This window comes from Nelumbo lutea, chromosome 1 (genome assembly GCF_056320005.1).
Source record: "Nelumbo lutea isolate HS-2025 chromosome 1, American lotus-T2T, whole genome shotgun sequence".
NCBI classification, from domain to species: domain Eukaryota; kingdom Viridiplantae; phylum Streptophyta; class Magnoliopsida; order Proteales; family Nelumbonaceae; genus Nelumbo; species Nelumbo lutea.
The window spans coordinates 177,019,680-177,091,768 of NC_142684.1; the positions used below are offsets into that span (position 1 = coordinate 177,019,680).

General features: G+C 40.4%; 1 protein-coding gene, 1 non-coding gene and 1 pseudogene across 2 annotated transcripts; 1 reads left to right on the forward strand and 2 right to left on the reverse strand.

The window, feature by feature from the left end:
- Positions 1-11,863: 11,863 nt before the first annotated feature.
- Positions 11,864-21,378, reverse strand: LOC148879425 (cytochrome P450 89A2-like; annotated as a pseudogene).
- A 2,191-nt stretch (positions 21,379-23,569) lies between these two features.
- On the forward strand, positions 23,570-23,641 carry TRNAP-UGG (transfer RNA proline (anticodon UGG)). Its single transcript has one exon. It is a non-coding gene; the product is annotated as a tRNA-Pro (tRNA).
- A 40,233-nt stretch (positions 23,642-63,874) lies between these two features.
- Positions 63,875-67,915, reverse strand: LOC148879427 (putative LRR receptor-like serine/threonine-protein kinase At1g05700). Its single transcript, XM_088974358.1, has 7 exons — positions 67,834-67,915; positions 67,193-67,727; positions 66,506-66,972; positions 64,959-65,091; positions 64,549-64,617; positions 64,366-64,437; positions 63,875-64,028 (listed from the first exon to the last, which is right to left on the reverse strand). Exons 1-7 carry the CDS (start codon positions 67,913-67,915, stop codon positions 63,875-63,877), a joined length of 1,512 nt encoding a protein of 503 aa, XP_088830484.1.
- Positions 67,916-72,089: the final 4,174 nt, after the last annotated feature.

Genomic DNA, 72,089 nt, shown 5'->3' on the forward strand with positions numbered 1-72,089 from the left:
ATAGGGAATTTGATTCCTAGAAGTATAGGAAATTTTTGAAAATTCGCCTAGCCATCTAGCATCGTTCAGCCATCCATTTGATTGATCCTAACCCTTCCTTCATCACAGGGGAGAAGGACCAACCCACCATGCATAATGAGGTCACCACTATCATTATCAAGCAATTCAATGTGCCCTGACCCTATTAGGCATCCCTGTCGATGCAACAACAACAACAACAACACCAACAACATCAAGTTGTCGAGCATAACATGAACAAGAATAAAAAACCCGATGACTAGAACTAGAACCAGGTACCAGACACATTTAGTCATAACGATGATCCGAATTAGGTTTCTATTGTGGAATCAACCCAATCTATGACGTCTGAGGCCACCAGCTCCACTGAGGGGTCTAGGAGAAGGTGTCGCATACGTGCATGCCACAATGTAGGAAGGAGTAGTCTCGCTAGGGGTAGCCACGAGATGAGCTCTTCATGAGCTACTCGAGCTGGTTTGGCTCGATTTCAACCGAGCTTTGAGCCGAGCTCAAGCCTAAAACAGTTCGACTGTGTGGCTCACGAGCTGAGCTAGAATAGCTACATACATACATACATATAATAATAAAATAAAATAATAATAATAATAACAATAATAATAAAATATAAAATTATAGAAAATAATATATATATATATATATAATAAAAATATTATATATATAATATTTTCATTTTTATATAATAATAACTAATTATTATAATTCTTAATTTTTTAAATATCAAATAAAAATATATTATATATATTTTTTATTTTTATAAAACATTTTTCTCAAGTCGAGCATGAGCCAAGCCGAGCTTGAGCTTATGAGCTTTTGACTTGAGCCAAGATCGAGCTCAAGGTTCTAGCTTGAATCGAGCTCGAGCTCGAGCCTCGTACAACCTTGGCGAGCTAAGCCGAATAGAGAATAGCTAGCTATTCGGCTCGGCTCGGCTCGGCTCGAATCCACCCCTACATCTCACCCCAAATGACAACAAGGAGGCAGAAAAGAAAGAGGAAAAGGAGGCAAGCCAGATCGCCACCTCATCAGCGTTGCCTGTGACCCGCACCTCATCACTAGTAGTTGAGATCCTCAAAGCCGCACAACCTAAGGATTTCAAAGCACCTAGCTTAGAATCTTACGACGAAACAACTAACTCGGTCGACCACCTCGATAGTTTCTAGGTCTTGATGTAGTTACATGGGGCCAACAACACTAGCCTTTGCATGGCCTTTTCGACCACCTTTCGGGGCTTAGCTCAAATATGGTACTCGAGACTGGTCGTGGGCTCAATTAAGAGATGGAGCCAGTTCACTGATCTCTTCACCACCCACTTCACAACGAGCAAGCAGTTTTTGAAGCCAGCGACCTGTCTCTTGAGCGTGGTCCAATGACCTGATGAGAAGCTTTGGGACTACATCAAGTGGTTCAACCTAGAGTGACTTCAGATCCCCATCCTTGACCCTACCGTACAGCTCACCGTCGCATTCAACGACATTCGACATCTTGACTTACAATGGGAGGTTGAGTTGAACCCTCTAGCCTCTATGGAGGAGTTCATCAATCAGGTTGCCAAGTTCACGAAGGTTGAAGAAGCACTCGAGTCTTGGTTAGAGTTGAACAGAAAACAAAAAAGATTAGAGGATGAGCTGGGGAGCAGCAAGCAAAGACGGACGAACTGGCGTAGCTGGTCACCACAGAGAAGAAGAACCTACTCCTGACCAATGTCCCCTTGGTTGGCTTCAACGGAGAAGTAGTGCAGCCTCTAGGCCAAATAAGAGTACCAGTGACAGTGGGCTCAACGTCATGAAGGAAGGTGAGATCCATCATATGGATGGGAGAACCATTATAGATGGCTGGGCGAAATTTCAAAAATTTTCTTTCAACCATTCAAGAATCATATTCCCTGTTTTAGAAAACTACACTTTTCAAGGATCGCTCTTGCACCGAAATCGGATCAGATTTGAAATCAAAAGGATGGAGAAGTATAATTAATACAGATTCCACAAATGTAGCTCCCAAAGTGGTAGTTCACACCCAAATTGAATCACAAAACCAATTTCCACTGAAGATGGCATAGCTTGGAATGAAGCCGGTTCAACAACAAAGTTTTCAACCAAATTGCAATCCAATACCTTGGATCGAACAAAGGAGGTGACCATGGTTTTTTCTCTAATGTTTTCTTGCAAAAATCAAAGATCAAATTGGTCAAGATTAGTCACAAGAAAGGGAGATCGAAATAGGGTTTTTGGGGCAGCAAGAGTAGAGAAGTAGAGTGATAACTGGAGCAGTTCAATCTCTTTTTTTTAAGCCTTAAGGAGCACCACTCCTAATCGAATTAAGAGGTTCCTAATCCAAATCTTTATTTAGATCTGGACTCTATTAGAGGATAAGGGTTATCCTCTTATGAGAATGGGTTCTCCAAACCCATATTTGCCCAAATCAAATGACAACTTAAGCGGTCATGTGATCACTTGATTAATCCAATTAGTCATGGGCTTTAGAACCATTTAGCAAGTGGCTCACATCCCTAAGTAGTTGCTAGCTCATTTAGGTTAAATTTGTATGGCGTGGGACCCCAACAATGACCTCACATGACCCACATGGGTTCGGCACAACCTCTGTGAAAAGGCCTAGCCAAATTCACTAGCAAATGCAGTGAATCCTTGAGTCCATCAGTATGGGCACTTAATGGGCCCAACATTTATAGTTAAATGATTGTTGAGTCTAGCCATCATATAAAGGCCCAAGGATAATGTACTTAAGTAAGATATATCCCATCAGGTAAACAACCCTTAATGGTCTCTTACACTTAACCTCTCAGTTCATAATGATCAAACATTGCCCGATAGGGAAGGACCTCTCCCCTAATCGCAAGGTGCAGTGTTGCATTCTCTACTCGGATGGGTTTCGGATATTAAAACATTTTGCAAACACTTTTTCTTAAAACATAATATATATTATCATATAAATATTTGTTGCAAAACAAATCTCAAATACAGTTGAAATCGATTATCGACAGTTTCGGTTTCCATCAGAGAGAGTGCAATTCCGATCATTCACTTTGTCTGACAAAGGGTCTGATCCAATCACTATGATCACCCACTCGAGTGAATTCTCAGACTGCCCCAACAGACTCAGGTTTTGACTCCCAAAGGATCTCACTAATTGCCATATCAAAGACAACCCAATCTGACACCCAATGCAGTACCATAATCAAGTTCAGGGGTTAGGTGTAACTTTCTAGTTTTTCCCATCAATCTCTAAGGAATAGGGCATAATTGGAAAATGGTCTGGGTTTAGTGCTTCAAACAAACACACACTACATGTTCTTCGGGTCCAACCCTAGCAGCTAAGACAAGCTGCTCCAACTTCTTTGGTGGCACATTAGTGTCAGCCTTGGCAGGATAAACTCCCCAAGTCTATCCAATGGCCGAGAACATTCTAAGCTAACACAAGTCTCATAAGTGTCCAATTTAAGGGGTAATTACACAGAAACACATCAATCATAACATGAAACAATTATGTACTTTTATTCATTTACAATAAATGTATCTGTACAGTAATCTGATTGGAGCTAAGGGCGTACACTGTCTAACAACTCCCACTTGCACTTAGGTTCAATCGGGTACAAGCCTCAATCCCATACTGTCCACATGTTTCTCAAACACTTTCTGTGTCAGTGGCTTAGTCAATAGGTCTACTACATTCTCCGTTGATGTTACCTTTTGAATTTGGATGTCCCCTCTACCAACAATCTCCCGAAGTACATGATACTTCCTCTCGATGTGCTTTGACTTCGAGTGGGCTCTTGGCTCCTTAGCTTGAGCAATAGCTCCAGTGTTGTGCACAATAGTGGAATGGGTGATGTGCATGATGGAACAACTCCTAATTTCTAGGTGAACTTCTTCATCCAAACTGCTTCCTTGGCAGATTCACTTGCGGCAATGTACTCAGCCTCGATCGTGGAATCTACTGTGAACCCTTATTTGCTGCTTTTCCATCTAACTACATAGGACCCCATCATCAAGATGTAACTAGATGTCGACATTCAATCATCTGGGTCTGACTGGAAGTTGGCATTAGTATACCCGACTATTTGTAGTGAACTACCATTGAAAACAAGATAAGATTCTTTAGTCCTCTATGGGTATTTAAGTATGTTTTCCACAACGGTCCAATGCTCCTGTCTTGGGTTTGATTAGTATCTACTTACCACACTCACAACCTGAGCAATGTCTGGCCGAGTGCACAATATGACATACATGATGCTCCCTATGGTAGAGGCATACTTAACTTCTCTCATGCCCTCAATCTCCTCAGGGGTCTTGGGAGACATACCCTTGGAGAGAGTGGCTCCATGTCTAAAAGGGACAAACCCCTTCTTGGAGTTCTCCATGTTGTACCTATTGACATCTTGTCGATGTAAGTTGATTGAGATAATCCTATTATCCTTTTTGATCTATCTCTATAGAGTCAAAGTCCCAAGATGTAGGAGGCTTCTCCAAGATCTTTCATGTAGAATTGCTATAAAAGCCATATCTTCACCATAGTCAACATTCCTACATCATTCACAATGAGTAGAATGTCATTTACATACAGAATTAGGAACGCAACCTTTTTTCCCACTGTTTTTTTGTAAACACAGGGTTCATCCGGATTTTGCTCAAAGTCAAACTATTTGACTGTAGAGTCAAATCAGATGTTCCAACTTCTGGAAGCTTGCTTCAATCCATAAATGGATCTATTCAGTTTGCACACCATGTGCTCCTGACCAGTTGCAATGAAGTCTTATGGTTGCTGCTAGACCTGTTCATGGGTTGGGTCGGGCTTTCACTCTGTATTAACAAATATTTCTAAGGACTGAGACCGAGCCTGACCTGACCATCGGGCCTACAACTTGGGCCCGAGCCCGGCCCTCATAAAAAGCCCGAAGCCCGGGCCTGGGCCCGAGCCCAAAATTTAGCTAATGTTGTTACTACTGCTGAAGTGGCTGAAGAGAGAAAGAGAGAGAGATAGAGAAATTATAAAGAAAAAAATTAAAAAATGTATATATTAAATTATAAATATATATATTTCAATAAATATTATATTATTTATATATTTTATATAATATATAAAATACATATTGTGTATTTTATAAAATATATAATGCTGAGTCAGGCTCGGGTCGGGCTTTTTTGACAAATCCCAAGCCTGGCTCGTAACACAGTTGGGCTTAGAGTGTTAGGCCCGAGGTCAGGCCCACGGGCCTAATTACATGACCAAGCCCGACCGGGGTGCGGGCTGGGCCAGGCCGGGCCATCGGGCTACCCGGCCCATGAACAGGTCTAGTTGCTGCATATAGATATCTTTAGTAAGATTTCCATTCAGGAATGCCATTTTGACATCCATATGTCGAATCTCATAATCATAGTGTGTTGCTGTAGCTAATAAAATCCGAATGGTTTTAAGCATGGCCATAGGCAGAAAGGTTTCCTCATAATTAACTCCTTCTTTCTGGGTGTGCCCTTTTGTTATAAGACGAGCTTTATAGGTCTTAGCCTTTCCACTAGGGCCTTCTTCCTCTTGTAGATCCATTTGTAACCAATTGTTTTCACCTTAGGGGGTGAGTCTATGAGAGTCCAGACTCCGTTGTTTTCATTGAGTCCATCTTGACTTTCATGGCATCTACCCACTTCAAGAAATCTATGCCCAACATAGCTTCCGTATGTCACGGGATCTTTCTCATTATTCGTAGCTTCCATCAAGTAACTTTCTTGATCATTGCCGTAACGAATTGGTGTGACCTGTTCGACCTAGATGGTTGAACCAGTGACTTGCGACCTAGAGGCAAAAACGGTTCAGCCTTTGGATCGGATTATCAAATGAGAAGGTTATTGAAGAATAGGGTTATCTAATTAATTAGAAAGATCATTTAAGAGTGAATTTAAATTTACCAAAATAATATCTTAAAAATATGTCATCTAAATATTATCCTAAAATATTAAAATAATGTAATTTAAAAATGATTTAAATATAATAATTAAATTCATCTTTTTTTTAATATAAGGAAATAAAAGAAAACCATGATAGCCAAAAAACTATTAAATAAAATTTTTGAAAATCTTTATAATTATAACACTTAGATGTCTATAATCTATAAAATATAAAATTAAGTTTAAAAATATTAACATATAATATAAAATTGTTATAAAAAAAATATTAAAATAATGCCTTTTACAATATTGAAAGAGTATCCATATTTCAATCTTTTTAAAACTATTAAAAAATCATTATATATTGGGTTTTCTAGAAAATATTAAAAAAATTGTTTTCTCCGATATTAAAAAGAATTAGAAAATCACCATATTATAAGGATATGTCTTTTCAGGGCTAGAAAAATTGAGTCGGGTTGGAAACAAAATCATGCACACTGAAAAGTAGTGTGCAAGCATGAAGTTGTCCCCCCACTCCCCTTGTGCATGTGTGCAGGTTGCAATTTTAGCGATATTTATGGTTCGGAGGGCGTCGTGGAGTTAAAATGGCAAGTACCGTATTATGATCAAATATGTAGGGAATCGCTTGGTTCAGTTGAAAGGTTCTAGACCAGTAATAAAATACATGGGCCCGCACCTTTCACCGTGGGGTCCATGCATTAATTGCAACATGTTTAAGTACAGATGATGTAGACCAACAACTGAAAGTGGGTCCGCACCTTTCTCAATGAAACACTCTTAATCCCTTGGAACGCAACACATCTATTGAATTTCATCACATTTCACTATCTTAGAAATTTATCGCCAAAAGCCTTCGTTTTTTGTATTGATTCAAATGCAAGTACCTTTCCTCGTCAATGCCTCTACAATTTTGACGCCAACCACTTGACCCACCCAATCCATCCACTTGATAATTCACCTAAATTCACCCCATTTGAAGTGGGTCAAGATGGGTCAAATGACACATAAAGGTTAAGAAAAAAGGGTTAGGGCCGATTAGGTCAAGAGTTATCTATTTATCCTTTCTTTGGGTTGGATTTATTCTCTTGAAACCCTATCTCTCCCTCTCTTTCTCTTTCATGCTGCTGCCGTGGTCACCTCATGTCGTTGATCACCCATCTTTGGCCCCTGCCTCTCTCTCTCGCCTAGATCTCTGTGTGATGCTGATTATGGGTGTTAATCGATCAGTTTTGGATTAGATCCAATCTGATCCAAACCTTATCAAATCGGATTTGGGTGGTCCATTATAATTATTGGATTGGACTAATTCAAAATAAATTGGTCTATATTCTTATTGGTTTGAATTGGATCTAAACCAAATTTCCAATAACCCATGAGCCCAAACCCTTGTTCAATTTGAAACCAATCAAAATTGAAAACAACATAAAATCACTTTTATGAAAGTATTTATACAAAAGCCCTTCTATGAAAATGGTTTTACAAAAACATTTTTACAAAAGTAATTTTATGAAAAGTACTTTTAGGAAAGCATTTTTACGAAAATACTTTTATGAAAGCACTTTTTGTATAGTGCTTTTACATGAAAGTACATTTATGAAATCACTTTTACAAAATAACTTTTCCAGAACGGAAGTACATAAAAGTAATTTTATACAAGTACTTTTATAAAAGCACTTTTACGAAAGCACATTATAAAAACAATTTTATGAAAGAACTTTTATGAAAGCACTTTTATAAAAACACTTTTATGAAAGTATTTTTACAAAAGCATTTTTACAAAATCACTTTTATGAAAGCACTTCTATAAAAGTACTTTTACAAAAGCACTTATATAAAAGTACTTTTATAAAAGCACTTGTATAAAAGTGCATTTATAAAAGTACTTTTACGAAAGCACTTTTGTGAAGTACTTGCCTAAAAGTGCTTTTGCAATAACACTTATGAAAATGCTTTTATCAAAGTACTTTTATGAAAGCACTTTTGAAAGTGTTTTTTCAATGCCAAAAGTGTTTTTGTAATATTCAGATTTTCTTCATTTTAATATATTTTTGTAATTTTTTATATGTTCTGTTTTTTATATAATTTTTGATATGTCATTCTGTTTGGATTGAATCCAATCCAATCCATTTGCATTTTAATGGATTGGATTGGATTAGGATTGGATTGGGTCTAACCCATTTGTAAGTGGACTCACTTTGGATTGGATCGGATTGGACCAAATCCAGTCCAATTGACACCTCTAGAGCTGACCACCGCTCTCTCTCTCTCTCTCTCTCTCTCTCTCATGTCACTGATCACCCTTCTCTGCTTCACTTGCCCAGATCTTCGATTAAAGCCAATTGCCGCACCAATTTCTCAGATCTATTCACCCAGATCTTCGGTTAAAGCCAATTGCTACACTGATTTCTCAGATCTATAAAAGGTGATCATCGCACCAGGCACAACTCCTCTCTCTGTCTCAAATGTTGAAGTTGGTCACCGCACCACCACCACCACCCTCTCTCTTTACAACTTAAATCTTCGATTTGAATTAGAAAACACACTGCCCTCTTCCTCACTCTGATCTCTAAATTGAAGATTTGATTATTGGAGCCCGACTTTTGGAGTAATACACTGTGTTTCAGCTTGATATTGTCATTGTTTCAGGGTATTATGATAAAAAATCAATTACTGAAGTCCAATCTAATATGAATATTATCCAATGACAAAATGCTATGAAAAAACTTTTGATTTTTTCTAATATGAATTTTTTGCATTTTCTGATTTTTTCCAAAATATTTTTTTGAAGAATTTATCATTTTCTTGCTTTTCTGCATTTATTTTATTTTATTTTTGCTATAATACATAGATTTTTGTCTTTTCCAATTTACTTGTATTTTTTTTTGTAATTTCTGTTGTTTATCATTTTTCTGTGTTTTATGTATTTTATATTTGAAAATATTTTTGAACTTTTTATCTTTTTTCATATCCTTTTTGTTGAAATATATATGTGTGTGTATTTACATTTTTCTGTAATTTTTTGCAAATTTTTATAATTTCTGATTTTTTTGATAATTTTCCTTTTTTTTTTGCAATTTCTGGTGTTTTACATGAAATATATATTATTTACCATTTTTTGTGTTTTTATAGGTCTTTATTTTTTAAAAAAAAATTGAAACTTTTTATATTCGTTTATTCTATGTTTTTTTTTTTGCAATTAAAATAGAGAAGATAAAAAAAAAAAAAAACCTACTTTAAATTAGTGGGTCACATGGGTGGGTTAGGGTGGGTCAGGGTCAGAGTGGGTTGTGACCCACTTTGACCCGTAGACAATCAGACATGCATGGGTGGCAAATAGGTTAGCAGGTCAACATGGGTGGGTTGATACTCAACCCACACCCAATCCACTCATTTGCCACTCCTAGCCTCTATTGGCCAAATAATTAATCAGTGCACTTGTTACCTTCTCTTTCAGTTATAGCTTAGGGTATGAGAGAATTCAACCTTCACAAAAGAGATAAAATTTTCAATTTTTCTATGGACATAAGAAATCGACCAAGAATTAAACTTTGGGCATCAAAATATCAACAACAACCCTATTGTCACTTTCAACCTCAAGCTCGCACCACCCTAAACCATGGTAAAGAGCCAAAAATTCCGATTGTATATATGGAAGTACCTTCACTATAGAAATTAATTATGAAAAGCTATACGGAGAGCACTATAAGCATTATCAATTTAAAGCATTCGGTCGAAGGGAGGAGGTTTATACATCCTGTTCTAAGACATGCATTCAGTCTTACAAGCTGTTAGATATTGAGTCTAAGAGATTGAAAAATGTTATCTTATAATTAATCACAAAATAGACCTTAATTTCATGCCACTCTCCCATTATTTATGGAAGGAGAGCAGGGAGTCTGTGCTTGGGAGTTAAGTAGAGCCCCAATCTAGAGCCCTATCATGATCAGGCTAATATATATATATAAAATCCACTAATCTGTTGTGTTTTAATATTGTAGCACTGCTCCATGTTGTAGGGATAAATTAATTTCCTTTATTCAGTTTCTTGGCTTGTGGAGCCTTTCCTTTTTTCTTTTTCTTTATCCGTTCAATGTCTCTACTCCTGCTCTTCCAAGCAAAACACAAAGATTATTTAATTTTGTAAATATGTGAAGAAAAAATATATACCTTTGGAGCTGCCATTCAGGACCTTACGTGAATATTTCCACAATGTATTTATAATATTTAATCTCCAGTCTATTTCTTTCACCATGATATGCATAAGAAATTGAATAATTCTATAAGTTTTAATATACTCATTGACTTTAAATGCATGCACACCCATGTTATATTAAACAGTTTTTTTTTTTTTTTAAATTATATTTATATTCACAAGTTGGGTGGGATTGAACTCGGATTTAGTCTTATGTGGACGACGAGAGGATGAGGATCTCTTATGGGAACCTCATCGTTCTTGGGCCGAGAACCCCTCTTCGGCCTGGCAGGACATACCCCTCTCTTCCTCGGACTCAACACCAAACATAATAAAGGAAAGGGCAGAACCAAGGGAAGATGACTCACTTATAACGAATATACCAACATCGCCAACTGCATTGATGATTTTGACAATGCCAAGCTCTACGATTTCATTGTGCACCAGAACTCCAAAGTCAGGGATGAGGGAAATGGGCTCCCAAGGGTCATATTTATAGATAGTTGAACCGATCTATGGACGGTTGAGATTGGTTGGATCCAACGGTTCATAAGAACGTAATAGTTTGTATTCTGAGGTGAAATTAGTTTAACGCGTCTTTGACGTCCGTGAGACCTAGTGACTGTGTGGCATCCGCGCGTGCCCAGATCGAACCATCCCAGTCTTGTGCCATTGGCCAGACTTCGGTCGAAGCCGAAACTCGGACCAAATCACATCGGATTAATATTACTCACTCATCGAGTTGATCACGCTAGACTCAGAGGGGGGGGCAATTGATGAGGGGTGATTTGGTCCTCCAATGGTAGCACGACACGTGGCATTACAAAAAAGTAGAGTGACACCTCAACACCACGTATGCAGACCTTAGGAGCACTTCGGACACCTCGCAACCTCCTTGATGACCTCAGCCCCACTTTGGTGGGCCGAACTACGAACGGCCTAGCAAGATGTCGAGCTTGTGTAAGAGGCGACCTGCTTCTGTCGATCTGACTTGACTTCAGTTAGCAACCTGCTTGATATGTCGGTCGACTTCCTCCTCTGAACCAGACAGGCCGGAGATCTCGAACACGCTTCGAGAGCCTTACATTAGCTTGCCTATATAAAGGCATCCTTTTTAACCCCATGAGGTACGCACTATTTTAAGCTCTCAAGAACTCTAGCTCTCTTGCTTTTTGCAATTATATTTCAAGTTCGCCTTAAAGCATTATAGTGCCCATCTCGGGTCAAGCAAATGGAACACTTGAGTACTTCTCTCTTATAGTTTGGCCATGTGACCTATTCAGTCTGACCTCTAAGCTGTTCAACCGCTGGGAGCGTTAAATCACACACCATCGGTTACTAATAATATATTTTGGGCAAACATTTAGCAACAATCAATTTAGTTGTAATTAAAACCTTTAGCTACAATTTGTAAGCATTTAACAACAATTTTGTGACTGTTGGTAAATGTCAACTTTATTTAGTGATTCCTGCCGCCATGATATATACGTCCGTACTGGGCGTATGGTATCGTACGGAAACACATTTTTTTAATAATAAAATACAGTATAGGCTTTCCAAAAATCCGAATTTTGAAAAAAAAATTTAAAAAAATAGAGTTTCGGCCGTTTCTAAGTGCCGATATGATACGGCCAAAACTCGTTTCATATAACCTTGAATATTATTTATGTTTGTATTAGCCATGCATAGCTAGCAGAGCAACTTCGACAAAACACTATTATTTCAGCAAGGAAATTATAATTAATGACAAACCATATGTTAGGGATAATGGCACAGCAACTTCCCCTCCTTTCTGTTCACCATCACAACTCGTCATGAACCTCTCAGGATTAAAATCCAGTGGATCCTTCCACACTTTTGGGTCCCATGACATATCTGCCACCATGAATTGCACCATGGCATTCTTTGGTATAACATAACCATCTATTGAGATGTCCTCTGTGACAGCATGTGGGAACAGAAGGTGCACCGGTGGGTGTCGCCTCAGCCCCTCCAGTACCACTGCTTTTAGGTAAGGCGTACGCTGCAAATCATCCTCTTTGATATCTTCTCCGGGCCTTGTCACTTCTTTGATCTCTGAGAATAGCTTTTCTTGCACATTTTGGTGCTTCACAAGGCTTGCCATGATCCATTGGAAAGCAGAGGCTGTTGTGTCAGTGACTACGTTGAGAAACTCAGAACACAAGTCCAGCATGTTCTCCTCTCTGAGCTTCCTAATTCCTTTGTCTGCCGGGCCAGGGAGTTGAAGGTCAAGCAACGTATCAACATACGAAATAAACATCTTGTCCTCCTCCTTGTCACAACTTCGGTTATTCTTCTTTTGTTCTTGTCGAGCTCTTATGAGAGGAAGAAGAATGTTATCTTGCTCACGTCGTATTTTCCTGACTTCATCCCATTGCTTTCGGAAAATGATCTTTCCAAATATGGGAAGAAAAGAGAATATTTATGTTGATTTGGAGGAAAGCTAATAGTAGCTTCTGTTGAGCGGCTTCCATGTCTCGAAGGGCCATTTCGTCCAATTTTTGCCCAAAACACATTAGGACTAACAAAGAGAAGAGTGCATGCCGAAATTCATCTGTCACATGAACTGGTTCACCGGACCGGGCTTGTTGTCTGAGCTTGTTTGTTAATTTCTCTAAGACCCATTTCCTGCCGTCGTCAAAAGACTTGATCTGAGAAGGGTGGAGGATCTCAGAAGCGAGATTCCGGCGTAAGAGACGCCAGATTGCACCATATGGTGCAGCGGCCATGTTTAGGTTGTTTGAAACAACTTGGTGAGGTGCAAGTGTTGCCGGGCGATCTGCGAATATGGCCCCATGCTGGGACAAGGGCTTGATGGGTTAGGGCATGGTCAGAAATGGAGATAGATAGGAAGGATCCGATTTGGAGCCTGACTATGGGACCATACTTGGCGTGCAAGCAGCGAAGGATGGGTTCAAGATCACGGAGGGATTTGCGTTGCCATATGAAGGTGGATACGATGAAAAACATAGAGGGACCTGGTGGGAGTCCCTTACTACTTTTAGGATGCAAAAGATAAAAAAAGGGATCTCAGAGATAGAGAAATGCAGAGAGAGACGAGGAGGACGAACCAGAACTCCATGACAGATTGTGAGTGAGTGGTCATTTATTTAGCAAAAACCTCCCATTTATTTAAAAAAAAATCAACAAAATCCTCCCTTCCGTCAATAATCAAGATAGAAAACGTTAAACCCATGATAATTTTTTTCAAAATGCCTATTTTACCCCTTTAAAAACCGATGGGAACAATGATGGAAACCATCCACCGGCAATTCTGTCATGGGCTTAAACATGAAAGATACAGGAAATCTCGTGCTCTTCGATGGAAACAATGGAGCCGTCTAGTAGTAGAAGGGTAGAGGCTCACAACCAGCATCTCATCTTCAAACTGGTCTACAGGTGTCCTATCACTTTTCGTTAGTAGCAATGGAGCCATCTGGTTTGTTTGCTCTTCGAGTTGGTCTACAGGTGTCCTAGTAATGGTTTGTTTGCTCTTCGAACTGGTCTACAGGTGTCCTAGTAACGGTTTGTTTGCTCTTGCTCTAAATGCAGGACTGAGCTATGTTAGTCTCTACATATTATTCGCCGAGCCACGCCAGCCTGTTGATACAAATTCCTGTGAAACCAGCAACCTCGACGCAGTACATTAAATTCGGGTCAGATGGGCATCTAAGAGTTTACAAGTGGAACTTGACCTCAGGGTGGACGGAAGTGGGCGATCTTCTGACAAAAGATTTATCTGATGGAGAGTGTAGCTACCCAACTATATGTGGGAATTATGGTATTTGCTCAACTGGGCAGTGCAGTTGTCGAACTGTATGATAGCAGCTGGATCTCAGCTGCTTCGAAATTAATCCATTTTATTATGAAGCTTCTGAAAATCACAGTTTCAAGAGTTACTGTTGGACCCGTTACATTTGGATCTAGATAGTTCGGACGCACTTAACCAAGTTGTCGAACTGGGATTACCCGACTCCGGGGGGAACCATAGAAGGCTTACAAAAAGTTGTGCCTACCATTGGGGGAAGTGGGGTGCTCTCCTATGTGGTGTATGGTGGTGCAGTCAGTGTTGGAACTCCAGACGCAGTAAACGGGGTGGTGAATTGACCGATGCACACCGTAGGGGGTTGGAGTTGCCTCCCAGAGACGTTCATCTCGTTGGTTTTCCCGATATGACTGGAAGATGCCATTGACGTAGAAACCAATGTTGGTAATTGCAAAGAATGGGGATGACCTTTCAATCGTTTCCCATAGACGACGCCAATTGTTGTTGTGCGATCTGACTACTCCTAGCTGGAGGGTGATCTGCTTTCCAATCGAGTAGTGAGCTAGATTTACCTGCAAGATAGTGGATCAGAGAACTTGGGTAGGTAACCCGGCGAGGTCGCTTCGATGCTTAAGTCAGTAATTCTGCTGTACGAGCTAAAAGCTTGAGAATTTGGGAGCTAGTGAGTAGAGTAACCATGTGTACCTTTGCCTTGAGGTTTCATGCCTTTATATAGTAAAGTAGTCGTGAGCTTCATGAAAGAGCTCCGAGATCTCGGTGTGGAGATAAGGTTCATTTTGCCTTTGAAGGAGAGCGGTGTGTAGATAAGGCTTATCATTTCACTTCCGACTCCGACGGAGCCGGGACGAGTTCTCATCGTGATCCTAAGAAAATCGGGATCTGTTAGAGAGGCCTCTGGAGTCGGTTACGTAGTGATTCAGATCATTAACTCCGAGCTGGTACTTCGATTATGTAGTCTCGAATTGGATTGGATGCTGAGGTATCTCTACACCGAGGTGGGATTTGGGCTGAGGTAGCTAAATACCTGAGTTCCGAATGTTGCGAACTAGACTTGTTGAGCTAAGCTGTCATCCCTTGATCTAATCACGTCTACGTATCCTCTTCTTGCTAGGTTGTGCCAAATCTCCCTTCATCATTATCCAAATTGTTGTTAAAATGATTTGATTGAAAGAAATCTTCAATAGCACAAATTTCAAATGATGTGCAAATATGTGATAAAAAAAAATTCAATTTTATTCGAATGGTACTGATTATATTTATTGGAACCCTTGATATAGGAGGGCCGAGAGATATGATACCAGAAATGCTTTGACCATGAACTTTGATTAAAATCCACCTGATTGGTTGTGAATTTTTCTGATATCGTTGCAATCTATTCTCATTCCGAGGAAAATCCAACATATACTAATGATTTCAAGTTCAATCTACGGCTGAGAATCGTGGAGGTGGTCAAAGGAGTAGAGGACGATTACCCGGAACTGGCGTTGCTGTTGCCGCCTTGCCTTGCCGGTGGTGATGGGTGGGTGGAGGAGTACAAACTACAAATACAAATGACGGCAAAACAAATAGAAAGAATATGATTGAGTGTTTAACTGCTTTTTATATGGTATCAGTGTATTATAACGTATGCGAAGCATCAAATCAAAATATCTACGTGGCCCATACGATGATACGTTGGTGCGGGCCACACATCAACCATCTAAACTCACTGCACATCAACGACAATTTGACATTGATTTTACTGGAGCTTTTTAATTTACAGGAGTCAATTTCTCGAGTGCCTTGTGGCTTTATGTTAATTGGGCTGTGGTGGTTAAGCACCAGTGTCCAGCTTCATATTTGAACAGCGGTTTGGGCTTTTAGAAAAGTCCGTATTGACTTTTGGAGTTTTATCAAACAGTTTTATATGGGGCTCAGATCGGAACCATTGAAGGATAAAAGAAAAATTTATTAAAACTGAAAAAAAGTAGTATTTCTCAGAAAAATGATGGTATTGTTGATTTGCCAATATTAAACAAATTACGACTCAAAATTACAAGGATTCAACTCAAGATTGGAACCTCACAAATCGTATCTCGAAAGTCCTCCCAAATAGGCACTACGAGGTGAGGTGAGTTAGAACTTACAACCGTTTCTCCTTAAATGGGATTTACCAAACAGGATTTCTTGCCCACACTCTTTAACTACCTTGAATTGCAAGTTTGCAACCATGCATACATCGTCATCTTCTATTGTGAGATGTGCGGCTGTAATACAGTGTGGGTAGAGAAAGTGAGTACGAAGTCTGGGTTTCCTACGTGGCATTTAAGTGGCCCCTAAACACAAATGCAACGCTTTGTTATTGATGTCGTCGATAAGTGTTCAAGTCTCCGGAACAACTCGGATGTATTATGTAATTAGGAGGAAAATTAGGTCAGAGGGCCTAAGTTGATATCTCGGGCTTGTAGGTTTGATGGTCAAATTAGCATACTGAGTTGTCAAAAGGGTGGTTGAGAAGTCAATGAATTATAAAGTATGAATTGAATGCTAACTTGCCTCTTATATAAGATTCATGATACCTGTCAGAGTATGTACGTGTGGGACAAATGTAGGTTACCTATCGTAACTTGAGACACCTAGAGCTTACTTTGCCTTGGCAGAGCTTGGATAAGACACTTGGGATTCTATCAAGACACTTGTTACTCGAGCTCGGCCACATGTGCTCGACCCGGGCATTTATGGCCTGATTCAGGCTAACTGGTATCCGGTCGAGACACCTGGAACCTGGCCCGAGCACTTGGAGCCTAATTAGGGCTACCTGTTATGCCATCTATAACATGCATTGGCCACCTAGTGCATAGCTGTGACATGCTGTGGTGATCTGTCCTCCATGTCTCTAATGTATGAAGTGGGCCCGAGACCGGCTACCTGAAAGGTTTACCTTACATGTTGATGATCTTGTTGCATGTGCCGCTAGGTGGTCATTTAATGGACAAGTGTTGGAGTGTGGAGCTCATCTTGCTAATAAGGAAGGAGCTCTTCTGAGTGGGAACTTGTCTCGATAGGGAGGTCTTCTCGGAGGTCAATAAAGCTTGTACTTACGAATTGGGTTGAGAAGCCTGAGATGGTCTTATATTGTCTCCGAGGTGATTCTTATCCTTTGAAATGACGGTAAGATGATGATTTCCAAGTTAAAGGCAAGACTTTAAATTCATCCAAATACACCACATATTTAATAGTTCGGAGGTCAGATTTACTCTCATCAGTTACCAAACACCCCCTAAATTGGAATCACTTGGGCTTATTTATACTTTTCCCTTCTTTCAAACCAAACCCAAAGATAGTGTTAAGTTGTTTTATTTGAGGATGGGCGTTATGAGTTGAGGCTGTGGACGATAGCGGGATGGCGACGCCCCTTGGAGAAAAATAAAAAATGAATTCTCGTATCGCATGCCCGTTCGGGTGGAGGGGACGAAGCTCGAGTCAAGTCATTTTTGGAGCATGGGCCCGAGTTAAAGTTTCGATCTGGGCGTGGGTAAGATGGTGGGTCTTAGACACTTAGGACTTGGGCCATTTGGCTGTCAGGACTTTGGTAGTCTCTGGTGGGCTGGGGTCTCAAGCTTTTGTCCCAATTTGAAATACTTGGGAGCGTTTGAGGGAAGGCAGTATGTCAGTGCATAGGAAGGGCCAGGCCCAGAAAACCTTGGTGAGAAATTTGAGAATTCTTGTGGGTTCTGCGAAAACTTGTAGTTGTACCTATCAAAAAAAAAAAAAAAAAAAACAACAGTAAAAAAAATAAAACTTGTAATTATAAAGAAGAAACCGGAGATGAAACCATTTTAGTTACGACTTCTTAGGTCAAATGGTTTGAATGGATGGCCTGTTCTAATTTAAAAAATAAAAAAAATAAAAAATAATTAAAATAAAAAACAGTAAAAAACGTTATATTAGACAATCTGGATCAATAGGTCACTGATCAAATCAACAATTTTTTTGCTTAGGAACAGTTTTAGGGTGAAAGGAAACCAGTTACCTGACTGATTCCCAAGTCAACAGATCCGACTGTTCAGTCCGATCTGATTTTCAAAACTATGGTAAAAAGGATATGGTTGGAAGATGAAAAGTAAAAAAGGTTTGATAAGAAAGTATCAATTGCATTTAAACATCAAAGTTTGAGGAAAAAGCTTGTAGGAGCGAAAGGGAAAGGCCTAGAGAAAATGTGGTTTGAATGCTATGTATGGTTTGACAGGGGGTAGGGGTGTAAATGAATCAAATCATGATCCCATCCTATTTGGTTAAATTTAAATCACTCCTGTTTAAATCTTTAAATTCAGATCGAGACTTATCAGATCCAATCAGATTTTTGGATCGGGTGGGATGTATCATTAAGAATGTTGAATTAGATTCAGATGTAACTTGATTCGATCCATTTGTATCTCTAAAGGGGGAAGATAAATGCATAAATTAGAGATTCTGGCCCATTTGCAGTGGGCAAGTTTCAAGGTCGAGCCCGAATCATTGGCAAATGATGTTCATATGGTGACAACGATTGGGCTTTTCTCTCATTTTGTTTGATTTTTTGGGCTTGTCTAAGCGATCGGTTGATTGTATATATTGTGTTTTAATTAATGCAGCATTACTGCTCCATGTTGTATGTTGTATGGGATTTTTAAGTAATTGACCATGCATGCATGCCGATCTAATGCCTCTGCGGAGAGAGAATAATCTTTGCTATAAGGTTTTTAAAACCTGAATGGACTGGGGACTGGTTTCTGGACCAAACGATTCGATCGTCTGTTTGAATGGATGACTGTTTTAACTTAAAAAATAAAAATAAAACAACGACTAAAAATTATTATCTGAATTAACGGTTTGACCACTCAGGATAGTGGATTAATGGATTATTAATCAAATCAATGATTTTAAGGTGAAACGAAACCGATTGCCTGACCAGTCCTAATTTATCTGGTCTGACCGTTCTGTCCGGTCCAATTTTAAAACCATGATTCGAAATGTGATTTCATTGGTCATTACGGTGTTAATAAGCTCAGGCCATATAGTGATGATATAGATAATCCCCTAAAGATAATAACATGGACAAATTTCTCTTCAATCGGCAACAGCTCACAATCAAGTACAATTAATTATTACTAGACTTTAATTCCTGCCATGACTAATCCTCGTAGCTAGGACAAGTCCTGACAATTATCTGTAATTTTAGAAACGGCGAAAAATTGCTCCTATACTACTACTTCAGCAGTAAACAAGGAAGATAGCTGGAAACATCCCAACAAGTAGTAGTGTTACTCTTGTTCTTCTTACTTATTGACGATGGTGCATTTGAAAACTTGCATTGATCAGAAGTACATATTAAATCTGAATTACCAGAAACTCTGCAACCAACATTAAATAAATTAGTCAAAGTAGTGATGTTATACTGGTAATAACAGTTAATATATTAATTGATAACGCACGATGAGGGAAGTAGGAAGAGTCTCAATGCGTGCAACTTTTTCAGGCTGCTTATCGGCCATTTAAATTAAAGCCCATCCGCCTAAGAAGCCTGAAAAAGAAAAAGAGAAGCAAACTATGAAACCATTCTTGTCAACTCAACGAGTATTGATTAAGTTTGATGGTCACATACCGCAAAACTTGGTCGTCTGGGGCAAAGTTGAGTCGTTTTTGGCTGAATAATGGATAATCTGAACCAACTTTATCACTGTACATGCGTGAATCCAAGCTCCTTACTTGTATGCCATTAATGAAGGGATACTGGATACTGGTCGGCTTCTGTCTGAGCAAGACAGACGCTTATAGAATCAAACTTGGTGACGTAAATCACTTCATGGTAAAATGGATGTTCAGTGCTGCCATTTACACCCGTAATCCAATCGTTGCCGTCGATCGAACTGAAGATCAAACGCCGGAGGAGAGGATTTACCGTCGTAATTCACATAGTAGAAGTGTGCACGGAGAAGGAAGGACCCGCTGTCCCTTGCCTCCCGTGTCAATGGAGTAGTAGTTCTTATTTCTGGTGGTGTTGAATACTCACTCTCAGAGTAGCGTACATTGGGATATATGATGAATTTTTACGTTGTACAGCTTTTCTTTCACCGGCTTTAAAGTATTCATCATCTCCAACCCATTTTCTATTATGCCCATCCACGGAAGACTCGGAAGAGCCACAGCCTATGTTCACAAACACTGCAAATATATGTATAGAAGTTACGTACGTATGTGCACTTTTCTTCAGTTTTTGGTATAGTAGGCATACATTTATATTGAAAATGATAGCGAACATATATAGATTTCAATATATACGGAATTAATTTCAAACTGATGAGATCAAAGTTTGCATACAAAACAATGCATACAAATTTGTACATTAAAATGGGTCAGTTAATGTAAAACAGGTATACATGCATGTATACTAAATTGATAAGTTCGGATATTGAATTATTGCATTTAAAAATTTGGGACCAAAATGATACTAAACCCAAAATACGGGTACTAATTCGGAATTTTCCGAAGCTGAATTCATTTTTTTTCCGTTAACACCGCTGGTCCGCCGCGAACCAAAAGGTCAGGCCCAGCCCATCTCATCACTGCCATAAAAACAGAAAAACTCAAAAACCCAGTCCATGTCATATTGCCATGCATGCAAAAGCTCAAAGAACACCTGGGCCTGGAAGATTAGTCCAGACCATAACCTGTCAAAGTGGGCCCGTGTCCGTTTGTTTGACGAAAAAGTCCTGAAAGGCGGAAGTCAATGAATGAATTGAACTGAATGACTTATATTTTGTGTTGTAGTGAATGGATCGTTAAATAAGTCCTGATGAGCATGATCTTCTTAATACCTGAAATTGATGTTGGATTGATTTAAAAATTAAAATAATACTAATTTCTTTATTTTATTAAAAGTTAAAACACAGCAATTAAGCAACAAGTCGTTCAGTTTTGTACTTTTGTTAGTCTTTTCAAAGAATAGGTCAATAATGATGAAGCTTATAGCCTTAGGTCTTCTGTCTTCACTCTTCGTGCATTGCTTCAATGGCACGAGGTGCAGTGGAGTCTCGTGCTCCGCACCGTCCGTTCTTGGACTTTGGTCATCTCATCTCCTCAAATCAAAACCACATCAATCGCCGCATTGATCTCAAAACTCGACAGGGCAGCGAAACTCCCAGAGAAAAGTAAGACCCACCCGCCTACATTTTTCAGACCCCGACACCTTAATACACGGCCCGGTGGTGGGACCCTGGGCGGATGGGACTGTCCGAGTGGGACCCACTCACAATCAACACCACCCATAACCTCCCATTCTTTTTTCTGTGGACCCACGAGTTTTCATGATCATTTTCTCTAACAACAACACATGGCTCGTGGCTCCACAGTACAATATTTGGACGGCCGAGAAGCATCAAATGATTCAGTGTGGCAGCACCCATCGTAAGCGAAATATTGAACGAAGCACCTCAAATCCTTGAAAATTGAACAATGAGCCTTGGGCCTTGCCGCTTTGGGGTCTTCAATAACTTGAGGCAATTATGGTTTTCAGCTCCTAGAGGGTACGATTATTAGAAAAAGGACGTCGTCAATTAATTGACCCCGACACGATATCCATCAAAACACAAAGTACGTACATTTACAATAGTTTGATTGCCCTCGATCATGTGATAAATTACGTGACATGCCCTGGTTCTTGGGTTCTTTTGGGTCTGGGTGTACAGTGTACTGGGCCTACTGGCATCATCTGAATGGGAAAGGGTCGCGGAGGTTTCATCCTTCAACATTTTCCCTTCTGGTGTTGATATGTTTCAGCGTTTAGGGTGGGCCCGCTGCCCATATCCTCACAAGCGAAATTACAAAAAGGGTACGATTCGATTCCATTCTCATGCTACGAATGGAAGCCTGCGTACTTGGGCCATGGTCCATAGGTCCATCCATTTGGACTGGAACTTGCCGCCCGGCCCACACCATTGTTTTATAGCGGTGTCAAGTGCTAACGGTTAAACCCATTCTGAGGACCATCGTTTTCAGTTCATCCCTGCACCCGTAACCATCCAAAACATGATTAAGTGTTGTTTGGTAACTTACTGAAATTGGCGCCCAAAAGCTGCAAATGTGAAAATGGGTTTTGATTTTGAATTTAAAATTGGTTTAAATCTTTTTTCATGCAAATTTGGCTGCATCTTCTCTAGTTTGAATTTCTTTTGTTTTCCTTGTTTTGAGAATATGTACCATTGTCAGTAAGTAAAATACCGTCTTCTTTTTCTCCTTTTTTTTTTTTTTTCTAATATTTGTTTTCTCAACCTTGTTTTTGTTTTTGAACAACAAAATCACCTATGAGTTTGTTTGAATCATACCAACTCATCTCACATTTAAATAGACTTAAATATCCATTTGAGTAATGAAATCAGTGTTTTCGAACTGTTGTTGATTTGGATATCGATTTTTTCGGCCCAAGAATCATTTAGGCAATCGATTTCATTTCACCCTTAATTCATTCTTTGTCCCAAAACTATTGATTTGATTAACAATCCATTCATCCTGATAGTCGAATTGTCAATTCATTTGATTCAACAATAATTTTTGGCTTTTTATAATTTTAATTATTTTTTAATTTATAATGAGCTATTCATTCAAATAGAACAATCGAAACGCTGGCCTAAGATGGTCAAAGCGATTCCGGTTTTCAATCGGTTTTTAAAACACTGCACAACAATGAGAATGGTTTTATTTTTTATTTTTTAACGAAAAGTATTAACGTCACTAGAAAATGCATTATTTTCACGGACCTGATAGTTGTTTTTTGTTTCAGAAAAGCAAACCATTCACATTATTGAAGCCCGCCAAATAAGTTCCAAAACAGTATTGAAGAGGGCATCTTCCAATTTGAAGGAAACATTTCCTGAATAGGTCAAACGCATAGATTGGGTTGTTGAAGAGGGCATCTTCCAATTTTGGAATATTTTGGGTATTTCACTTTCAGCACCTACTTCAATAGTTGTCAAACACCACCTTAGCCCGAGTGTTTGTAGGTTTGGTGCCAAGCTAGATCCTGTTTCTGTTTCCTCCTGTGCAGTGTTGTTGTATTAATTCCTTTCTTCTTAAATTTTCTTTCTACCATAAAACAAACACCACATTAGAGACTTAAATATTATTGCACCAAAGAGGAAAACACAATTCAAATGAGGTGGTACAATAATGGCTTCAATTTAGGACTTAGGAGAAACCAAAAAAAGATGAACCTGATATAATTAGTTCTATTAATATATATGTTTGCATTTTATGATTAATGATTTTCTTTTTAAATACATTGCAATAAATAAAAAAAAAATTAGGGATAAATAGACTGCACTATACCTCCTAAATCTAAAATTACAGTCCTCTCTTACTTTACTAGTAGCCCCCTATAAATCACATCCTGTCCATGGATTTAGCATCAATCCACGATCAAAATTCATTCCACCTGTACAATAGAACTAAGATTTATAGGGGTAGACTGAACACTAAAAACCACAAAAATTTATCATATCTATGTTTGTGATAGTTGTTTACCAAAATATTGGAGGGTATTGATTAACTCTGCCTATTATTAATTTGATTAGGTTAAAAAATGATTAGTAAAACAAAGATGGGCATTTGGTCTAGTGGTATGATTCTCGCTTTGGGTGCGAGAGGTCCCGAGTTCGATTCTCGGAATGCCCCATTTAATTATTTTCACCACCTTAAAAGACGCTTGTTTTTCAATAATATGGATTGACAAGTTGGTATTATTCTTTTTTTTTTTTTTTTTAAGAAGTTGGTAATAGTTTCGTCCACTATACTTCCTTACATATATATTAAAGGCATACCTTATCTACTTGTCAGTTGTCACATGCCTTTTCTCATCTCACACCAATTTTTCACCAGGAGGGGAGTTAATGGAAAGGCCAAGTTAATCTGTTGGTCTGGACCTATTATCCTGCTAATGACACCAAAGTCCATAAAACCAAGGATCAGATCAAGATGGACCACTATATAAGGTTAGACTGTTATTAGATCCCTTTACAATATTGGTCTATGTTGACATTTAAAAATTGGATTATAATGATGGTTGAGCAGTTTTGGTTGGAAAAGAAAATTAAAAAATAAGGAATACAACTGACTTTTTGTTTTTAAAGTTTATCTATTTGGCTTTCAAACATTAATTCATATATTAAATAAATAATTTATTTTAAGTTGAATGGGCTAAAACAGCTTCGGGTAGACAAAAAAGGATATGTGTTGTAGTGAGAAACGACTTGAGCGGATGCTATTCCCATAATCCATATAGTTGGGATCATTGTTTTAAAAGACTCTTGAGGCGAGGCTATGAAAAAAGGACTTAAGTTATTTGAATGTTTACGTAGGAACAAACATAAATTTAAGACAAAAAAAAAAGCCTTGTTTTGTATGTATTGGTGTAATGAGCAAATAAATAAACACACAAATAACACAAAAATGCATATAAAATGTGTAAGAAAATAGTTTGTTTTATTTTTCATGCTCCGTTCTTACCCATTTGTCCATTTATTATTATTATTTTTTGATAATTTCCTTTTTTTCATTTATTTCATACCTAATATTTTATTTCTTACATGCATAATATATATATATATGGTCACCCTTCACTAATGCATATTAGTGTAATAAATGAAATAGGAATGTCTTGTTCTTAAAACAATGTTGGTTCATATCACTAAATTGAAAAGTTTGATGAGGAAAACAATAAAAACTACTTTGATAAGATTTTAACCCAAACTTTATTGTATATTTGGGGTATCAATACCCCTTTTTAAGTTTTTTAATATTTTTTTAATTGGATAATATAAAACTAACATTGTAAAATTAAAAAAAAAAAACTGAAAAAAAAAATTATACATGGTTCAAAGTGTCGATAATCAATACATCCCTTTCTGCTTATTGGGTGTATGGATACTTTGGACAATGAATCCATGTCTAATATATCATACAAGCCATATATAACCATAATTTTATGTTTTCATGTTTTGATTGTTTATGGATTATATCCATTTCTTTTTTTTTTCTCAAGACTTATGCCTCAAAACACCTTGAGGCTTATGCCTCGCATCTATGAAACAGAACTGCCTCGCCTCCGCCTTTAGCCTTTTAAAACCTTGATTGGGATAATGACCGACTGATGCCAATTAACAGATGAATATAACCATCAAAGTGAATAATCCAACCAAGTTTTTTTTATCTTAAAAAAAAAAAAAAGGATGAAGGTTTTACTACTATCTATCATCATGGGGTATGTTGTGAAAGCTTTCATTAGAGCATCCTTGGGAACAATTGAGTTGATACACCTACAAATGTCGATTACCAAATATTTGAACTATTTCTTTTATTGATAATAACATATTTTACGGTTTAAATGGAATTGCTAATGGCTTCACGTCACAACTTCCTCTAAGCTCTCAATGATTCATCTAAATTTTGTAGTTTTTCTTTTGAAAATTTGGGAAAACATGTGGCGACTTAGATTTATTCATAACCCATAGAAGAAGAGATTTAGTACAAGTTGAAGGGGTTAAAAGAGGTAAGGATAGATGGAATAGATGAAAACCTAAATGGACTTAGGTGAAAGTAGTAAAGTGCCCATGATTTTAAAATAAATATGACCATGAAAAAATAATGGCGAAACAAGGTTTATGTAGCCGACCCATATAGTTATGACCAGGTTTAGATGATGATAAATTTATCCATTCTCATGTAATATATGAGTTTGGATATACTGACTACAACACATTGTTGGCCACATTCATCCAACCACACATAAAAAATAGTGATTGTTTATCAATATTCTTGATGTGCGGATTGGTGAGTGTGGCCAACAATATATTGTGGGCAACATATCCACACTCGCAAGAACATGGGCATTCTTTTTACACATTGCATGAGTTCCGTTTGGTATGTGTATAGAGTAATTTTTAATTTTTTTCCTCATTCGCGAGAGAAATAAAATCCAATTACATGGTTGAGAAAATTATGCAGTAAATAAGAGTTAGGGTCATCTATTAATGAAATACATTCCAACACACCACAAGGGCGGAGCTATGATTTTGTATTAAGGGGAAAGCTAGCAAGCATGGATAGAGGGCCAAAAGGTAGTAAGCATAGGTAAGAGGGCCAAAATCCAAGCGCCTGTTTGGCATTGATGCCATTTGTTCCATGAAATGGTGACACATCAATGTCATGTTAGAAAAAACAATACTCCAATTAATACTTGTTTGTTTGGAACAAATTTTCTATATAAAAAAAAATGGTGCTCCAAGTCACGCTTTAAAAATCGGTAAGGTGTGACTTGAAACAATACTGAATTTAATATTTCTTAGAACTGCAACTTATTGCTACCAACGGGAACATAAGGTGACATTGATAAAGAAACATCGTGGCACTGGAGGTTGGCTCCGCCCCTGTCCCACCATGAAAGAGAGACCCCATGTATAATGCATGCGGTGTGTTATATTTGGGAGGGTGTTGGAACATGTTATGATGGTAGACGATCATACGAAATAAAATTAGGAAAATCTCACTATGAAGAAAAACATATAAATACAAAGATGTTGTCAATGCACCGCTGCAAATGGATATGAGCATGTTGTGAGGCTCGGTCGATGCCTTTGCAAATAACCCCTCAACGTTGTTTTTCACAGAACGCATCTCAAACTGATTTCATAGATAGCATATCATGGCCACACATCGGAAAGTTCCGTACTTGTATTTATCATTGATGAGATATATTCGTAATACAGGGTGAGATGTGGCAATTGTTTGAATGCAGGGTTGTAGATTTGTAGTAGCCGGGCGCGAGATACGTGGTATATTTGTGAATGCACCGAGCAGAGGACAACGTCGTAAATATAGGAAAGGATGGAAATGTCTAAATCTGATATCTCTTGGGAATTGGGCCAAGTTTTTGCATGGCCAGGCCAAGAATCTCTCCAGTTCACGTCCTGCCCTTGTCATCGTGCCTTTTATCGCTGCTGATTCGCTCGGGGAGATGAAAGCCACGAAAAGCGCATGAAAATAATACACTAGTCACTACATGCAACGTTACGAGAGACTGTCCCACCTTCCGTCCGGGTTCCGGGCTCCCCCCCACTCCTCCCCGGTAGGCATACATTTATATTGAAAATGATAGCGAACATATATAGATTTCAATATATACGGAATTAATTTCAAACTGATGAGATCAAAGTTTGCATACAAAACAATGTATACAAATTTGTACATTTAAAATGGGTCAATTAATGTAAAACAGGTATAATCTAATCTTGGGATGATTCATGCATGTTTGTAGATATCAGAACTGATGGAGCACAATTTGGCCCGTCTTAGCTGTCAATGATTTCGCCTTTGACTGGAGCGACAGAGAGCCTGAAATGGAGAAGATGAAGGAACTCCGAGGGGAACCTAGTGAGAGAACTCCGAAGCTCAAGTTAGTATTCTCTCAAAGGAAAAATAAAGACCAGATGGCTCAAAGTTCACATACCTTGTTGTTGGGGGTAGGGGGCCTTTTATAACTACTTCGCGCATTCGCTCCGAAGCCCTTGTCAGGTCGGGTATGATTACCCTTGCTTCTGTCTATTCGGGTGTCGTCCTTTCGGTTGGGACAGAACCGCCACTGCTCTTTGTCGAAGCCGTCTCTGTAATTGGAGATGGCGGTGGCAGGTGGCCATTTGGAGTGCGGCCATCAAGCGTCAGATCCCAAGTCAGTCAGGTGTGCCGCCCTTGGGTACGGACTTCCTCGGTGTTAGGCATGGTACAGTTTGTTTGGTTTTGGTGTCCTGAGGGCGATGTGGTGGAGTGGTGAGCGAGGCAAAGTCTTGAGTTCGGAGGTATGTCCTGTATTGCTATAGGGCAGGCCAGTTCGGCGAGGTGTGTCCCGAACTGCTATAAGGCAGGCTAGTTCGGCGAGGTATGTTCTGAACTATTACATAGGCCAGTTCGGGTTACTGTCTAGCTTGGGGCCGAAGGGAGAGTTCGGGATCCTAGTTGGGAGTTCGGACCACTGGTAGGGGAGTTCGGTCCGCTGTTTTCTCCCCTTGGTGCTCGCGCCTTAGGCGTGCTTTTGTGTCGAGCTGTTGCCTTTGCCACGTGTTGCGTAACTGTGAGGTCGGGCCAAATCTTCCTTCATCAATTGCCCCCCACTCCTCGCACCAAGGGTCTTGCCCTGGCGCTGGGAGTTTGCGAGGTGGTAGGTGGATTTGTCCCGTTCTTCGAATCTTGACAGCGCGAGGTGCTTTGCCAGGGTTCTTCGGTTTTTCTGGAGCGTCCGAAAAGGTGGGAGACATGCCTACTGCTTATAAATGTTGACGGATGTGGCAGTGCACGTTTATTTTAAATTTCAAAAAATCGTGCCGCTGGGACGTGACAACGGGTCTTTTAATTTTGAAAAGAGCGCGCCACTGCCGTTTTGAGGAGACGTGCGCTGGCAGTTGTCAGTTGCAGAGAGACGTGTGCGGTGCGTTGTCAGTTTCAAAAAGACGTGCGCCGGCATGTCGTCGGTTTCAGAAAGATGTGCGCTGACATTTCGTTCATTTTAGAGAGACGTGCACCAATCACGTCTCGATCTCAGGGGACGTGCGGTCAGCGCGAATGCGGGCCGTCGGATTGGCTTTGATCTACACTGTTGGTTCTTGGTTACTGTAGCTATAAATAGTAGGGGTCCCCAGTCAATTTGTCACATGCGGTTTGCTTCTTGAGCTCGCCTCCAACTTTTCAACTCGCGCCCAGGCCTTTCAGTTCGCGCCTAGGCTTGTTACTTCGCCTTCAAGGATTTTGGCTTGTTCAAGTCTCCGGAGCCTTCAAAACTTTCTTTCGGTGAGTACCTTCCTGAATCCACCTGTTCTGCTCGATGTTTAGCTTTGATAGCTCAGACGATTCTTCAAGTATGACTGATGTACGTTCTACGAACCGTGCCGTATCCCCCAACTGCCTTAGTGATCCTGAGGTGGAGCTTGAGGATGACCTCGAACCCGTAGGTCGAGCCACTTCGGGCAGTTTGGCGTCTACCTCTCGTTGAGGTTGGATGCTAGACAGGTTTGGTCCTTCGACCATTATGCCCGAGGGGCTCCAATCTCTACTCATCTCTTACAATCTGCCTGGGGGGTACACCTACTTCGTTCCTTAGGGTAGCTTTCCTTGGGAACACGGTCCTGATGAGATCGTGATTTTTCGAGAGCAGCTCGTTGCGGGGCTGCGATTGCCTTTCCACCCCCTTCTTGTCGAGGTCATAAACCACTTCGGCGTTACCATTGGCCAGCTTCATCTGAACTCTATCCGGAACCTGGTGGGGACAATCTCCCTTTTTTGCAAACAGAACTTCCCTTTAGACTTGGAGATATTCTCCTCTATTTTAATGCTAAAAAAACAAGCGGGTTCTCTTCCCAGGGGAAGACGGACGTATTACCTATCTCCTCGCCCGGGTTTCAAACTTATGTACGAACATCCTAACAAGGTCTCGGCGTGGAAGCGGGATTACTTCGGGGTGCGAAGTGCACAAGGGTGGCCTTTTCAGACCGGGTGGGGGGAGGCCGCTCCTGATTCTGGTGTCACTCTCGATAAAGAGACGGTTAAGGGCCTCTGGCAATGGGCACGGCAAGGTTTAAAGTGCCATCAGTACTTAACGGAGGCCAAGCTTATTGTGGTCGGCCTGAGTTCAGGTAGGTTTCTTAGCTCAGGTTTCTTGTTTGCTTTGTTTTTTCATTTTTTCTGATGCCGAACTCTTTTCTATAGGTGTGATGGACGCAGAGAGGACTCGTGGGGGGCACCTATTCCAAGGCATGAAGAGGAGGAAGCGGGTTGCCAAGCGAACTCGTACCGAGCTGTCCCAGGATGAGGAGCCTCAAGTTCTAGGCCACATGCCGGAGGATCTGCCCGGGGAGCCCGAGGTGGCTCCAATGCATGAAGCGGCAGGGGCCCCTTACGTTGAGACCACTCACACGGGTACTCCCGCCTACTCGAGTGCTCCTGCTTACTTTGGGTCCGCTCATAAGCGGGCTGGGCCCTCGGGTTCGGGAGCTCAAGGGGAGTTCAGGAGCGTGTTGTCGCCGAACTACGCTCTTCAGAAGAGTAGGGAGGCTACTTTCCCCGAGGAGATCGCGGCGTGGACCAATCTTCCCTTGAATCAAGTTGCCTGCTGTGCCGTAACTCATGCTATGGTGGTAAGTCAGATTTCGTCTGCCTTCTTCGTTTTCTATCCTTCTTGCTATTGTCGCTCATTTGTTTCTTTTGGTAGGTGAACTCTTCTATTCATGCCTTAGTGGCCCAGGTGGAGAGGAGCTCGCGACAGGCGCGAGATGTTGAGGCGGCCATTCATGCTACCGAAGAGGCTTTTTGTGCCGCTGAGGCAAATACCCGAGCTACTGAGGTGGCCGCTCATGCTACTGAAGAGGCTGCTCGCGTTGCTATGGCCAAGCAGGCGATGTCTCAACGGGATGCCGAGGCCATGGGGGTAGTCATGATGCATATGGTGGATCTGAGGTTGGATCTGCAGTATCAGGTCGAATATCTTCAGAAGGACATAAGGGAGAAAACGCAGATCTTTTCCCAAGGTATTGAAGATGCCAAGAAGAGGGCCGTTGAAGACTACATTGCCTCGCCGCGTTTTGACATCCTGATGGTGGATTCTTACAGAAGGGGATTCAAACTGAGTCGGTGGATGATCCGGAACACGTATCCCGACCTCGACATTAGTGCCATATCCACTTCGCGTATAACTCAGGAGATGGCCAATGCTGCTGATGGCGAGCCGGATTCTGAGGGCAAGACAGGGCCTTCGGGTGTCGTTGAAGTACCTTCTGATGGGGAAGAAGTAGCTCCGGGCTTGTAATTTTTTCTTTTTTTTTACTCTTCCTTTCTTGCAATGAAATAGACAATCTTTTTGGTTAAGTGTTCTTTTTTCCGAACTGATAATTTGCCAAACTGATAATATGCCCGATCTGTTTCTTGCCTAGGTTATTGCACTTGTGCGACCTATTTCAGTGTTTTAATTCTGCTTCGCATTAGTCTTTGACTGATATTTTGCCAAACTGCTAACATGCCCGACTCTTCTACGCTTGCCTAGGCCGAGGTTTCTCTTGTTAGCTCGGCATCCTGGCCCTTGCTCTTGTAGAGATTTCGTCCACTTTGCTTGGCGGTTTATAGGTAGTATCGCCTTAAGTTAACAATGTTTCACGCTCATGGTACTTGTTTGCCTTCAAAGTTTCGAGCTCGTATGCCCCCCTGAGTGCTCTCTTTACTTTATAGGGCCCTTCCCAATTTGGTCCAAGTTTACCCACGCTGGGTTCGGGCACCATAATCTTACGGAGAACTAGGTCGCCAATTCGGAAGGTTCGCTGCTTTACTCTGGCGTTGTAGGGGAGTTTGTATTTGGCTGCCTGGCGCTGGCAGCCTGGCACTGGCGCTGCACACTCTTGGCTGCCTGGCGCTGCACACTCTTGGCCGCATTGCGGTCTGCAGGGAGGGTTCCATCTAGCAAGAAGCTCGCGAGTGGGTCGATCCAGCTCGACTCTACTTCGAGGACGGGAACGACCTCCTCAGTCCCACCGAGAATACTAGGCCGAGGTAAGCCCTCTATGTACACGGTTCTCATGTTGTTATGACTTGTGCTGGCTAACCGGGACAGAGTGTCGGCCTTAGTGTTCTTTGACCTTAGGATTTGTCTAATGAAGTGTGACTGGATGTTGAGTAGGGCCTCTTTTACTTTCGCTAAGTTTACCCACGCTGGGTTCGGGCACCATAATCTTACGGAGAACTAGGTCGCCGATTCGGAAGGTTCGCTGCTTTACTCTAGCGTTGTAGGGGAGTGTGTATTTGGCTGCCTGGCGCTGGCAGCCTGGCACTGGCACTGCACACTCTTGGCTGCCTGGCGCTGCACACTCTTGGCCGCATTGCGGTCTGCAGGGAGGGTTCCATCTAGCAAGAAGCTCGCGAGTGGGTCGATCCAGCTCGACTCTACTTCGAGGACGGGAACGACCTCCTCAGTCCCACCGAGAATACTAGGCCGAGGTAAGCCCTCTATGTACACGGTTCTCATGTTGTTGTGACTTGTGCTGGCTAACCGGGACAGAGTGTCGGCCTTAGTGTTCTTTGACCTCAGGATTTGTCTAATGAAGTGTGACTGGATGTTGAGTAGGGCCTCTTTTACTTTCGCTAAGTATGCGATCATGGAGAGCTCGCGTGCTTCGTACTCGCCCGTAACCTGGTAGACCACGAGCTGGGAATCGCTAGAGATGACTATGTGCTTTGCTCTTACCTTTTGCGCTAGGATCAGTCCGACTATCAGTGTTTCGAATTCTGCCTCGTTGTTAGATGCCGCGAACTCAAAGCGTAGTGCGTATTCCAATTTTGTGCCACCCGGGCCGCATAAGACTATTCCAGTCCCGCTGCCTTGTTGGTTCGAGGAACCATCTACGTGAAGGATCAAGCGCTCCTCATCCTAGTTCGCGTTTGGCCTGACCAGGAGAGATGCCACACTGGCTACTACTTCACGGGGTTCAGACTCTATTGGCTTGGGAGCTGCGGGTTCGCCCGAACTGGGGACCTCGGACTCAACCTGTTGAGGGGCTTCGAGGCTAAAAGTGCACTCGGCGATAAAATCTGCTAAGGCTTGAGCCTTAATTGCGGTCTGTGGTTTGTACTGGAGATCGTACTCGCTGAGTTCAATGGCCCACTTCGTCAACCGACTGGAGACCTCGGGCTTCAGCAAGACTTGTCTTAGGGGTTTGTCGGTTAAGACGATGAAAGTGTGAGCTTGGAAGTACGGGCAGAGTTTTCGAGCTGAAATCACCAGTGCGTATGCTATTTTTTCTATCTGCGGGTATCTCGTCTCTGCTCCCTACAGAATTTTACTAACATAATAAATGGGCCACTGGACCCGATCTACTTCCTTTATTAGTACCGAACTGACCATCTCGTCGCTCACCGAGAGGTATCGTTCTAAGACCTCGCCCTCCTCGGGTCTGGCTAAGGTTGGCACAGTGGCGAAGTAGGTTTTTAGCTCATTGAACGCGAGCTGGAAATCTCGGGTCCATTTGAACCTTGTGCGTTTGGTTGCCTTAAAGAAAGGCAGGCAGCGGTCTGCTGATTTGGACATGAAGCGGCTCAGAGCGGCTATGCGGCCGTTTAGCCTCTGAACCTCTTTTACTTTTCGGGGTGGTCTCATATCAAGGATGGCCTTTATTTTGTTCGGGTTGGCCTCAATACCGCACCGGTTGACAATGTACCCTAGAAAATTACCCGAGGTGACACCGAAGACACACTTGTTTGGGTTTAGTCCCATTCTATATTGACGCAGAATTTGGAAGACAGAATCCAAGTCTTTTATTAATTCCTGTGAGAACTGTGTTTTAACGACCATGTCGTCTACATAACATTATATTTTCGTGCCAATTAAGGGCCGAAAAAGCTTATTTACAAGTCTTTGGAAGGTCGCCCCAGCATTCTTTAGTCCGAAGGGCATGACCTTGTAACAGTATAGGCCAAACTCGGTTATGAAGCTGGTTTTTTCTTCGTCGGACTGGTCCATCTTGATTTGGTTGTAGCCTGAGTATGCGTCCAGGAAGCTTAGCAGCTCATGTCCCGAGGTTGTGTCCACTAGGCGGTCAATTCGGGGCAGGGGGAAGCAGTCTTTTGGGCAAGCTCGGTTCAGGTCGGTGTAGTCGGCGCACATACGCTACTTGCCATTAGCTTTTTTCACCAGCACTGGGTTGGCTACCCAGCTCGGGTAATGAACTTCCCTTATGAAGTCCGTTGCGAGGAGCTTTTTGACTTCTTTGTCGATCGCCCTCCAGCGCTCCGGGGCTAAGTTGCGTTTCTTCTGTCTAATGGGTTTGACTACAGGGTTAGTGTTAAGTTTGTGAGTTATAAGGCCAGGGTCAATACCGGGCATATCTTCCGCGGACCATGCAAAAATATCTAAATTTTGAAGTAAGAAACTCACAAGTTCGGTTCGTAGAGGCTCCTTAACGGAAGCACCGATCTATAGCGTTCGCGCCGGATCTATAGACGAGGTCGGGACTGCGACTGTTTCCTCAGTGGGCGAATCTCGTTCCTCGGCCGCTCCGTTCGAGGTTGTTGGCAGCCTTGGTTTTTCCCTTTAGGGTGGCAACATAGCATTTGCAGGACTCAAGTTGGTCGCCTCGCGCTACCACCACACCAAAGTCCGTGGGGAACTTCATTGCCAGATAATAGGTGGAGACCACTGCACGCAGAATGTGTGTAATTGGCCACCCTATTATGGCGTTGTATGGGGAGGGGGTTGCGACCACCAGGAAATCGTGGTCGAGTCTTACCGCACACGGCCATGTGCCGACTTCCACAGGTACTGTTATCTTCCCCAGGGGCCTGATTTCCTCTCCGCTGAAGCCCACTAGAGGAGTGTGCGTGGGCTTCAACTCGCTTTTCTGCAACTGTAATTGGTCGAACGCCGATTTGAAGAGGATGTCCGCCGAACTGCCTGAGTCCACAAGTACGTGCCGGACTTCGAAGTCGCTGATCCTTAGTTTTATGACGAGCGCATCATCGTGGGGATAGTGAACACCTCGCACGTCGTCTTCTGTGAAAAAGATCGGTTCTTTTGTCTTCAACCTCTTTGGAGGGTTCTACTCCTCTCGGGCTGCCTTGTGAACTAACGTCCGTGCTGCTTCCAAAGTGCAACCTGCTACCACCGAATCGTCCACTATTGCATGGATGGTTCCCCGAACTGGCCTCTCTTCTAGAGGAGGTCGCTGCAAGGCTTCGACCGGTCTGCTGCTCGACTCGGGGGTATCCTTTCCGTGTTCCCCTTGCCGACTTGCTTTATTACTATTGTCATGTACAAAATTTCTCAAGTACCCACGATGGATGAGTCCCTCTATCTCGTCCCGGAGATTATTACATTGCTCGGTACTATGACCGTGATCTTTATGAAAACTATAGTATAGATTTTTGTTCCTTTTGTTTGGGTTGCTCTTTAGGCGAGGTGGCCACTTTATGTAGGGGGCGTCCTTGATCGTCATCTAGATCTCGGTCCACCTTGTGTTCAACGGCGTGTAATCCGTCCGAACTGCTAAGGGAGGTCGGAACGGCTGGCTTGGCTTCGCCTCTCGGGTCTGGCTTCTTCTATCGCCTGGGTTGGAGGGCTCGCCTTCTCTTTTTCTTTTTTCAACCCCACCTTCAGTTCTTTGGTTGATCTCTTCTTCTATTCTCATGAACTTGTCCGCAAGCTTGAGGAAGTCGGCCACGGTTGTTGGCTGGTTGGCCACCATGTGCCATTTGAATTCTTTGTGCGTTACCCCTCTTTTGGCCGCTGCGAGTTGTACCGCAAGATCTAGCTGAGGGATCTGCAAGCATGCTTCATTGAACTGCTTGATGTAGCTCCGAATGGGTTCTCCTTCTCTTTGGATTACCCCGAAGATACTTTCCTCGGTTCTGGGGCACCACTTGCTGGTAACAAAATGGGCGGTGAAGATCTGCACGAATTGGGCCCGACTTCTTATTGACCCAAAAGCTAGGTTCCGGTACCAGGTGCGGACCACCCCCCTGAAGGTGGTGGTTAAGGCCACACACATGCATGACTCGCTGGCCCTAGCAAGGTGCATTTGTGATTGGAATGCGTCGACGTGGTCGTTGGGGTCAAAGGACCCATCATACTTGTCCAGAGATGGAAGTTTGAAGTCTCTAGGCAAGGGGACTGTTAGAAGTTCTTATGAAAGGGGGGAAGGAACTGAGAGAATTGGGATGGTTTTTACCTCGTCCGAGCTCGTCTCTTCCTTGCCTTTGAGCACGGGTAGGACACGGGTAGCAGTTCGGCGACTTCGCCGATGCCTTCTTTGAGCGGGCCTGGTGCTGGCGCTGCTAGCCTCTGTGTTGCCGAGCTCGATGGGCCCGGACTGCTGGCCTGTTGCTAGGGCGCTGAACTGGTTCTCCGTGAGTGAGAACTCGGGCTTGGAGCACCGAGGTGACTTTGTGGGCGAGGTTCCTGACCCACCTGCGAGCTGTGAGGTGGGGGCGATTTTTCTTTGCTTTCGGCCTGGGGATGAGGCCTGACTATTAGGGGGGTTCTGGGGTTGGGAAGTTTCTCCTCGGTGAGGTCGTCCACCTTGAGGGGAGGCCTTAATCGGCTTTGAAACAGGGTGCCGGGGGGGAGCAGTGATTGGTTTAGGTGTAGCTGAGGGGATTACTACTAGTAATGGTGCTGGGAGAGGTGGTGCAGTACCTGGTGTTGCTGGAGTTGGTGCTGCTGGAATTGTTGCATTTGGGCTTGCATTGCCCGCATGCATTGCATTAGATCGTCCAGCTGGTTCTGGCGGGTTGCTAGTGGGACAACAGTTGGTTCAGCAAAGTTCGTTTCAATAGGGAGTGGAAGAGGGATGTTCAATGAAGGAGGGTTCAGGGGCGCCACTGCTTGTGGCACATTCAAACTGGGGATTCCATCCACTAAAAGAGGGATGGTGAACTGCCCAATGCACACTGTGGGAACATAGAGTTGCTCTCCGGTGGTGGCCATTTCTGTTCCACATCTGGCACTGTTGGAGGAGGCCATGGGTGTTGGAGTTTTTGAAAGAAGGGTAGGTAAGAGAGATTTAGAGGGAGGCTTTTAGAAGGGTTCCCATAGACGACGCCAATTGATGGAGTGCAATCCGGCTGGTCTTAACTGTCAACGATTTCGCCTCTGACTGGAGCGACGGGGAGCCTGAAATGGAGAAGATGAGGGAACTCCGGGGGGAACCCGGTGAGAAAAGTCCGAAACTCAAGTTAGTATTCTCTTAAAGGCAAAGTAAAGACCGGATGACGCAAAGTTCACATACCTTGTTGTTCGGGGTAGGGGGCCTTTTATAACCACTTCGCGCACTCGCTCCGAAGCCCTTGTCAGGTCGGGTATGATTACCCTTGCTTCTGTCAGTTCGGGTGTCGTCCTTTCGGTTGGGACAGAACCGTCACTGCTCTTTGTCGGAGCCATCTCTGTAACTGGAGATGGCGGTGTCAGGAGGCGGTGGCAGGTGGCCGTTTGGAGTGCGGCCGTCAAGCGTCAGATCCCAAGTCAGCCAGGTGCGCCGCCCTTGGGTACGGACTTCCTCGGTGTTAGGCATGGTACGATTTGTTTGGCTTGGGGCCAAAGGGAGAGTTCGGGCTCCTAGTAGGGAGTTCGGACCGCTGGTAGGGGAGTTCGGTCCGCTGGTTTCTCCCCTTGGTGCTCACGCCTTAGGCATGCTTTTGTGCCAAGCTATTGCCTTTGCCACGTGTTGCGTAACTGTGAGGTCGGGCCAAATCTTCCTTCATCAAGAACTAATTAAAAAAAAAAAAAGAATAGTAAACTATACCTACTTTGAATTTCTATGAACCACGCTTGTTTGTACTGAACATTTTTATAATAGAACGCATTCTTCCCAAACGGAGCATTAGAGACTCTGAAAGAAAAAAACAATTAATCCAAATGAACAACAACGGAGAGGGAACCCATGAAATGAAAGGGGAACTCACCGGCAGACAATACTGTTGATGTAGGTGAGAACAACAAAACCATTAGTATTTGCACAAGTAGAATGAGGCTCTCGTTATTCATCGCTGCGGAGTTTGTGTGATCAGAAATCAGAGAGTGAGAGAGAGGTAGGATGGTCACGGCTCATAGATCCATATGGATCGAGGACACACATTTATTTATACGGTGAAAATTTATCGTTTTCGTTGCTGATCTGGATTGATTACATTTACTTAATGTGTTACAATCAGGTTTGACTGTAGAGTGCGGTGATATATTTATGGTCATAAATGTTAAAATGTCTGACAACTTAAGGATTTTGAAAACAAAGCATAAGCATGGTATACCCTATTAAAACGTTGTCACTTTTTAAAGTTAGTATGAATTAATATTGTTTATTTTAATAAAGAGCTACTAAATAAGATTTGAATTAAAAAATTAAAAAATTCATATATCCATCGATCCGGTCCTTCCTAAGTCATTTTAAAACAATATAATTGATGCTTTTTGATAACTGTAAACCCATATCAATTAATCCCGTCTTTCCTAAGTCATTAATTTTAAAACAATAATATAATTGATGCTTTTCGATAACTGTTAACCCATATGGCCATATCAATTAATCCCGTCTTTCCTAAGTCATTTTAAAAGCAATTGGGTCTATCTAATCATTTTAAAACAATTATATTGGCCCTCAAAATTTTATCAATTTCTTAATAAAAAGGGGGCCACTTGTTGGAGTTGGTGATGGGAATTGGGCCAAGTCCTGTAACGGGGCTTCTCATGTCTTTTTGCACGTATTGCAATAACCTTCACGGGGAGTTATTTATGATTTTGAGAGGGGGAGAGGAGTTATTTATGATTTTGAGATGGGGAGTGTTGGTAAATGAGATTTTGATTTCCTTAAAAAAATTTCATATTTTCTTTCACATAATGTGGGGAGTAGAGAAAGTTTATTTTTGTGTGGGTATCTAATACCCATCTCCCAAGTGATTAGGGAAAGTTGTGGATACTTGAATGGGACAAAAATGGTCCTTGTAATAATGGGTTTTTATGGATAATATGGTCATTGCCTTATTTATATGGAAAATAAAAGAACACGGACAAATACACTTACCCAGATAAATCTTTTATGGAAAACAATTACCAGGATAAGTACATTTATCCAAATAAATAGCTTACCGAAATGCAAACCGGGCCTCATCTCACTTTTCCATTTGCAAAATGTGACAACAACAATTTTAAATTTTAATTACTAGTTTGTACATGGCATGGGTCTTTTCTAATGTGAATATAAATATATTAAAGGGGTTTTACACTTCAGTCCACCCATAGGGACAACGATGACCCATATGATCTTACCGTGGAGGTAAGATTTTTATATTAAATACGTTCATAGAAATAAATTGAAAATAATTTTTTTAAATTGATATAACACATAATCTAAATATTCCATATATTTTTGAAATCTAAGATATCTACTATAAAATATCCAGTTTTTAGTATTGTACATGTATTTTTCTAATTATTTTTATAACTTGCCATATTTTAATATTTATTTCCTACTTGCAATTGGCACCTCGCATGACTTGCTACCTAGTCTTCAGTGTATGCATTACATCATCCCACTTGGCAAATGGTGCGTAGTACCTTAGAGTTGACTGCCCACAATCAAGCATCCCTTCCAAGTTCCAAGAAGAAAGTTAATTGATTTGAGGTGTTGCTTTAAAACAATTCTATGTACGATTAATTAATGGGAAGATGTATGACATGAAAAAGATATGATGTATTGACCGATCAAAATTCACCCATGAATTTTAATAAATAAATAACACCTGATCGGCCATCAAGTTTATGATTCTATATGATAGTTGAATTTCCGATATCATATCTTTTCCATATCATATGAGTTGAAACAAAGACTTAATTAAAGCCAATTTATTTTTTCATAAAATAATTGATTATGGAGGTCGTTTTGTTAAATTCAAACCCAAAATTTGTCCAGCAATTTATATCTATATTATCTATGTTATATAGCCTTTTCCTTTCCAAATCCCCTTTCTTTATTCTCCTTATCTCTCTCTCTCTCCCTACTACCTCCTTAGGCCACATTCTTATATAAAAGTTTAAAGAAATCATTTCTATTTTTCATGGGTTATTTCATGAATTCTTCTAGTCCAATAATAAAAAGCAGTTCAATTTCAAAATTGTTTTTGAAATTGTTTATTGATCTCATGGTAAACACATTTTTTAGCTATATATAAAAAGTAATAAGTTTAAAGCTCAATAACTAGAAAGGAAAAAAAATATGTTTCTACAATTTTATAAATAAAGAACTACAAATATATAAAAACTCTTTAGTGAATCAATATTACTTCATTTTCCCTTAAATTAAAACCCATGCATCATACAGGTCACCTCTAGTATCTATTCAATCTATGTATATATATATACAAATTTAGAAAGCATGAATGACCTCAAGAATATTTTTGGAATTTTCTAAGGACAAATTTTACCCCTTTATACTTAAATTTATTAATAAAAGAATGAGGGCAAATAGGGTAATCAATTCTTAATATTAAATGAGTTGAAAAGAGTTAATTTAAAGATATCCAATGCATTCAATTCTCTCTCATTAAATCCAACATTTGAGTTATTAACTTGTATTCATATTCATTGAATCATATATTTAAGTTAGTTTTGTTTATTCTAATCACTAAGTTCTATTAATTGAATTCATATTTAATAAATCAATAATTCCAATAATATAAAAGCTTACAATTTTAAAATCTAACTAACAAAAATAGTGTTTTCATCTATGTGGTGGTAAGAAATTAAATCATTTTAGGTCAAATGGGTTAATCCATGTTGCCACGATTAAATAATAAAATAAAAAAATTGGAAACATTTTTAACATACATATTAAACAATAATAGTTATGATAAATAAGAAATATTTTTACTAATGATGGAGTGTAAAATTTAAAACCAATTGGAAATAAAAATATTTTCCTATTCTCTCTCACTAAATCCTATATTTAAGATATAATTTTTATCATTAATTTCTTGTAATTAAATCTATAATATTAATTCTAATAGTATAAAAATAAATATTTTGAAAAGTAATTTGAAAAAAAAACTATTTTCTTCCCTCCCGGTGGTGGGCAAGCAATTTGACCATTTGGAGTCAAATGGATTGATAAATAATGTCATAATTAAATAATAAAAATTAAAATAAATAACTAGGAAATGTAAGAAGTATTTTTATTAATAGTGAAAATGAAATGCCAAATTTAAAATCCACCTATAAAGGAAATGATGCCATAATCAATTAATAAAATTTTTAATAATAGAAAATACAAAGAATCACAAAAATATTAAAAAAGATAAAGAAAATTTTGGGCGCATATCTAATGTTATATATTTATAAAAAATAAAATATTGGTTACATCTCTAATGTCATGCATTCATTATATTGAACAAAAATAAGTTTTATACATAAGAAATAATTTTATCAATGATGGAAATTGATGTGGCGAATCCGGCTGCTCCCTACTGGATATGATCTAGCTACCAGCAACGATGATAACTGGGTTCCTAAAAGAGATGAGTTAGAGATCCCGGGGTGGCTCACCCAGCGAGGATACTCCAATGGCTAAGTTAGAGCACAGTGGTAGTAGAGAGCTTGAAGATGATAACAGTGAGAGAGCTAGAGAGCGAAAATTACACACACAACAATAAGAATAGAACATACCTCGCCCCTGGGGGGAGGGCGAAGTCTTTTTATACTGGGGTCCATGCGGGTTGGTGGAATAGTCACCGGATCCCAGCTGTGATGGGACTTTCTTGCGTGTTAGGTGGGAAAAATGCCGTCAAACGGTAATACTATCCAACCCGTCAAATGGCAATACTGTCACATGCCATCAAACAGTAATAGTGTCACACGCCATCAAATGGTAATGCTGTCCCTTCCTATCAGAACTGGGGAGCTGGTGAACTAATGTGACCGTTACGAGGCAACGACCCTGTAGAATACATAGTATTGTGTTGTGCTCCTCGAGGTTGCCATTCGGAGGTCTGAACGGTAGGCGAGTCGCCTGTAGGATACCAAGTTGTTCGATGGCGAGCTGACTGGTAGTGATCTCCTCGAGCTTGCATTCTTTAGGTCTGCCCTTGACACGAATGCCGAAGTGCCCTTGGACCGAGGTGATCCACTTGTCTGGGCATGATCTGTAATGAACTTGTTTTTGTTTGTCGCGACCTGTTACCGAGATGATCTTAGTTTGAAGTGACTTTAATTTGGGGTACCAGCTTACCTGAGCTCGCTTTGTAGCGAGCTGACTCATGCTGAGCTGTCACCCGTGTTGAATCATGTCCACATGCCGATCTGATCACGTCGAGTTGTCACTTATCTGGGGTCACGTCCACGTGTCTCCCCGTCACAAGGTCGGGCCGAATTCTCCTTCATCAATTGCCCCCCCTCCTCGAGCTAGGGGTCTTGACCTAGTTTGAGGAGTTCACGATGTGCCAAGTGGATTTGACTTGAAGTTTCACTACTGTCAGATGGGTCGCGTGCGGTTTACGCGCAGATGTCAAGCGATCTATAGGCTCTGCGAATGCCAAAAAATGCGCTAAACAGATTTCAATCTTTTGACATTACCATAGATCAGCTGCACCCGAACTCCATCCGCAACGTAGTAGGGACCATTTCGCTTTTTTATGAGTACTATCTTCCCCTTGACCTCGATATCTTTTCTACCATTTTGTTAGTAAAGAAAAACTCTTCTTGTGCTCTTCCCAAGCATAGGAGAACCAATTGCATGTATCCTTGCCCGGGCTATAAGCTATTGCACGAACTCCCCAATAGGATCCCGACCTAGAAATGGGATTACTTCGTGGTTCGTAACCCCAAGTGGTGGCCTTTCCCAACCCATTAGAGGTTAGCAATTCAGGTTCCTGGTGTTAGACTAGGCTTGAGGACAAGGGAGACGCTCAAGTCTTGGGCAGAGCTTGGCTTCCTCTGCTCGGACTACCTTGCTGAAGACAAGCTCTTGCAGGCCGGCTTGAGTCCTGGTAGGTCGCCTAGGGTTTTTTGCTTTTTTAAGGTTCTGATTAGTTCGTGGATAATCTTACTTTTTGTTTTTGCATCTACTATGCCGGTCAATGCAGAAAGCCTCTTGATGAGCTCCCAAAAGGGAAAGAAGAGGACCACGAAGAGATCGCACCAAGAGGCCGATCTCTCTTCTGAAGTCGTAATCGTGGAGCCAGTCTCCACTGTCCCTCCCTAGGAAGAGGCCCAATCTTCCACCCCTAAGGCGGTCATGGATGAGGTTCATCACGAGGGAGCTTGCCCTCAAGTGCCAGAGAGTTCGCCCACACCCATGGGGGCGGATAATACACCAGAGGGTTATCTCCCGATCGTGAAAGAGAGTATCATGGATCACGTTCTGGCCATGCACAAGATTCAGGGTGCCATCTTCCAAGACGAAGTCGCGAAGTGGGCAGAGATGTCTATGGGGTGGCTTTTGAGACTAATCGGTAGTCACTGTATGGCGGTGAGAATTTGGCCTTTTTCTTCTCCTCCCTCTTTTTTTTTTTTTTTGACTGACTGACCTCGGTTTTCTTTTTGTAGGCTAACTCTGTTGGTCACACGTTGGCCTATCAAGCGGCAATCCATTCAAGGGAAGCTCATGATGCCAAGAAGGAGGCATAGAAGCTCCACCACGATCTGGACCTGGCTCAGGGCGAGGTATTTAGAGCCAAGAAGGGGGTTGAGGCTCAGAAGGAGTTGATCTTGACCCAGGAAGGGCAGATCTCCTTGTTGATTGAGGAGAAGGCGCGGCTTGAGCGAGAGGTCACGAACCTCGAGGTCTCCATCGCAGAAGAAAGAAACAAGGCGGTCGAGAGCTTCAAAGAGTCTCCAAAGTTTGAGGCTCTACAAGTTGAATATGACTTAGGCTCTTATGGATCTAGGTTCAAGCTGTGTCGGTACTTGGTTCGGCAGAAGTTCCTCGATCTTGACCTCGATGGCATCACGATGACAGGCTTAGACTCCAAGGTGGCCAAGGCGGTGGATGAGGAGCCCGACTCTCCAAGGGAGGAGAGTGATGAAGAGATCGGCGTGGTGGACCCTTCTGCGTGATGACTTCTTGTTCTTTATCTTCTTCTTCTTTGAACTATGGATGTACTCTCCCGGGCCGTTGAGCTTGGATTTTAGTAAAATTCTTGTACTTGAACCTTTTTTACTAATGAAATATACAGTTTTCTGAGTAATCCTGAGTGCAAAATAATTCTAAGTGTGTGTGAGTTCCAAGCTAGGAAATTTAAAATATAGGTTACCTGAGCTACCGAATTGGCAACGAGTAGGGATTACCGAAAGAATAAATTGTGTTTGCTCTTAACTGCGCAGGTTACACCGAACTATTGAGTTACCGAGCTTGGCAACGAGTAAGGGTAACCGAGATGGAATAGACATCATAGGGTTTATACTCGAGCTGTCGTTACCTTAGGTGTTAGAAGTAGTTTACTTATGCCAATGAGGTATCCAGGTCTTATGTAGTGCCTAGGTCCTTGTCAATTCAGCATTTTCGGCCCTTAGGCTTTGGGAGGGACCCATAGTCTGCTCCTGAATTTTGCCCACGCCGAAGTGGCAACTAGGTCTTCTTGTGGCCCTTAGGCTTTGGGAGGGACCCGTAGTCCACTCTTGAACTTTGCCCATGCCGAAGTGGCAACTAGGTGTTCTTGTGGCCCTTAGGCTTTGGGAGGGACCCATAGTCCGCTCCTGAACTTCGCCCATGCCGAAGTGGCAACGGGGTGGCCAACTCGGTGAAGTCACTCCGATGGCTAAGTTAGTACTCTCATAGTAGATTGCGAGCTAGAAATTACAATCTGAGAGTTAGTTATAGCTCGCTTACTTGTTTCTAGGCTGGCACCTTTCTAGTGCGTAATCAGAGGTAGTATTGCCTTAGATTGCTGATGTTCCATGCCCAAGATACTCGCTCTCCTTCTAAGGTTTTGAGCTTGTACGCACCTTCCCCATGTATCCGCTTCACTCGATAGGGACCCCTCCCAGTTCGGTCTGAGTTTACCTACACCAGGCTCAGGTATCATAATTTTTTGGAGGACCAGGTCCCCTACATGGAAATGTCGCTTCCTGACTCGGGTGTTATAATACCGGGCTACTCTTTGTTGGTAGGTTGTGGTCCGGATGTACACGAGGTCTCGTACCTCTTCTACTAGGTCGAGGTTGGTGTGGAGCTTGTCACCGTTTCCTTCGTTGTTGTAGGCTTCTAGGCGTAATGTAGGTACCTCAATTTTGGCTGGGATTACCGCTTCCATGCCATAGGTGAGGTTGAAGGGGACTTCCCCTGTGGCGGTCTTGACGGTATTTTGGTAAGCCCATAGTACGTTGGGCAGCTCCTCGACCCATAGCCCCTTAGCTCAGGATAAGCAGGCTTTCAGTTTGCGGAGTATGACTATGTTCGTGACTTCTGCCTGCCCGTTCACCTGGGGGTGTGCTACCGAAGTGAAGTTCTGTTGTATCCCCATCTCAGCACCCCGGTTCTGAAACTTGATATCTTCGAACTGCTTACCATTGTCAGAAATGAACACTCTAGGCAGTCTGAAATGGCATACTATATTCTTCCAAAAGAAATTTTGCACAATTCAAGTTGTGATTGTTGCTATGGGTTCTACTTCTACCCACTTTATAAAGTAGTCTATTGCTACTACTAAGAATTTCCTCTGTCCTGTTGCTGGCGGGAATGGTCCAAGGAGGTCGATCCCCCACTGTGCGAAGGGCCATGGGTTGGTGAGGTACTTCAGATCAGCAATAGGTTGGTGATTGATGTTGGCGTACCTCTAGCATTTTTCACATTTCTTGACGAAATCAAGTGCGTCCGCCTTCATCGTGGGCCAGTAGTATCATTGCCGTAGCGCTTTCTGGGCGAGAGCCTTGCCCCCCAAGTGTCTGCCGCATAGGCCTTCATGGGTGTCGTGGAGGACAAGCTCAACCTCTGAAGGTAGCAAACAGCGCAAGTAGGGGAATGTGTAGGATCTTTGGTACAATCGTCTGTCTATCATGACGTACTTGGCTGCCTGTCATTCTACCCTTTTGGCTGTGTTGTGATCTGTAGGTCGTTCCATGAAGTAGGTAGCTCGCGAGTGGGTCAATCCAGCTCGGATCTGTTTGTGCAACGGGAGAGACCTCTTCTGCCTCCTCGAGAATGCTGGGCCAAGGCAGGTTCTCTATGTGCACGGTCCTCATGTTGTTGCTGCTCGTGCTGGCTAACCGGGATAAGGCATCGGCCTCAGTGTTCTCGGACCTCAGTATCTGCCTAATGAAGTATGACTGGAAGCTTTGTAGAACTTCCTTGACCTTGGCTAAATAAGCAGCAATGGTGGGGTCGCGAGCTTCGTAATCACCGGTGACCTGGTTGACCACGAGCTAGGAATCACTACAGATGATGATGTGCTTTGCTTGTACTTCTTTCATCAATGTAAGCCCGGCTAGTAATGCCTCATACTCTGCCTTGTTGTTGGATGCCACAAACTCGAACCGAAGTGCGTACTCTTGTTTCACCCCGCTTGGTCCGTGTAGAACAGCGCTGGCTCCGCTTCCTTGTTGATTGGACGAGTCGTCTACATGGAGGATCTAGGGCTCAGTTGGCCTTGTTTTGATCGGGACCGGTGTTGTACTGGTTGAAGCTGCTTCTTTGTGTTCAAGCTCCGTCAGCTTGAGGGCTGTGATGGTGAAGGTACATTCTGCTACTAAGTCGGCTAAGGCTTGGGCCTTAATCGTCATCCAAGGCTCGTACTGAAGGTTGTATTTGCTGAGTTCAATGGCCCACTTCTTCAGTCTGCCAAATACCTCAGGCTTGGATAGCCTTGATTTTTTTGAGGTTTGCTTCAATGCCACGTTGGTTAACTATGTGACCCAAAAATTTGCCCGATGTGACACCAAAGACACACTTACTAGAGTTCAACTTCATATTATACTTGCGCAGAATTTCAAAAACACATTGCAAGTCACTTATTAAATAGTCTGAGAATTGGGTTTTGACGACCATGTCGTCTACATAGCATTCAACCTTATCGCCGATCAATGGCTCAAAAAGTTTGCTGACAAGTCTTTGATAGGTTGCCCTGGCATTTTTAGCCCAAAGGGCATAACCTTGTAACAGTATAGTCCTACCTCGGTTATGAATGCTATTTTTTCCTCATCGCCGGGGTCCATCTTGATCTGGTTATAGCCCGAGTATGCATCCAGAAAATTCAACAACTCGTGCCCTGAGGTCGCGTCCACTAGACTGTTGATCTTAGGAAGAGGGAAATAGTTCTTTGGGCAAGCTCGATTCAGGTCGGTGTAATCGACACACATGCGCCATTTACCATTGGCCTTTTTTACCAGAACGGGGTAGCCACCCAGCTTGGGTAGTGGACCTCCCTGATGAAATCAGCTACGAGGAGTTTCCCGACCTCCTCATCAACTATCTTCCAGAGTTCCAGGGCTAGGTTACGTTTTTTCTATCTAACTGCCCTAACTAAAGGATCAGTTTTCAACCTATGAGTTATAACCTTAGCATCTATACTGGACATTTCTGCCGCGGACCAGACAAATACATCTAAATTCTTGAGTAGAAAACTTACCAATCGAGAGCGGAGAGGCTCTTCGATCGCAGCTCCGATCTGGAGTGTTCTGGCTAGATCTTCCGTTGAGGTCGAGATGTGGATCGTCCCTTCGGTTGGTGTAGCTCGCTCCTCGAAGTACTCCACAGGTTGTTCTAACTTGAGGTCATCTGCCTGCTTGGTCTTCCCTTTGAGAGCGGCAACGCAACACTTTCGGGACTCGAGTTGCTCGCCCCGAGCTACCCCTACCCCGAAGTCCATGAGGAACTTCATGGCCAGGTAGTAAGTAGATACCACCGCACGAAGCGGGTGAGTGATGAGCCATCCCACAATGGCATTGTACGGGGAAGTCATTGCGACTAATAGGAAGGTATGCTCAAACCTCGTGATGTTGGGCCATGTGTCGACCTCCACGGGTAAAGAAATTCGCCCGAGGGTTTTGACTTCTTCTCCGCTGAAGCCCACTAGAGAAGTGCTTGTGGGCCGGAGGTCACCTTCCCGGAGTTGTAGCTTATCGAAGGTGCCTTTGAACAGATGTCAGCTAGACTCCCTGAATCTACTAGGATGCGCCTGACTTCGAAGTTGTTGATCTTCATTCTTTTGACCAGTGCATCATCGTGGGGGTATTGAATCCCGTGTGCATCGTCTTTGGTGAAGAATATAGGGTCCTCAAGTCACAGTCGCTTTGGAGGGTTTTCCTCTTCATGCTCTAATTCGCGAGCTGAAGTTTTTCCTGCCGCTGTGGAATAACCCGCGACAACCGACCCACCGGTGATCGTGTTGATTATCCTGTGAGCAGCTCTTTCTTTGGGCAGCTGCCTCTATTCAATCAGCATGTTACTGGACTCAGGAGCGTCTTTCTTTTGCTCCCCTCGTTGATCTGTTTGGCCTTTATTGCCTCTTTGTACAAAGTTTCTCAGGTACCCGCGACGAATGAGCTCTTTAATCTCGTCGTGGAGGTTTTTACAGTTTTCGGTGCTATGACCGTGGTCTCTGTGAAAGTGAATATACATTTTTGTTTCTAAGGGTCGGGTCGCTTCTCATCCGGAGTGGCCACTTCACTAAGGAAGCATCCTTGATTGCCATGAGAATTTCCCTTCGTTTCATTTTGTGGGGTGTGAAGCTCGTTTTTTCAACCGGGGGAGCTTAGGGATGATAATCTGACCTGTTCCCTCCCCTGGTGGGGGACTTGCTTTTCTTTCTCTTGTTGCTACCGTTGTTCGAGATATGGTCCTCCCTCTTTCTTTTCTCTACCAGGGCTTCAGTCCGCTGGTTCATCTCTTCCTCGGTCTCAATGAACTGATCAACAAGCTTAAGGAATTTTGTGATGTCTTTGGGTTTGTTCACCACCACATGCCATTTGAACTCTCTATGAGTGATCCCCTTTTTGCTGCCGCGAGTCTCACGGCCGGTTCTAAGTCCGGGATCAGTAGGCAAGTGTCGTTGAAGCGTTTGATGTAGCTTCGGATTGACTCTCCTTCCCTTGGACTATACTGAGAAGGCTTTGTTGTGACTTTGGACACTTCTTACTGGTGATGAAGTGTGATGTGAACAATTGTACGAGCTGCGCCCAACTTTTAACTGTCCCAGGCGCAATGTTTCTATACCAAGTGCGGGCTACCCCTTTAAAGGTCATGGAGAAGGCAACACATATGTGGGCTTTGTCAGTCCCAGCGAGATGCATCTGGGATGGAAAAGAATCTACGTGGTCGTTCGGGTCGAAAGACCCGTCATACTTGTCTAGGGGGGAACCCTAAAGTTCATCGGCATCAGGGAGGCCAAGAGCTTGGGGGATAGTGGAGAGGGTACAAAGAGGAAGGGAGCCGATTTTTGTGACTCCTGAGCTTACCTCCATTTTACCTTTAGGCTGCTCGGGTCAGGTAGGTCGCGGGAGCTGGCCTGGATTTACCGCCTGGGGTGCTCCAGCATGTCTCCTTGGCCGCTGCTCAACTGGTTCCGCAGCGGTGCTGCTGACCTCTGCACTATCAAATGGTGCTTTGGTCAGAAGTGATTTGGACTGCTGGCTACTACGGACTGAAACGTCTTGCCTAGAGTCCTCAACTAAGACATCGAACCGATTTCTTGCAAGAGTGCCTTCAGGTCACAAGGATCGAAGTGAACTAATTCTGGTGGGCCGAGTATCTTTCGACCTGCTTACTTGTTGAGAAATGGGGAGGGACTTGTCTTTCTCTCCTGCCACGAGATGAGACCTGGGAGATCTCTTCCCGGCCAAGATGGCTGCTTTGGCAGCGAGGCTTGCTTGGGGTGATTGGACATTAGGGTGGGGTAGGTTGCTGGTTCTGTTGTAGCGGTGGGAACTATTGCCGGTACATGTGGAGCATAACTTGTTATTGGTATTGTTGGAACTGTTGGACCTGCTGCATTTGGGCTTGAATAACCCGTATGCAATATACTAGGTCGTTTAGTTGGTTTTGTCATACTCCAGGGGGAACTAAGGATGGTTCAACGGAGGTTGCACCCACTACAGGGGGAAGTGGGGTGTTCATATGCTCAATTGGTTGAGATACAGCAGGTGTTGGGATCCCACCCGCGGGGAGCGGTACGGTGAACTGGCCTGTGCAGACAGTTGGGAATTGAGGTTGCCCCCCAGAGGCTTTTGCTTCTCTGTGTTGTCTGGCGTTGTTGGAAGAATCCATAGGTTTGATTTTGAGTTTTTGGGGTTTTTGAAATGGAGATAAAAAGGCTTTTAGTAACAAGTTTACCACAGACGGTGCCAAATGATGTGGCATAATCTGGTTGCTCCCTACTGGATATGATCTGACTGCCAGCAACAATGAGAATTGGGTTCCTAAAAGAGATGAGTTAGAGATCCCAAGGTGGCTCACCCGACGAGGATACTCTGATGGCTAAGTTAAAGCGTAGTGGTAGTAGAGAGCTTGAAGATGATAACAGTGAGAGAGCTAGATAGCGAAAATTACACACACAACAATAAGAATAGAACGTACCTCTTCCCTGGGGGGAGGGCGAAGTCTTTTTATACTGGGGTTCATGCGGGTTGGTGGAATAGTCACCGGATCCCAGCTGTGATGGGACTTTCTTGCGTGTTAGGTGGGCAAAATGCCATCAAACGGTAATACTATCCAACCCGTCAAATGGCAATACTGTCACATGCCATCAAACGGTAATAGTGTCACACGCCATCAAATGGTAATACTGTCCCTTCCTGTCAGAACTGGGGAGTTGGTGAACTAATGTGACCATTATGAGGTACGGCCCTATAGGATACAAAGTACTATGGTGTGCTCCTCGAGGTTGCCATTCAGAGGTCTGAATGGTAGGTGAGTCACCTGTAGGATACCAAGCTATTCGATGGCAAGCTGACTGGTAGCAAGCTCCTTGAGCTTGCGCTCTTTAGGTCTGCCCTTGACACGAATGCCGAAGTGCCCTTGAACCGAGGTGATCCACCTGTCTGGGCATGATCTGTAACAAACTTGGTTTCGTTTGTCGCGATCTGTTATCGAGACGATCTTAGCTCGAAGTGACTTTAATTCGGGGTACCAGCTTACCCGAGCTTGCTTTGTAGCGAGCTGACTCATGCTGAGCTGTCACCCTTGTTGAATCACGTCCACGTGCCGATCTGATCATGTCGAATTGTTACTTATCCGGGGTCACGTCCACGTGTCTCCCTGCCACGAGGTCGGGCCAAATTCTCCTTCATCAGAAACGTAATACAAAAATTTAATGTCAACTTAAAAATTAAAATATTTTTCTTTTTAGATGGTGGGTTAGTGTATTGAGTCAAATGATACCAAAGGCAAACAAAAATTATGTGTGATAAGTAAAAAACATTTTATATAATTTAAATGAAATATAATATTTAAAGAGAAATTTATAGTCAAAGTCAGTTGTACATTTAAAATTAGGTTGTAGGTTGGTCTAGAAACCAACAAAATTCTAACAACCAGCTCTACATTTCAAATTATAAAAACCCACGCTATGTCATTGGAGGCTTATGTGGTTGTTGCCAACATGAGACTCTTAGTCCATGTTGGACACAACAAAAAGCCAAAAATGAAAATGTACAGAATTTATGCGATATTCAAACTCCAACTCCCGAAAATGAAATCCAACACACCCATCACCTCAAGATCACTAGTAAGTGATCAACTAGTGAATTCCACAACTAATCTATGATGATCAACCACAAAAACATCAAGATCCCATTCTAATGGCCTTGGACGATTACCAAGATCAACCATATATTTCTCAGAGCAGAACCATCAATTTGACCCTTACTCTAATCCATGCCTACTTACCAAATTGTATCTCAAAATTCCCTTGTTTGACCCATCATTAAGCCTAAATCATATTTTAGTAAATCTCATTATTTAGAGCTTACCATCTGTCATCCCAACCTCTAACCAATTAGACCTTACCATTGTATTCGGAGACCCAAAAACCCTAGCACATCAAATTTTATGACCAAATACCTCCGTTTGACCATTTAAAAGTAAGATTCCATTATGGGCCCTTTTGTTGATTGGAAAATCATAAGTTAAGACCATGATCTGAACTAAAACAATCAATCTATACCTCTGATCAAAGATCCATCGCTTTCATTAGATTCAGGATGTTATAGAGTAATAACCCACCAAATTTCTGCCCCAAATCCCTCCGTTTGACCTTTCATGAAACAAAGATTCTATTTCAGCAAATCACGTTGATCCAAACTTGTCAGCCATAGATTTCAATCATCCTGACCCTATTTATCCGATCAGACCTCACCACTGATTCAGAGACCCAAAAAATACCAACACACCAAATTTAATGACCAAACTCATCCGTTTGATCGTTAAACTACAAATATACCATTTTGACGCATTAGATTAAATTGCTACATCATCTGTCCTATGCTGAACCCTCAAAAGGGTGGTGGCTGGTGTCAGATTCATTCTTGACTCATTAGAACACTTGGACCAATGAAGCAGAGCCTAATAGGCTTAAAAAGCTCATAATAACAAACAGACTCCACTTGAAACCAAGAAAAGATAAAATAACATTAAAAAGTTCATCAAATTTACATTTTCTACCATTAACGCCCCAAATATGAGACTTCCATGACAGGCACGCCCCAACCTCCCATTGGATGCACAAAACCCATTAAAACCACCCCCAAATATACCCTAATTCAGATTTGTATCAATATTTATGAGATCCGATCAGATCTTTGGATCAAATCGAATTCAAATATACCTTGATTCAAATTCGACTTGATTTACTTGCATCCTTACCAAACCGCCTACAATGACCTAGCTAGTTAAATCATTGAACCATTTGACATGGTTAGTGGGGTCATGTGTTAGACATTAATGCTCTTTCTTTTTTATCCTAAATTTTATCCCATTTCTATCATTAATGAAAATAATTCTCGTTAATCACACTTTTTTATATGATGAATATATAATATTATAGAATGTACCCAAATTTATCTACAAATTTCTATATTTTTTTAAAACTATATATATTTTATTATTTAATAATAACATCATGTGTTGATCCATTTGACAAAGATAGTTAAACCATTAACCCACCACTTAGATGGAAAAATCATTTTTCTTTTTTGGTTGATTTTAAATCATGTATTACATTTTCATCATCAATAAAAGTAATTCTTATTTCCACATTTATTTTTGCACATGACAATACCAAATGATGATGATTGTAATAATCAATAGCCAAAGGACCTTACTGATTGAACCATTAAACTATTTAATCAGGAAAATGGACTATGATTAAGACATTAATTCATTTTTTCTTTGTATTTTAACCATTTCTATCTTTACTAATAATAATTCTCTTTTTTTCAAGCATATTTTTGTTTAATATGAAGAATATATAATATTAATGTGTTAAATTTTTTTTATAAAATTTATAAAAGAAATCTATATTTTTATTTTTTATTATTTAATTTATGAGATAATAAAAATTACTTATTTACCAAGAGGAAATGCAATTCCAGTATATTGTTTGAACATTTATTTTTAATATTGTGGTCAAATCAATTATTTATATATATAGCATATATATTATTTATATATGATATATATGTTATTTATTACTTATTTATAAATATGTTATTTATATTGCATTTTGTAAACTTTTTATATGATAGTTGAAAAATAGTTATATTTTTTGTTTTTTATTTCAACTGTTATATTTTTTCTTTTTTGTTAATAATTTATTATTTTTAAAAAAAATAAATTGGATTGTATCATATTCGAATATATGACATCTTGATTAGATTTGGATTCGAATAAACATTTATGAGATCTGGTCGAATCTTTGGATCATATTAGATTTGAATATACCCTAATTCAAATATGATATGATCTATTTGCATTCCTTCCAAACCACTTGCCTACAATGACCTAGCTAATTAAATTATTGAATCACTTGACATATTTAGTTAGACATTAATGTTCTTTAATTTTTATCCTAATTTTTAGGGAAAATTCCTGATAGGTACCCTGTACTTTAGGCCGAGAGCCAATTTAGTACTCGGACTTTAAAACGCGACAATCTAGTATCCAAACTTTCATTTTGCGACGATTTAGTACCTGGCGTTAAGTCACTATTAAGAGTCATGGGAAAAGACATAAATGCCCTTTAAGTTTCATCTAATTTTCTTTATCAAATGAATCCCAAATGGAAAAGATAACCTTTCCAAACTCCAACGTTCCATCACTACAACTATAGAAGTTGCCCCGACGACTGTAGTTCCAACTACAGTCCACCCATCACCGTGTTGATGTCTGCCCCTTCAACTCAACCTCCAATCGTTCCTGAAAGCAGAAGGGCACACATCCATCCAGACCTCATCAACTTAGCACCTTCACAAGTTCTATTCTCTCCATCTCGCTCATCTTCCTTGTCACCACCTATTTACAGTCCTTTTACATTACCAGTAATGGTGCTTGGTGTACCCAGGCTGCCCTGTAGTTTCCTATCCTCCTCTTTTTCTAGTGTCAAACACCTAGTTTCCTCTGGCCATAACCCAAAACTCTACTTCGCATCCATCGTTGGCATAAACTCTAGCCCTATGTCCCATTCCTTCTTCCTCTTTCCACTAGGAACCAACATCGATCCTGGACCCAACTCAAACCGTTGACTCTTTGTCCCACTCTTTGACAATTCGTGTAGAATGAAAGATATTATTCTTTTGTTCCCGTCACTTTTTCCTTTACAGGGAATGAATATATATAGATACAGGCCTTCTTCCATCTTTCCTTGTCCAATACAAACTACTCCTATGATAAGGATTAGTGATCACTGACTCTGGATAGGAGTTGTCCCTTGAATTAAGGAATATCCTCCTACTTTGACAGCTGACGCTAATACTCCCCCTCATGTTGGTGCGTACAAATCTTGGATGCCCAACTTGCTAAGTGAGTTGTGGAAGTTTTTATTGGATACAACTTTTGTAAGTATATCCGCCAGCTGGTCTTCAGACTTGACAAAAGGAAATCAGATGATTTTGTCTTTGATATTTTGTTTGATGAAATGTCGGTCCACCTCCACGTGCTTTGTTCGATCATATTGAACGGGATTCTGAGAGATATCTATGGCAGCCTTGTTATAACAGAATAGGTCCATCTCAGAGGTTGGGGAGAAACCGATTCCAGTCATTAATCTTCTAAGCCAGAGAAGCTCGCAAAGCCCTTTAGCCATTCCCCGAAACTCAGCTTCAACACTTGATAAGGCCACCACCTTCTATTTTTTACTCTTCCATGTGACAAGATTTCCACCGACAAATGTAAAATACCCCGAGGTGGATCTTTTGTCTGAGATATTTCCAGCCCAATCTGCACCTGTATAGCCTTCAATCTTTAGATGATTATTCTTTGAGAACACAAGTCCTCTTCCGGGTGAGGACTTCAAGTATCGAAGAATTCGCATTACAGCATTCATGTGATCTTCGCTTGGACAATGCATGAATTGACTTACCACGCTGACTGCGTAAGTGATGTCTGGACGAGTATGTGAGAGGTAAATAAGTTAACCAACCAGCCTTTGATATCTCTTCTTACTGGTAGGTACTTGGTCTGGGTATTCTCCAAGTTTATGGTTTTGTATAATTGGTGTGTCTGCCGATTTGCATTCCAACTGTCCTACTTCAGATAGTTAATCTAAAGTGTAGTTTCATTGAGACAGAAATATACCTCTCTTCGATCTAGCAACTTCAATTCCTAGAAAATATTTGAGCCCTCCCAAGTTCTTCATTTCGAACTCAGTCGCCAATTGCTTTTGAAGAGTTGCTATTTCTCCTGAATCATTTCCGGTGATAATCATGTCATCTACATATATTATTAAGGCCGTTACCTTCCCTCGTTGGTGCTTTAGAAATAGTGTATGGTCCGAATTGCTTTGTTGAAAGCCATATTTCTTCATCACAAGACTAAACTGCCCAAACCATGCCCACGGTGATTGTTTCAGTCCATATAGTGCTCGTTGCAGTTTACACACAACTTTGGTCTTGGAATTTGTTGTATAACCAGGTGGGATGTCCATGTACACCTCTTCTTCAAGGTCACCATGGAGGAAAGCATTCTTTACGTCGAACTAGTGTAGCGGCCAATGAAGGTTTGCTGCAAGAGATAATAAAACTCTAACCGTATTCAATTTTGCCACTGGTGAGAAGGTCTCTTGATAATCTACGCCATGTATCTGAGTATAACCTTTTGTGGCTAGCCTCGCTTTGTATCTCTCGATCGACCCATTTGCTTTGTATTTAATGAAAAATACCCACTTACACCCTACAGGTTTCTTCCCTTCGGGCAAGGTAACAAGAGTCCACGTTTTGTTCTTCAATAGTGCCTCCATTTCTTCCTGTATGGCATGTGTCCATTTCGAGTTTGTTAGAGCTTCTTGAACACTGGTGGGAATATGATGTGAGGACAATTCTTGCACAAATGTTTTGAGAGGTTTGGAGAGTCTCTTTGTTGATACATAATTGGCAATTAGATACTTTGACATCCGGTCCTCAATATCTGGAGAATATCTATTTGGCAGTTTGCCACGATTATACCTGAAAGGTAAAGTGTAACCAGTAGAAGTATTCATATCATTAGAGCTTGAAGGCATAGTAGGAAAGTTTACCTCAGGGTCATTCGCTTCAGGAATATTCTCAGGAGATGAGTCGTTGGGTACTGTGGAGGTTGGGGTCTCTATTTCTTCTACTAGAAGTAGCAATGGCGATGTAGACGTTTCCGGTGTTGTAGATGTCTCTCTTGAAACTACACCAGTTGTAGAAGGTTCTTCATTGACCATCTTTTCTGTTGAATCACTATTATTCAGCCAATCGGGTAGAAATCAGTTCTATTTTGCACTCTGACTCTCCCCCTGAAGAGAAGAATTGGTTTTGGAAAGAGAGTAGAATGTTTCAGATTCCAAAAAAGTAACATCCATGGTAATATAGGTCCGTTGGGTGGCTGGATCATAACATCGGTATCCTTTCTGATGTAACGCCTACCCCAAAAATACGCACCGAGTTGCTCGTGGATCAAGTTTTGTGCGTTGATTTTTATGCAGATGTACGAATGCCACACAGCCAAAAATTCGAGGTGGAATCATCAACATGGATGGCAGAGGGATATGTGATGAAAGAGCTTGTAATAGTGTCTTAAAATGTAAGACACGTGATGGCATTCGATTAAGGAGGTGTACAACAATAGCAACAAAATCAACCCAATGTCGGTTAGGTACATGTGCTCCAAGTAGCAAAGCATGAGCAGTTTCGAGTATGTGACGATTCTTTCTCTCAGCAATGCCATTTTGCTGCGGAGTCTATGGACATGAAGTTTCATGAAGTAGTCCATGAATCCGGAAATAATATTGGAACCGTTGATTTATGTATTCCCCGCCATTATCAGACCTGAGAACCTGAATTTTAACTGAGAACTGAGTCTTCACCATCATATGGAAGGATTGAAATACAGTCAACACTTCATCTTTATGTTTCATCAAATATAACCATGTCATGCGAGTGCAATCATCAACAAATATTACAAACCAGCGAAACCCAGACACCGTAGTTACCGGGGATGGCCCCCACACATCAGAGTGAATTAAAGCAAATGGAACTTTACTTTTATTCATACTTAAAGGATAGATAGTTCTATGACTCTTAGCTAAGATGCAAGTTTCACATTGAAAATCACAAGGCTACATATCTGTAAATAAATCCAAAAATAAATGTTTCATGTAACCAAATGATGGATGCCCCAACCGGCGATGCCAGATCCAAATCTGTTGTTCTTTGGTATTACTCTAATGGTGTGCATGATGTGCTCGACCCATAGTAAGATCATCCATGTAGTAGAGCCCCCCCCCCTCCTAGTACCACGCCCAATTATCTCCTTGGTGAGAGTATCCTGAAGAAGACAAAAAGTAGGATAGATGAGTACAACCCAATTTAGATTAGTGGAAATTTGGCTAACAGATAGTAATTTATGGGAGAGAGAGGGAACAAGCAAAGTGTTCTTTAAGGATATTGTAGGTGACAAGGTCAAAGTACCTGTTCCTGTGATTGGAGATATAGCCCAATTGGCATTAGCAATTGTAGTCCATCTTGGTGGTGAAGTTTTTGAAAAATCAGTGGCATCATAGGTCATGTAGTCGGTAGCCCCCGAGTCAAGTATCCATGCATTGCTATCAGTAGTGTTGTGGGGAAGATTGTTACCTGAATCTAAGAGGTGTAAGTCTCCTTGTGGTAGTTTAATAGGCAGTGTGAATGACAGTTGGGGTTCTACTGTAACCATTGCAGCCTTACCACTAGTTTCAGCCGTGACTTGACGTTTCCGGGCTTGGAGTTCATGCCACCAGTCGGGGTAGCCATGTAGTTTGAAGCAATTCTCCCGGGTATGCTTTGAGTTACCACAATGAGTACACTTAGTTTTATCAGAAGATATTCGAGATTTAGAGGACATACCAGCTTTTCCGTTGCTCAAAGAAAGAGAGCCTGTTGAGGATGAAGTAGGTTGTCCTGTTTTACCACTTTTGGAGGCCAAAACAGCTCTTGGAGTTTCAATATTGTTACCGGTGATCATGACCTTTTGCCGGATAACTTCCCTACGAACATGTGTGTATGCCTGCTCAATAGTGGGAAACGGGTGCATTTGGAGTACATTTGCTCGAATCTTGTCAAGTTTGTCATCAAGGCCATCTAAGAAAATATACACTCTCTCTTCTTGAAGAAGATTATTATATCGTTAAATATCTGCAGTACACCCCATTGGATTTGGACGGCGAAAATCAATTTCATGCCACAAACCTTGGAGATCTTTATAATATTTTTCAAGAGATCCTCTAGACTGGCACAAGCGGGTCACACAGTGTCGGAGATCATATACTTGTGAGGTGTCACTGCCATCAAAGTAGGTAGTAGCAATAGAATCCCACACCATCTTTGCCGTAGGAAATCGAATAAAGTTACCGATCAAGGATACATCCATGGAGTTAATTAACCAGCCCTTGACAATAAAGTTGTTCATGCGCCACGTCGAAAGGTTGGGTCAGTCTAAGGAGGCTGGGGAAGCTCACCATTAATATATCCCAATTTGTCTTTGCCAGAGATATACATCTCAACAACTTGGGACCAAAGAGCATAGTTGGTGCAGTCCAACTTGATGCCAATCTGTGCGACAGGAGTCTCTGTAGTCGAGGTTGGTCTGTGCAGGATTTCAGCCATTCTGGTGGTCAATTCGGTGAGGGTAGGGTCAGATCATTGTTCCCCAACTGGATCTGAGGTTTCTGAATCGGACATGGTTGTATCTCCCGAAGGGTGTCCCTGCTAATGGCGTCTCGGAGCAGAAGCGCTTAGTGCCACAGGGCGGAGGAAGAGGTGAGAAATCTAGGAAATCAAACACCGAGTTTGCAATCTCGACGAAGGAATCCGAGTTCCTCTTGTTGGTCGAAAAAACCGTTTGCACTTCTCCGATCTCCGAGATAAAAAAACCAAAGCTCTAAAAAATAGTAATATTCTAGTACGGTGATGAATTACCTCAAGAACGCGATCTTGATGTTGATCTCTATAGATGCTCCACAGAACCGATAAATTTTCCCAGCAGATTGAACGTGTAGAGGTCCTTTGGAGATTGCCTATCCGGTTGCGTCCGCAGGGCGGAGGAAGATGTGATCGCCTAACTGGCTGCGTCCGACTTCTGACGTCGGAGATAGACGACACGATCCGGCTGCATCCACAGGGCTGAGGAAGAGGTGATCGCCTATCCGGCTGTGTTCGACTTCCGATGACTTTATCGCTGCTCCGAACTTCTATTTATCTCTCCTGGTTTTCGGGTGACTTGTCGTTGATCATTAGGCGGAGAGAGAACCAACCATGGCTGGAAGGACGAAGCCTAAGAAGCACGCGGCCAAGGAGATTGCCGCCAAGATCGATGCTGCTACCACTAACAGAGGAGGAGGTAAGGTTGGGCTCGCCGACCGTTCTGGGCTCGGCACGGGTGGCCAATCACTGTAAGATCACCGCTCGAATGCCCTCCCTGTAGGATCGATGCTCTGATACCATGACACTTTGTGTAGAACGTATTTGTATAGAACGAAAGATATTATTCTTTTGTTCCCGTCACTTTCCTTTACAGGGAATGAATATATATAGATACAGGCCTTGTTCCATCTCTCCTTGTAAAATACAAACTGCTCACGCTAATACTCTTGTCTTGCTTTCTCTGGGGAAGACATCCTCGAAACTCACTCTGTCACTCAGTCCGAGTTATTGCTTTCAACAAGGTTCAGTTTAATCCAATTAAATAAAGAGTGAAGCGTAATGACAAGCCGCCAATGGAGATGGTGCCACTATTTCCCTATTGAAACTATGAGCACAAGCTCATTGTTATGGGTAAGTTCAATGATCTAGGTGCCCTCGTCAAGCTATTCTGGTGTGGGTGTATGTTAGCTCTCAAGATTTGGTGTCGGAAACACAAGGGAATTGATATGAAGGGCATGAGAGACATTGTCATCTCTTCTATGGCAGCATCAACCATGCCCTCAGGTGACCTTGGTCATGATCATTGACTGAGAAGGCTGCCAAGATTTCCAACGTTCACTATAACACTAGATGGGGTGTTATTGGTTACACAGATCCAAACCACGCCAACAGAGCAAGCCCAGTTTCTTCCTTCATCTTTTTGGAGTTAGATGGAAATAATCACACAAGTGTGGTTTTCTGCAACTTGAACGGAGAAGGCCATGCAAGTTCAACTGCTGAAACAATTGAAGAAATGAAAATCAGTGACATTGTCTTGCAGAACTTGGTACTGGCTGATTACGTTTGTTGTGGGTTTCCAGAGCGGTGCAAACTTGTTCCGGCAACGGGAAGGGTTCGTATCAAATGAACTGGCGAGCAAATGAGAGATGGTAGAAATTAAGAACGAAGTGAAGTGATGACTGATGAAGGTTAAGGAGGGATGGGTGGTGTTTCTATAGCGGTTTTGCGACCACCATGGTCCATGGTGTGGAGTGGTCGGTGGATGATTTTTTATGGGTTCCAACTTCCAAGTGGAAGGGGTTTTGCCTACGGTGAAAGATTTGAGGAAGCTGGTTTTGTTTCAGAAGAATAATGAAGCGGTTTTGGATTTATTTTGCAAAGGAAAGACTTGAAAATGATGAAATGTAGTCACCAATCCACCATTAAAACGACAAGAAACTAGGCTGTTTGCTTCTTGTGAATGGACGTGGGGTACCTCTTAATAATCCTGAGGCCTAAGCTAACTCCTGAGAATAACAGATAAGAATAGGATTGAACTGAAGTTGCCTTAAAATGGCAAGTAACAGAGATAAGAGACCCATATGACCCTAACCCTGCTGAAAATGGTGCACCAAAGACCAACCCAGACCGAGCTGATGAAGCAAGCAACCATCGGAAGGGCTTAAATGCAGTCAGTGTCCCTATTTGCCATGGATGCTTTGCTCCATTTGACAGACGGTCTTAAACTCTTTATCCTCCCGCTGGCCATGGTGGTGGCCAACAGCGAGCCCTTTGGACTCTATTTCCTTTTCTTGAGAAAGAAGATGATGAACAATATATTTTCAATGGTAATTTTAACATTTTCAAAAGTCTTAAATCGCACATGAGGTCACATGATATGCATAACTGATGGTCCATTAACGGTAGATACTAGATTGTCATAAAATGAAAGTCCTGGTACTAGATTGTCGCATCTTAATGTTCGGGTACTAAATTGACACTTGGCCTAAAGTACAGGGTACCTATCGTGAATTTTCCATAAATTTTATCCCATTTCTATCATTAATGAAAATAATTCTCATTAATCACACTTTTTTATATGATGAATATATAATATTATAGAATGTATGCAAATTTTTTGACAAATTTTTACATTTTTAAGAATTTTATGTATTTTATTATTTAATAATAACATCCACTTGACATGGATAGTTTAACCACTAACCCATCACTTGGATGGAAAAACCATTTGACATGATATTTTAAATGTGTATTCCATTTTCATCATCGATAAAAGTAATTATTATTTTCACTTTTATTTTTGTTTAATATGGTGAATATATAATAATGGAATTGTATCAAAATGCTTTATACAAAGCTTATATTTTTCTGAGTTTATGTATGTATGTATGTATGTATTTAATGTTTGTTACTTAGTTATGACATCATAGATTGACCCATTTGACATGGAATGTTAGATCATTTTCCTACCCATCATCTAGATATGGAAATGGTTTCATTTTCAAACTGGTTTTAAATTTTGCATTTCATTTATATCATTGATAAAATAATTATTATTTTTCACACTTATTTTTGTTTATATTATTATTATATAATATTATAGATGTGCCCAAAATTATTTCATATTTTTTGTATTATTCCATTTAAAAAAAATTATTTTTAATTATACATCATGGGTTAATCTATTTGACCTGAAAGGTTGAACCACAAACCCACCTCCTAGATAGGAAGATGGTTTAATTTTCCATCGGTTTTAAGTTGTATATTTGATGTCCATCATTAATAAAAGTGTGTCTATTTTATAATATTTATTTTTTAATATGATAAATATATAATAATAGAAATGTGTCCAATTTTTTTCAAATTTTTTTCTATATTTTTTTTGTATTTCTTATATTCTAAATTCGTATTATTTATTTATGACATCATGAAATTATCCATTTGACGCAAGTGGTTAAAGCACTTGCATACGACCTAGATGGAAAATATGATATCATTTTTAGGTTTATTTTAAAAATATAAAATTTCATTCTATTAATAATTATTGTGTATAAATTTATTAGTGGAACTTAATGATGGTAAACAAAAGTATGTTTTATATTTCTAAATTTTTATTATTTATTTATGACATCATGAAATTATCCATTTGACCCAAATGGTTGAACTACTTACCCACCAACTAGATGAAAAAAATGATTTCGTTTCAATGTTTATTTTAAAAACATAAAATTTTATTCTATTAATAATTATTGTGTATGGATTTATTAGTGGAATTTAATGATGATAAAAAAGTATAAATGTTGGATTCAATGAGAGGTAATTGAATGTACTTAATGGTATTCTTTTTATAGATAAGTCATTTTATTTATGATATATAAGTAAAATCAAAGTCAATTCTATTTCATCATCAATTTATTAATATATATATATATATATATAGGGATACTGGTTATAGCGGAATGTGAATGAAATAATTAATCAACCAATTACAAACATATATAGGCATTTACCAATTAACCTTAAACTGTATGTGCATTTGCTTACAGTCAAAAGCCTTTTAAAGTAGGGGTGTCAATTGAACTGGATTTGGTCCAATCCGATCCAGTCCAATGTGAGTCCATTATAAATGGACTAGGTCCAATCCAGTTTAATGAAATACTTGGACCATTGTGGATCAGTTCAATTCAATGTCTTGACCATCCAATCTGTTTAAATTCGTTTTGATTTGGATTGTTTTCAATGCAAATTTGGTCCATTGACACCTATATTCTTATCTTATATCAATGGATCAGATATTGCATTAGTCCAACCCAATCCAATATAAATTTAATATGGACGGAGCAGGTCCAATCCAATTTAATAAATATTTTGGACCGAATTATTGGTCCATCCAATCTGTCCAAATTGATTTTAAACTAGACGATGTCCAATCCAAAACCGGTCCATTGACAATAAGTAGAGAACATACTTCATTCATTTTGTTGAAACTAGAGTTGGTCTACAATGAGACCAAAAAATTTGTATGTGAAAATGCAAAGAAGACTACAGGAAGAAAGCTAGGCAACAAGTATGCGTAAAGAAGTCGAACGCCAATGTATATAATATGACCACCTGAACTAACTAGTAGAATGTATACAATTCCAAATTCCAAAATTGGGTCAACACCTAACCCAGCTAGGCAATTGAACTTGTTTTGTAATTGTTAACACATCCCATTTACTCGGTCATGAGGGGTTTTGTATATATATATATATATATATATATTTTTTTTTTTTTCCGAAATATAAAATATTGAGCATGACATGTCACGGTTATACCTATTCATCCAGATCCAGATGATTGAACCAACAGTGGCCCCATGATAAAAATGATTCAGCCTCTTGGCCAGGTTATAAAACATTGTATATGAATGGTGAAATCTTTAATTTTACTTTCTACGAAATAAATCAAATAACATTAATTATTATTATTACTGTAATCACTACTATTCTTATTCAGATGGAATAAAAGATATATAATTAAGCAATATAACATTATATATGAATATAAATAAATAATCAATGTCAAGAATACTGAGTAAGGACGAAAACTGGAATCATCCCAAGTAGTATTAGCAAACTTTCGCTCTTCTTACTCGATGGTGGTGAATTTGAAGTCGTATTATTGGAAGGCTTACATGGCTGAGAAGCACAGGTACCTGATGAATAATCAGAAACTCTGCAACATTAAAGAAATAAGTGAAAGTTATGTCACAAGTAAATTAGTACGTAATTAACAAAATAATATACTGATAACGTACGATGAGAAAATAATAATCAGAGTCTGAATCGATCCACTTACTTCAACTTTAAGTTGTTATTGTTGGTGAGTGAAGCTGGTATTGATCCACTAAATGTGTTATTTTCTAGGTTTCTTTGACAAAGAAGAGAGAATAAAGGGGTAAGAGAAAAAACAATAAGAATATATACGTTTCTGCCTATTGTATGTTTTTTGAAAATATGAGTTAACGCATGGAATATGCAGAAGAAATTAATGTTTCCCAAAAACGACTTACAGGGAGTTGAGGTTGGGAAAATCTCCCAAGAAATCAGGGATTTTTCCAGTTAGAAGGTTGTTATGCAAGTCTCTGGAAGCCATTAACAAATAAACAGAGAAAATACAAGATCAATAGAAATTTACACTTTAATTCTATTCATCTATGTAACCAGTACTTCTCTCAGTTGCAATTTTCACTTACATCTGCTGAAGAGCATCCAAGGCACTAAAATCTGGTAGGGATCCCTTCAGTCCAAGGTCATTGAGTTTCCTAAATAAAAAAGAAAAGAAAAGGAAAGATAATTTACTTCTCATCACAAACATCCTACAAATCCTGATAAAGAAAAACAATTGATAAAAGTCATTTTTAATTAAAAATTATTCTTGCATATTTTGATAATTTTCTTAATATGAAATTAAATTGAATATAGGTAGAGGTGTGCAATAATATATATATATATATAAGCAGAAACCGTTTTGAACTAAGCCTTGTTTTATGAACAGAATGTGAAACTCTGAGCCTATTATAGGAGTACTCAAATTAAATAACAAAAGTATTAGAAGATAGTAAGACATGAATTTCAAGAATGATTTGAAGGAAAGCAGATTTACAGTCTTGTTATTCGGGGTGTATTCTGATAACTACATTCAACCCAATCCCACGTAAATTTCTCTGGAAGACAAGGGTCGCCACTCCATTCTTGAAGTTGAGTAAAGGTCTTCTGTAACAACGCTAATGCTCTTACTGTCATAACAAAAGCAAAATGCACCCAAAGTATAAGTTTCAATTTCTACCTGTCTCAAGACATTATAATATTTATATGATCATCAATTAATTCAAAGACTCCTACGGGCATTCAGAGAGTCTAATAATCGAAAGGTAAAAGGAAAATTAAGTAGAGGTTGGGGATAACAAATCCTAAGTCTACAAATTGATTCAGGCCACTTGGAATAGTGCACACATTGAATCCTTTGTAATGGGGTTGCAAATGGAATTAATGGAATATTGGTATACCCAGGTCCTATATATCACAGGCGTGACCTGGCGACCTGGCCCAAGCATGACTTAGTGGCCTGGCCCAGGCGCGACCTGGCGGCCTGACCCAGGCGCGACCTGGCGGCCTAGCCCAGGCACGACTTGGTGGCCTGGCCTAGGCGCGACCTAGCGACCTGACCTAGGCACGACCTGGCGGCCTGGACCACACACCAACCTAACAACCCCGAGGAGCTCACCACCGTACCCCGCATTTTACAAGATTGTGACTTGTAACAGCTATATTAACTCACCCACTCCCCGATTTAGACAGAAATGGGCAACATTACCGGTTGGTGGCTTTATCACCACCTAACACGAAAATGGGTCCCATCATAGCAGGAATCTAGGAACTGCTCCACCAAACCCGTGAGGGCTCCAGTATATAAAAGTCTCACCCCCCAGAGGCGAGAAGGGATGGTAACCCTTGCTCTCTAGCTCTCTCATTCTCTTATATCATTTTCAGCTTGCTACTAAGTATTGACTTAGCCATCGGAGTGACCTCGCCGGGTAAACACCTCCGTGTTCTCTGATTTGGTTCTCGCAGGTCCCTCAACTCTCGTCGTCTATAAAGATGAACAGATCATCACCAGCAGGGAATAACCAGTTCAGTTACCATCACTGCTGGTAGCCAGATCATCTCCAACAGGGAGCAACAGGGTTACGCTATGCTAGGGAGCTCCACTTCGGCCCCTGAGTCATAGGCCACTTGGGAGCAGACTAGCTGACGAGGTACTTAATCAAAAAATTGAGTTTGGATATTGGTTCAATACAAGTAATCTAATACAAATCGGCTACATATGGGCTAGGTCTAATTCAATCCAATAAATAGTTTGGATCATTAATTCTAGATTTGTCAAACTCAATGTCTTGTTGAACTGTCCAACCTGTTCAGAGTCAACCCAAACCCGGTCCATTAACAGCCTAGCCATGATCAGCTTGTATCTATACCCTCTGTTTTTTATTTGAATTAGCTGAACAGCCATAGGATGTGGAAATCGACCTGCTTACACTAATTAACAAAGAGCAAAAATTGTGAAAGGAAAAAATAACGGATGACATCAATGAAAACATTGTAAATAAAACTTCATAACTAGGGAATAGGGAATAGGGATTGAAGACCAACCGTCCTTATTGAGGGTTCCATTAGTGAGCGAAGGACCGACACTAAAAAGCTCCAATGCGTTGATTAATGGCGGAAGAGCAGAATCTGATGAGGATCTTAAAGAGAAGACTGTTCCAGAAGATGCTTTCGCCACAACGTACTTGTACGCGGCACCACCATATTGTAGGGTTATGGGATCAAAACTTGCCTCCTCGTTGATGTAAAGGAAGAAAGTTCGGTCAGAATTGGACTGATCAAGCAATTCGACGAAGTAGAGAATAATGTAGATGGTGATCTCGGTATTTGGAAAATAAAGATTGAGGTCAAGGGTGGCTGAGTTATCGGTGGTCACTGCTGTTAGTAATGCGGATCTCGGAGGTTTGTTTGAGAATTCCACAACCGTGTTCAGCGAATCCCTCTTAACAGTGCTCAGTCTATTCCCTCCTTTGTCCGGAAACCAAAAACGATCATATGGGTCATCAGGGTACCTATATGATCAGAACCACAATAGAAAAGCATCGATCGGATTGGATTCAAATGTCAAATAATTCTTCAGATATAATCAACTGGAGATGTGTATGATTACAGTTGATATCAGGCTTTTCTTGGGCAAAAATCCGGCCGGCCGGCGTAAATCAACCACTAGAAACTTTGAAGCTTTTGAAAATTAAAAATCAGAAGAGATAAAAAAAGTTGTGGATCATATACCGCAGAATTTTGTCTCCACCATAGTTTATGCGGTCTCTTGTGAATAATGGACGACCCGAATCAATGTCACTGTAAAGGCCTAAATCTAAGCTTCTCACATTTATACCATTAATGAAGGGATACTGGTTGTCTTCTATCTGAGCAAGACATACGCTTAAAGAATCAAACTTGGTGACGTAGATGACTTCGTAGTAAGATGGGCCTCCACTGGCATTTACACCCTTAACCCAATCGTTGCCGTCGAACTGAAGATCAAACGTCGGTGGAGACATTTTGCCGTCGTAATTTCCATAGTAGAAGTATGCACGGAGAAGGACACGCTGTCCCTTGCCTCCGGCGTTTATGGAGTAGCAGTTCTTATTTCTGGTGGGAAATACTCTGAGGGTAGAGTAGATGGGAGAAATTGATGAATCAGGAGCTGCTTGCACAGCTCGGCTTTCACCGCTTTTAATGTATTGATCATCTCCGACCCATGTTATATTATGCTTATCATCGACGAAAGATTTGGATGAGCCACAGTCTATGCTCACGAACACTGCAAAATGGGATTTCACATCAAGTAAATAAAAGGGTTTGATCGTTACAGACTCTTCACATAAACATAAACACAAACACAATTAGAGAGAGAGAGAGGAACTCACCTACAGCCACCGTTGACGTGGTGGGTAAGGCCAGAAGACCTAGAAGTATTTGCAGGAGAATTAGAACAAAGTTACTGATCATTGTGGCCGGTGATCTGTGAGAGAGAGAAGACAGATCGATGCTCGCTCTGCTCAGATATATGAAAGTTTTGTATACATTTGTTCTAGCTATATGCGATACATCACCCACTTTGACAAATGGTAGTAAATAACATACAGTAGAGTCTAAGAATTATTTGCAGACGCATGTGGAGATGCATGGATCTTCTCTTTGACAAATTAAATAGCCCGCAGTCAAGCTAGCATCCAAGTAGCAAGTTGAGAGGGGTTGCCTCAAAAAAACTCTTTGTAGGATTAATGATGTATTTATATACAAGCAACTATATATTTCTCAAATTTTAATTAATTTGTAAATTAAAAAATGTTGACTAAAGGGATTGGTTAGGAATTATCTTATAAGTTGTAGCACAAACTTCGATTCAAGTGGAGGACTGTAGATGATTTTATCTAATTGAGGTCAATCTGTATCTTGTTCATAAAACAATGTTGGGTCATAGGCGCCCTTCAATATATTAGGTTGAATGGATCCCAATGACAAGATTGAGATTAATCTCTTTGTTAATTAATCAACTGCACATGGCTTACCTGCAAACAAGGGTAGTAGAATAAATTGAGAGGAGAGTGGAATAAAACTTCACTTGATAAAAGACAAGTTATCTAAGCAGTGTAATGGTAAATTTGTTGCCTTTTGACCCAAGGAAAGGATCCGGCTTCAATATTTTCCCCTCAACCCATGGTTGATCTGAATGGTCAAACTAATTAAGTGACCTATTACTCAACCAAGTGTTATCGGTTTGTTTCACCCCAAACCACTTGCAAAAGATTGTTGACTTGGTCATCAACTTAATCACTAGATTGATTGAACTATTGATCCATTTAATTCAATAAATGTCCACAGGTTAGACATTAATTTTCTTTTTATGCTGCTTTATTTTTTATTTTTTTTGCACTTTTATCTATTTTCGTCATTAGTAACAATAATTCTCATTTATCACATATTTTTATATAATATTAAAAATGTGTCCAAACTTTCAAAAAATATATATGATGAAATTTTCCATAATGTATTTTTTTTTCTACTTATATCATTTAATTTTTGACATCATAGGTTTAACCTGGACATTTGAACTACTAACCTGGAGAAAAATGCGGTTGCAATTGGATTTTGAAAAAATCTATTTTTTATTAGTGGTTTTAAATTTTTCTAATTTTTTCTGTTACATTTTTATCATTACTAAAAGCAATTTTTTGACATGTTTGTTTTTGTTTGATATCATGAATATATAATATTAAATATATGCTCAATTTTTTTACAAAATTTATATATATTTTTGTTGTATTTTATCTATTTTAGATTATTGCTATTTAACTATGACATTATGGATTGGACACTTAGATGGTTACATTGCTGATCTGCCACCAAGTCCTAAAAGATTAAGAGTAATTTAGTGATCATAAATTCCAGAGACATTCAAGGTCCATTATTGTTGTTGGTGTTGTTGTTGCTACTAAATACATTCATTTTCTTTCATTAAGGAAGAAGAAAAAGATAAAAGAGGGAGATAGTTTACACATTAATTTTAGTTGTTAGAAGGGGATTTCAATGGGTTATGTTTCGCTATGGGTTTGCCTCAACCTGAACCCAATCGTAAGCAGCAATGCAGCATCAAGTAGATATGACCAGTACTGTTTGGGTAAGATCTCAGACCAAACCGCTAAAATATGGTTTGAAAATTTTTCAAACTAAACTTTAACCAAATCAAACCGTTTTATTATAGCTTTGTGCAATTTCTAATACAGTTTGAGTCATTTTACTGGGTTTTACCCAATTAAAAAGATACGTGTTAACATGCTATACTTTACAATTTACGTTTTCCTTTGGTTTGCAAAATGCAAGAAACTGAACTGAAATCATAAACCATATTTTAAAGCAATCCTAAACCAAATCAAACCTTCTACATCCAAACTATCCAAACTGCAAAATTTCAGTTTGGGTCAGTTCCATTTGGCGTGCCGGAACTTATAATTAAACACCCTTACACTTAGATTGGTATTTATAAGAAAGGTTTTAAATGGCTAAAGGCAGAGGGTGAGGCAGTTGGGTCTCATAGGGGTGAGGCATAATCCTTAGAAACAGGGAAAACAAAAAATTAAGAGCCTATATGGCTTGTTTGATATATTAGACATTGATTCATGGTTCAAATTATAGACACATCCCAACATGCTGAAAGGAGTGTATCGAATATCAACACTTTGAACCATGCACATTTTTTTTTCTTTAGTTTTTATTTTTTCAGAATTTCAGAACAATGTTAATTTTATGTTATTTAATTATTAAAAAATGAGCTTTTTAAAACAACATGAAAAGGGGTATTAGTACTCCAAAGGTGCAATAGGATATGCCAAATTTGGGGCATATCTTTTAGATACTTTGAACCTTACATGGGATAGACTCATACGTAAGTAGTTTTTTTCCCAAAAATCTCTTTAGGGATATGAACCAACATGTTTTAAGAGCAAGACCTTTTGTTTTGTTTGTTTCACTTGTTGTAAGCATCAAAACGAAATGCAACCCGCCTCTAATATGAAGAAGAGTTGATAAAATTTTAAAATGGGAAGGAAACAAGTCTTCCGTTGCCGAAAACCACAATCTATCTTTAACGTCAAACTGGGAGGACTCAGAATCGTTCCATAATCAATTCTACCACTATAAAGCTTGAACATGTAATGCCTCTCATGTTATAAGTGATATTAATCCAGTTTTTGAAACTGTTAAAACGTGAAATTTAATTATTTTAAAGATCACTATCTAACACCTTTATGCATTAGTGAAGAGTGTGACCAACTAACCATATGTGTGATGCATATGCTTTGGAAGAAATAGATTGTCAGAGCATGGGGTAAATGGGCAAGTGGATAAGAATAAATCATGAAAAATAAAACAAGTTATTTTTTACACATTTATATATACTCGAAATTAACCACGTGCATTGCACGTGAGAATTATTTATTCATCGTTAAGCTAGAAATTAAAAATTAATAAAAGTAATATTATAATTAAAACTAAACGTAAATGCTTGTTGTAAATGTCCAAATGCACGTGAAAATTTTAAATTATAATAACACTTATTATTATTATTATTAGTAGTAGTAGTAGTGGTAGTAGTAACTTTTTTGTATTCCATTTATATCACAATGAAAATAATTTTTATTTTAACAATTATGTTTATTTAATATGATGAATATAGAACATTAGAAATGTTTCCAAATGTTTTCAACAAAATTCTACACTTTTTCATTTTTTGTGTTCTATGTTTTTTTTTCTTTAAATATTTATTATTCAATTATGACATCGTGAGTTTCTTTGAAAAGTTGGACCATTGATCCACCATCTAAATATAAAAATAGCTTTGCTTTTGGATTAGTTTTAAGTTATAATATATAAATAATTTCTACTTATCATACTTAATTTTTGTTTGACATAATTAATATATAATTTTTTATATATTCTTTTGATTACTTGTACTTTTTAATTTTTTAAAAATTTCTATTTAGCTATCATATTATCAATTAATCCATTTGACCCAAACCACTAACCCACCACCCAAAAAGAAAATTACTTTGATTTCTATGTTGACATTAAATTTGGTATTACATTTCCATCATTGATAAAATTATTTCTTATGTATAATACTTATTTTTGTTAAATATAATGAATGTATAATATTAGATACATACCCAATAATTTATTTTTATAAATATATAACATTAGATATGTGCCTAAATGTTTCTCTATTTTTTTTATTTTTGTGATTCTTTGTATTTTTATTTTTAAAATTTTTATTATTTGACTATGACATTGTTTCATTTCTAGGTTGATTTTAAATTTGGCATTCCATTTTCAACATTAATAAGAATACTTCTTACGTTTCATAATTTTTTTCTTAGTATAATGAATATACAATATTAAAGATATGCCCAATTCTTTTTATTTTTATTTTTATTTGTATTATATATTTAATTTATTTTATTATTTAATTATTACATTATTTATTAACCCATTTGTTCACATATGGTAGAATTTCTTACCCACCACCGGGAGGGAAGAAAATGGTTTTGTTTTAAATTTATTTTTTAAAATATTTATTTTTATACTATTAAAATTAATGTCATGAATTTAATTAGTAGAATTTAAT

What these genes read in the sequence shown, in the direction of transcription:
- LOC148879427 (XM_088974358.1), bottom strand. Translation starts at nt 67,915, where the DNA reads ATGATCAGTAACTTTGTTCTAATTCTCCTGCAAATACTTCTAGGTCTT. An exon ending in TTGGATGCTCTTCAGCAGAT is followed by an intron (nt 64,438 to 64,548) that starts GTAAGTGAAAAT and finishes AATGGCTTCCAG; the next exon opens with AGACTTGCATAACAACCTTC. An exon ending in TTTCCCAACCTCAACTCCCT is followed by an intron (nt 64,029 to 64,365) that starts GTAAGTCGTTTT and finishes TTAATGTTGCAG; the next exon opens with AGTTTCTGATTATTCATCAG.